This window comes from Propithecus coquereli, unplaced genomic scaffold, assembly GCF_000956105.1.
Source record: "Propithecus coquereli isolate 6110/MARCELLA unplaced genomic scaffold, Pcoq_1.0 Scaffold449, whole genome shotgun sequence".
Taxonomy (NCBI): Eukaryota; Metazoa; Chordata; class Mammalia; order Primates; family Indriidae; genus Propithecus; species Propithecus coquereli.
The window spans coordinates 100,504-165,707 of record NW_012150274.1 but is presented as its reverse complement, the minus strand read 5'-3'; the positions used below and the strand labels follow the sequence as shown (position 1 = coordinate 165,707).

Genomic DNA, 65,204 nt, shown 5'->3' with positions numbered 1-65,204 from the left:
GGACTGGTTCTGAGCTGGGCACCCTGCCCAGGGCTGCCCTCGGGACCGCGCTGCCCGGCTTACACCCTGCCCAGCATCAGCCCCCAGGGTGGGCCGCCTGCCCCCACCCGGCTCCCTGGGCCCCTCACTCCCTCCTTCACCCCAGGACCATCGGTGACCGCATGGGGGAGGCCAAGGCCAGCGGGAACTTGGGCAACACGCTCAAGGTGCTGGGCCGGTTCGACGAGGCTGTGGTCTGCTGCCAGCGGCACCTGGACATTGCGCAGGAGCAGGGGGACAAGGTGAGGGGTCGGTCCCCAGCTGCCTGCCCCTCCTCCCTTTCCCCGAGGCTCGTGTCCAGATCTGGGGTGTGCGCAGGCGGGCGACACAGCACGCGGCTCTCCCCCCACAGGAGGGAAGACGAGGAGGTCGGTCCTCCGGAGCCCGAGTGACTCGGGAGTCCTGGGCGCTCAGACCCGGGGGCACTTCCCCGTTCACGCTGACGCCAAAGGGCAGAGCCCAGCCCGTCTTCCACACTCAGCTCCGCGCCCCCTTGCTGGCCCCACCCCGAACCCGTCAGCACCCCAGTCCCTGCGTGTGGCCCGGGGGGGCGGCAGGTGGCTCTGGGGGGAGGTCCCAGGGGCAGGCAGAAGCCGTGGGAAGTGGCGGCAGCAGTCAGAGAAGGTGCAGGTCCCGCCCTGGGCTGGACCCTGGGTCGTCCTTCTGTGCCGACCTCCGCCGTAACCCTGTAAAACAAACATCCCTGTTCCCCGGTGCCAGTGGGGGAGCTGAGGCTAGAAGGGTGGTGTGACTTGCCCCGAGGCATCTGGTCCCGGGCTGGAGCTCTCACCCTGGGGCATAAGAGGACAGAGCTGAGGGCCTGGCCTCCTTGGCCACCCCGACTGGCGGAGGAGAGAGGGGTGGAGCGGGCTCCCCTGTGTCCCCGTCGTCAGGGCCTGCCCCTCCGAAGCGTCTGTGACTCAGTGATGGCCCAAAGTCCTTGCCACTGGGGCCCAGAACAGCAAGGGTGGTGGCCAGGTCACTGGCCCAAGCACATCCCACACCCCAGTGCCACCCGCAGGTCGGGGAGGCCCGGGCACTCTACAACATCGGCAACGTGTACCACGCCAAGGGCAAGCAGCTGTCCTGGAGCGCCGTGCAGGACCCCGGGCACCTGCCGCCCGACGTCCGAGAGACGCTGCGCAGGGCCTCCGAGTTCTACGAGTGAGTGGGGCGGCAGCAGCCGACGGGCTCCCCCAGGCCCACATCTCCCCGCAGCCCCCGGGACGGCCGACAGCCAGGCGGGCCCCTCCGGCAGCCACACCTGTCAGCGGCTGGTGGGGCCACAGCAAGCCCCGGTGCTGGAGTTGAGGGGACCCGTCCCATCCACCCTCCTTCTGGGCCTGCCACCCACCAGCACCATCTAGCGTGGGAGGGTGGAGACGTGGGCAGGGAGGGATGCGGCTCCTGGGCTCTCCCCGCAGGAGGAACCTGGCCCTGGTGAAGGAGCTGGGCGACAGGGCGGCGCAGGGCAGGGCGTACGGCAACCTGGGCAACGCGCACTACCTGCTGGGGAACTTCACGGAGGCCACGACCTTCCACAGGGAGGTGAGCCCGCCGCAGGGAGGCTGGACAGGCTGCCCACTTGCCTACCTGGCCTGGGGTGACCTGCCCCCGAGGCAGTCCTCCAGAGCAGGGTGGGGCGAGGTGGCTGGGTGGCAGGGGTGTCCCGTTGAGCCCTGGTTTCGTCTGCACTTGGTCCCGTGGCTGCGGCTGCTCCCCCTGGACGTACAGCCAGGGCCAGTGATCCGGGCAGGGCTGCGGCACCCGTCCGTGCTTGTCAGGACCAACCCGGTCTGCGGGTCTGTCTGCACAGCGCCTGGCCATTGCCAAGGAGTTTGGAGACAAGGCGGCCGAGAGGAGGGCCTACAGCAACCTGGGCAATGCCCACATCTTCCTGGGGCGCTTCGACGTGGCCGCGGAGTACTACAAGTAGGTCCCCACCCACCCAGTGAGGGGGAGGGCCGGGGGGAGGGGATGCCGGGCCAGGGAGCCACCCACCCCAAGGCAGGGGGTCGGGCAGCGTGTCCTCCCCAGGAGCCAGGTGGGGGCTTCTGGGCTGCCCCAGGAAGGGCAGGTGGACTGAGCTCCCAGGGTCCCCAACCTGTGCTGAGCTCTGGGCCATCTGCCTCCTGGCCTGGGTGGCAGACCAGTGGCCACCATGCGGGGCAGGCTTGTCAGCACTGGGTCCTGCACCCAGCCCCAAACAGCCCATCTCAGGGCCTGAGCAGTGGCCGTGGCTGTCCCCTGGCCCCTGTGGAGGAGCGGCGGCTCAGTGTGGTCAGGAGACTTGCCGGAGCCCAACGGGAGCCCGCATCAGTCTGGGTCCAGCAGGGTCTGATACTTCGTCCCTCCGAGGCCCCAGAGAGACCCCACTGGGACCCTGAGGCCGGGGACCAGTGGGCGGGCCTCCTCACCACTGGCCACCCTCCTCCCGGGGGCTGCCCCCGCTCTCTGTGCAGGAAGACACTGCAGCTGTCGCGGCAGCTCAGGGACCAGGCGGTGGAGGCGCAGGCCTGCTACAGCCTGGGCAACACCTACACGCTACTGCAGGACTACGAGCGCGCGGCCGAGTACCACCTGCGGCACCTGCTCATTGCCCAGGAGCTGGCTGACAGGTGCGTGGTGTGGACTCGGGGTGGGCGGCTGCGGCCGGCCCAGAGGGCTCTCAGCAGCCCCTGCCGGCCCACTGGGCTGAATTCCAGCAGCCAAGACGAGGGGGCCTGGGTCTGAGCCCCTGGCTCCACTGACCACGACGTGACCCTGGTGGGACGTCCCCAGGCCTCTGCCTCCCCACCCGTCAGTGGGTGACACCGCTGTGGGGACTAAGCCAGACAGTGTGGGCGCTGGGCTGGCCACTTCGGTTGCCCTTGGCCGGCCCGGCCCCCCTTCCCTTGCTTTTTTTTAGTTGGCTTTTTTTGGGGGGGGCCGGGGGGCCCCCGGGTTCTTGGCCCGGCCCCCCCGGTGGGGTTGGCGGGTTGCCACGGGAACAAAGGAGGCAGAGCCTGTGGCTCTCACGCTGGTGGAGGGAGGGTCTTCTAAAGCCTGCCCCGCCCCTGGAGGCCTGAGGTTGTCCTGGGAGTGACGGAAATGTTTTGGAACTAGACAGCGTGGTGGTCACACAACATGCCACTGCGCTGTCTGCTGGAAAGTGGCTACAGTTACGTTAGGTGCATTTCACGTCCATTTAGAAATAACCCGTGGAGGGGCTGGGGTTGGGCTGCCCCCAGGAGTGGAGTGAGCCCCGCCGGCCACCAGGGGGCGAGAGAGGCCAAGGGACGAGGGACGCAACGCGCCTGCAGGCAGAGCCGGCCACGGGACAGCCTGCGATCCCCACCCCTGGCCCCCACCCTGGCCATGGACCCATAGGGGTCGGCGGCCTGTTAGGAGCCAGGCCGCACAGCAGGGCGGGGAGCAAAGCTTCGTGTGTATTTGCAGCCGCCCCGCACCGCTCGCATCTCCACCTGAGCTCCGCCTCCTGGCAGATCAGGGGGCATCAGATTCTCTCAGGAGCGTGAACCCCACTGTCAGCTGTGCACACGAGGGGTCCAGGTTGCAGCTCCTTGTGAGCATCCGATGCCTGGTGACCTGAGGTGGAGCTGAGGTGGTGACGCTACCGCTGGGGAGCGGCTGCAAACACAGATCATCCTTAGCAGAGAGGTTTGCGCGATAAACGTGATGCGCTTGAATCATCCCCCACCCCCGGTCCGTGGAAGAACTGTCTTCCATGAAACCGGTCCCTGGTGCCAAAAAGGTTGGGGACCGCTGCGTTAATGCTTTTAACGGGAAAAGCCTCAGCTTATTGGGGCTTCTCCCTGAGGGTGGCAAGATCTGTGGGAGACCCTGGCTGGGGCGTGTCATCCTACCGTCCTACTGGTGCCTCTTGGGCCTGGGGGCCCCTGGTGAACCTCGGGGCCAGGCCACACAGCCTGTTCGTGTCACAGGTATGGCACCCAACGTCACGTCAGGGCCCTGACCACCGGGAGGCTGGGGGCTCGGCACGGGGCGGGCCCGGGGAGGGCGGGCGTGAACTGTCTCCCTCTCTGGCAGGGTGGGCGAGGGCCGGGCGTGCTGGAGCCTGGGGAACGCCTACGTGTCCATGGGCAGCCCGGCGCAGGCGCTGACCTTCGCCAGGAAGCACCTGCAGATCTCCCAGGAGGTGAGCCGGCTGCCCTCCCGCCCCAGACTGTGCCGAGTGCCGGATGGCCCTCCGTCCCTTCTGGGCTAGTGCAGCCCCTCGGCTGCCTGGCCCGTGAGGCCTGCTGGCCCCTGTCTGCCGCCCGCGGGGCCTTCCTGGGAAGCTGAGTGTCCTCCTGGTCGGAGAGGCAACGTGGGGTCTCCATGGGCCCTGTCCACCAAGACCCTCCTACTGTAGTGAGGGTGGGGACCTCACAGGTGAACCCTGGGCCCGCCTGGCTCCTGGCCTGTCCTTGTGTCACCTCCCTCCCACCCCACCTCTAGGAAGCAGCCCCAGGGCAGGGCCACCACCGCCTCCAGATACCCCGGGTCTGCCCATGCTGAAGGCGGGAGGCAGCTGGGTGGGTGAGGCCTGCAGGCGCCCAGGTGTAGGTGGGCAGGGCCAGGCTCGCTCAGATCAGCAGAGGCTGCCATCCGGAGAGCCCGTGCACCGGTGGCCTCTGAGGGCAGGCTGCGGCCCCCGCCGTCCTCCAGGGCCCCCTGCGGCGGCCCCACCGTGCCCCACTCTCTTCCACTTGACTTGAGTTTGTTCCTGGGCACACAGTCCTCCTGGAGGGTCTGACGTCAGGCCCAGAGCGCGAGGCTGGGGCTGAGGAAGGTGCAGCCGGGCAGGGCCAGGCCGACGCCCGCTGGAGGGCCCCACGCAGCACAGGGCCGGCTGCTCAGACTGAGCATTTCTGAGGTGGGACTAGGGCTGCTGGGGACACAGGGGCCACCTCACCCAGGGACAGAGCCCCAGACCTCACCTCCAGGGCCACAGTGAGTCCTGTTTCCCTCAGAGGCCCTGGGGTCAGTGGCTAGCCCAGGCCACCCAGCGGTCGGGGACCTGGCTGCCCCCTTGGGAGCCCCCAGCAGGCCCCCAGCCCCACTTGCCCACTCAGACGCCCCTGCTGGCCACAGATCGGGGACCGCAACGGGGAGCTCACGGCCCGCACGAACGTCGTACAGCTGCAGCTGGCACTCGGCCGGCTCACCAGCCCGGCGGCCGCAGAGAAGCCCGACCTGGCCGGCTACGAGGCCCAGGGTGAGTCCCAGGGCTGGGGGTGGAGGCAGCACGGTGCCGTATGGGCTCAAAACTCAGCCTGGGACAAAAGCAGCAGCATCGGGCAGGGGCGTGGCAGGAGGGACACCTGTCGGAGGGGTGCCGGCTTCCCTGAGTGTGGGTCACGAGGAGGGGATTCCGTCCCCAGAGGAGCTCAGGAAGGGAGGGGTAGCCCCATCCCTGGGCATCAGGGCACCTACTCTGGCCCAGCCCGCCTTTGTGCTGGGCCGGGAGAGAGACCGACACCCCTGCCCTGCGCTCGGGAGCTCACGGTGGGGCTGGGGGTGGGCAGCAGGGCCAACCGTGGAGGCTTGCATGCCGCAAAAGCCCAGCTCTCTGTCGTCCCCGTACGGCAAGAGCCTGCAATTGCCGCAGGCCCTCCCACCCACATCCTTGTGGCACCACAGGCTGATGGCCGAGGGACAGGAGATGGCCAGTCACCGCCCCCGGCTGTCCTGGCTTCCACCCTACCCAGCCTCAGGGCAGCCGGTGGGGCCGTGGCCTCCATCTCAGTGGGGGCAGATGCTCGGGCCGAGCCAGCTAGGGAGCCAGGCAGGGCTGCCCAGGGCGGGTGGGGGCCCTATTCAGGCCAGGCCCAAGGCCACAGTGATGACCTCACCTGCGGGCCGCTGGTCAGCCCGCACAGGTCAGCAACGCTGCACACATAGAACAGGACGTTCCCTGCAAAGCAAACAGATTAATAAACGCGGGGCCGGGGGGCGGATGCAGGGGGTTGTCACGAGGGGCTGGCTTCCCGAGGTGGCTGCCACGTGGGTGAGGGGCAGGTCTAGGGGGGCAGCTGCCTCTGCCCATGTGGCCCCCATCCTGTGCTTCTTGAGTTTGCCAGGAACTGAGCCCGGGCCCCTGCAGGGCTGTGTCCCTATGTGGCCACCCTGCCCTGGCCGGGGGCCCCCAGAAGGGAAGCCTGAGAGCCTTGGGCCCCTCAGGCCTGCTGAGCCCTGGACGTGGTGGTGGGTCTCTGGGGTTCTGACGATGACCTACCCTGGGAAATTGGGGACGCAGAGGCTGAGGATACAGGGGAAGGAGCAGAGGCTTCCGAGGCCCTCAGCTGGCCCATGGGACCCAGTCGGGGGTGGAGAGCAGCCTCCAGCCCTGGCTGGACAGGACAGAATCTACCCGCGGCTGGGTCTCCTGAGGGGCTGCTCTGCCGAGAGCTCCCGGCCCCCACCCTCAGTGCCCGTGGCCCAGCGCGGCCACCCCCAACCCTGGCAGCAGGTGGGGGCAGGGCTGGGCCAGGCCTGGAAAGGCTCCCACGGAGGCGGCCCAGCTCCGGGTCCCCCTGCTGCCTTCCTTCCTCTCCGAGCCAAGGAAGAGGGGGGCCGTGCAGGGCGAACAGTGGCGGACAAGGCAGCTTCTGTCCCTCTCCAGGCCCTCTGCCGGCCAGACCCTTTCCAGCCGGGGGCCCCCGGAAGCTTCCCCCACAGGGCTGCCAGTGGCCGGCTGCCTTCGGATGCGGAGGGAGCATCCTCTTGGGGCGGTGTGCGGGCGCCTGGGGCCCGGCAGCCCTGCCTCGGCCTAGGGGCCCTGCCTGGGATGCAGCCGCGTGAGGCAGGTCAGAGCCCTGACAGCCCGGGCAGCCCTGGGGGAGACCCCCGCTCAGGTGAGTCTGGCAGGGGCTGGACTCGGACCATCCGGTGGGGTGCGGTGGGCGGGTGCATGTCCAGAGCCTGTCACTGGCAGGGGCGCAGGGGGTCTGGCGGGCACCGGGCGGTGGAGTGTGGGGAGACACGGGACGGCTATATTCCGGGATGACCGGGGCTGGGGCTGGCATGGCCAGTGGGCGTGGCCGTTGGGGCTGTGGGTGTGGTGTAGGGGCGTGGCCAGATGGTGGGTGTGGTCATGTGGGGGTGTGGCCGTCGCTGACCGGCTTGAGGGCTGGCAGGGGGCTGGTCCAACTGGACTCAGGTTTCCTTTGAACTGTCCTGAAAAAACAAGGGGACTTTTATGTAGCTGGAGGACAAAGCCCTGCTGCGCGCTGCGCTTCCATCTGTGTTAATCTTGCCACCCTGCCGGCCCCTCCCCAGCCAGCAACAGGCCCCAGAAGTGTGTCTGGGGGGCACTGCCTGCAGCTGCTGCCCCACCCCCCCATCCCTGCCCATCCGTGCCGCCCGGGCTCCCCTCGCTCTTTCCCATGACACGGGCCCGCATGTCCTGCCCGCAGCCCTGCCCCTCCAGGGTCCTCAGCACTCGGGGGTGGCAGCAGTGGCAGCCTCTGGGGCTGGGAGGGGCTGGAGGGCACGGTGCATGGAAACTACACACAGGGTCCCGCACGCCCAGTAAATAGTAGGCACCACTCCACTTAGGAAGCACCTGCTACGTGCCAAGCGCTGAGCTCTTGCGGTACGCCAGCAGACAAAACAGTCGCAGGGCCGAATCCTATCAGGCCAGGTACAAGTAACAAACACAAGTAGGTCGTGCGTGAGATGTGCTTTGGGAGAGAGGAAAGGCGGGGTGTGGGGGTGGGATGCAGCTGTCCATACAGCAGCCAGGTGGGCTTCAGGAGGGGCTGTCTTAGTCCGCTCCAGCTGCCAAACAGCGCCACAGGCTGGGTGGCTTCCACAGGCCATTGTCTCTCCCAGTCTGGAGTCCGGAGGGCCCAGGCCAGGTGCAGCATGGTCAGGCTCTGGTCAGGACTCCCTTTCTGGCTGGCGGACGGCCGCCTGCTCGCTGTGTCCTCACATGACGGAGAGAGAGAAAGGGAGGGAGAGAGCTTGAAAACCGGTGTCCTCTGATAAGGGCACTAATCGTTGTGGGGGCTCCACCCTCACGACCTCATCTGTACCTAATCACCTCCCGGTACCATCACCCTGGGCACTGGGGCTTTAACACATGCATTTTGGTGGGACACATGTACTCGGACCCCAAACAGTGACATTTGAGCAAAGACTTGGAGCTGGAGAGGGAGTGAGCCCCGGGCTTACTGCGGGAGTAAGTCAGTCCAGGGCTTACTTGCAGCAGTCCAGGCAGAGGGAACAGCCCGTGCAAAGGCCCTGAGACAGGACCAGCCCGGCAGGTGCAGGGCAGTGGGGGACTATGTCTGCAGCTGACAGAGCCGGGAGAGGGCAGGACCCTCGGACCGAGAAGTGGAGCGACATGATCTAAGCGGGTCCTCACTGTGTCCCTGGCCCATGTGGGGAAGGGACTTAAGGGGCAGGTGAGGCAGCAGGCAGGTGAGGCGCTGGTGACTGAGGTCCCCGTGAGGGGAGAAGGGGCTGCACCCGGGGTCTGTTGTGAAGTGGGGGTGAAGGGGAGGTGGGGGCTGCCCTGGCCTGAGTGGAGGGGGCAGGGGCGGTGCTGCCCGTGGGGGCACAGGCTGGGCTGCGCCGAGGTCCAGAGCTGGCCGAGGGCAGAAGTGACGACCATGTGACGGTCAGACTCAGGCAGGAGTGGGCGGTGCTGGGAGAAGTTTCCAGACCTTGCCTGTGTAAGGGGGAGACAGGAAGCCAAGCCAGGAGGGCCGTGGCCTCGCAAACTCTCCGGACAGAGGGTGCATTTAGCCGGGCCCAGAGGGCCTTCCGCCTGCAGCCGGTGCCTGGCCGCGAGGGCCACGCAGGCCGCATCTCAGAAGGGCGCTCGGTGGAGGGCCAGGTGGGAAGCGGTTTGGGCCTGGGCGGGTGCCCGCGAGACCGGCCTCGCGCAGCGCGTGGAGAGAGGGCGCGGGGTTTTCACGGGTGTGCGAGTCGGGCCCGCCTGTTACTGCCGTCCTGCGCACAGAGGCGGCGCTGGCACTGCCCCAAACGCCACGTGGTGGGGAACGACGCCGTCCCTCCCTCAGCGCCGCCTTCCTGGTCCGGGGTGGGGGCGGGCAACGGGCAGCCCCTCAGACAACAGGGCCGTGTCCCAGCGCCCTCCTGTCCGTCCAGGCTTACGGCCCGAGGCGGCGGCAGTGGCGGAGGGGCCGTCCCGCCCGCACGCGGAGTGCCTTAGGGCCCTTCCACGCCTCCCTGCCCGGCCCATCCCTCTGACGGAGTAGGACCAAGGGTCCACGTCTGCTGGTCCAGTGGTGCCAAGACTGGGTCCCCAAAGTGTCCCTGAGACCAGGCCTGGCTCTACCCACCGCTTCCAGTGCCCGCCCACTGTCGGGGGCTGCCGCACGGTCAGTGTCCACTGCACGTCTGGGCGCTGCCGGGCCAGGAGAGGAGGCCCGAGTCTTCCTGCCATGCAGGGCAGAGGCAGGGTCCTCATTAGCCGGGCTCTTTCCACTCGCGTCTCCTCTGCCCGGAATGTTCTACCGCCTTTTCCCTGCTGTCTGTGCTCCCCCCCTTCTCGCACACCTGCGCAGAGAGGCCCCTGCGGCTGCTCAGTCTCAAGCAGCAACGGCCCCCCCGGCCCTGCCCACAGAGTCGGTCCTCACATCGCAGGCTCCGTCCGTTTGTCCATCTGTTGCCTTGTCCTGGCCCAGCTGCCAGGGTGGTTCTCCCCATCTTGTGCCTGGGACTGAGGTGGGGCTGAGGCCAGACCCTCCCAAACCTTCAGCTCAGGCGCCGCCCCCATCAGAGCAGGCTGTCGCCGGGGGTCCCCGGGCCGAGCTGCACCCGCCTCCACCAGGGCACCTCTGGGATGGAGGTCTGGAGTTGGGCCAAGGGGGTGGACAGGAGCCCAGGGAAGGTGCCGCAGCGGGGCTGGCCCAGGGCTCAGCTGAGGCCTTCGTCACCCCACCCCAGCCTGGGCTGCCCACCCAGAGGCCCACCCCGCCTGCCCCAGGGCCCAGGCTAAGGAGGTCCCAGGTAGGGGTGGCAGGAAGGGTGTTCCAGCAGAGGGAACGGCAGGAGGCGCATGGTGAGGCTGGGAAGAGGCCCGTCCAGAACCGGGCCCTTCCAGGCCTGGGGGACAGGAATCACAGCCAGACGCTACCGCCCCGCAAGGGTCCACCCGTCTCAACGTCCGCCTGTCTGCTGGCTTGTGTGGCTGGCGCAGGGGACACTTGGCATGACCTTTGCCTCCCCGCGGGGGGCTGACCGGCCTCCCTGTCTTCCAGGGGCCAGACCCAAGCGGACGCAGAGGCTGAGCGCGGAGACCTGGGACCTGCTGAGGCTCCCCCTGGAGCGGGTGAGCGGGGGCCCCACGGGGACAGATGTCCTCGCAGCTGTGCCAGAGTGTGGGCAGTGGGTGGTGAGGTTGGGGCCCTGGTCTCTGCGCTGCCACCACCTGCCTCGGACCCTTCCCTGCCCACGTGCCCTGCCACCGGGCGGAAATGTGCACTCAGCGGCCTGAGGCCCTGGACGGGCCCATCTGCCACTGGCCCCGAGCCCGCAGCACCCCAGCAGGGCACCTCCCTCACTGTCCAGCAGCCGGGCCCCCGGGGCAGTGCGCGGCCCTTGCACTTTGCAGACCCCGTGCCCCCACCCAGCCGCTGTGTCGCCAGCGTCCTGGGGAGTCCACGGACAGGGACACCCTCTCCTGGCTGCTCCCTGCCCATTCAGACTTTGTATCCAAAGGGGACACGGAGCTGCTCCAGGTGGAGACGCCAGCTGGGTCTCCGCAAACCCAGGCAGACAAACTCGGGCTGGGTGGGTTTGGGGCCCTGGGCTGGCTCTGTACCTGCCAGGTGTGGGTGCTGTGTGGCCCTGGGGCAGTGGCCTAACCTCTCTGAGCCTCTGGTTCGTCCAGTGTAGCCTGGTTCAGTTGTGGACGGCTGTGAGGTGGGGGCGTGGCTCAGGGACGCCCACGGTCACCACCCTTGCCCAGTGTGAAAGGCGGACAGTGGGGATCCCTCAGACACCCCCCCACCTCTCCCTGCCCCAGCCCAGGGTGCCCACAGCCTGTCTCTTCCCTGTTCCTCGGGAACCAGGCACCTGCTGTGTGCCTCTGGGAGGTGGGGGTGGCAACTGCACCCGCCTGGCCTTCCCCGAGGGTCCCGGGAGAGGGGACCTTGGTGGGACATTGCCCCGGGCACATCACGGTCCCCTCCCCAGGAGCAGAATGGAGATAGCCACCACGCAGGGGACTGGCGGGGGCCCAGCAGGGACTCGCTGCCCCTCCCCGTGAGGAGCAGGAAGTACCAGGAAGGACCCGACGCCGCTGAGAGGAGGCCCCGGGAGGGCGGCCACTCCCCGCTGGACAGCGCGGACGTCCGGGTGCAGGTGCCGCGTACGGTAGGCGCCTCGTGGGGCCGGGTGGGAGGCGACCGTGGAAACTGCGCAGCGCCCTCCCCTCCGCGCCCATCGGGCCGGGGGCACCCGGGCGTCACTCCAGGGCGGCAGGCGTCCCTGGTGGGCCTGGCACTGTGCGTCCCCTGGGACCCCAGCGGTGCTCGGTGTCGGGGGCTCCGAGCAGGGGCAGTGTGTTCACAGTCGCCGGTAGCGCCCCAGCCTCAGGGAGACCCAGGCCACCGAGGAGCCTCAGTCCTGCTCGGACAGGCCTCAGTTTCCATCTTTGCCATCAGTCGGGGGCTGGCTCTTCCCAGTCTTTGGTGGCCGTGCTGTCTGTCCCCGCACCCTCCCTGCCTCGCTGGACCCTCCAGACCCATCTGCTGGTCACAGGAGTGTGTTCCCCCAGAGGGACTGGCTGCACAGACCTGCCCCCCCGACGGTGCACCCCAGGGGGCTCTTTCGGGGCTCTGGCCAGGGGTGTTGACCCCGTGGGTCCTCTGGCAGGAGGCCCCGGGAGGTGGACGAAGCTAACATAATCGCAGGGGGTCCTGGAACTGCTGACACCTCCCGCGGGTCTCCAGAGCTGTAGGGCGGGGGCCCCTGAGCAGAGGGACCCCAGAGCAGAGCTGCGAAGCCCCCTCGGCCACACCCGCAGGTCAGGCCCAGACGCGGAGGCACCTGGGAATGCTGCAGCCGTGGCCCGGCAGCGGTGCTGGGGGCATCTCTTCTGTCCTTCTCGGGGACTGAGGGCAAGACAGGTGGGCACATGCCCCAGCCCTGGTCCTGGGGGCAGGGTTGTGCACAGGATGGGGCTGGGGTGGCAGATGCCAGCTGCAGAGCCCCTGGTGGGGGGACAGGGAGCTGGAGTCCGCCCAGGGCCCTCGTGGCCAGGAGCTGGTAGACCCCGCCCCACCCCACCGGGCTCGGGGTCACAAGTGGAGTTGGACCAGGGGCCTTGCTGGGGTGGGGACGATAGCCCAGCAAGGGGCCACTCAGGTCCTCAGGCCCAGCCAGGGGCCCCCCTGGGGCACAGGCAGCTTTCGCTGCGATATTCAGCGGTGGGGGATGGATGGGGGCGGTGGAACTGATGGCCACGGGTGCGGACAGATGGACAGACAGACTGGTGGGCAGGCAGATGGACACGGAGGGGCCGAGTCCGGGTTCAGAGACCAGCCTGGGCCCCCCAAGCAGGACACCTGGGTCCAAACCCCCAGAAATTAGTCTAAAATTAGTTCCCTCCGTGGGCTTAATCGGCGCCTTCCCAGCCCGCGCGGGGCGTGGGTGCCGTGCGGGTATTCTTAGCCCCGCGAGCTGCCTGCGCCGTCCCTCCCACCAGCCTGGTGCAACCTCCCCCGACCTCATTCAACCCCAGGGCTGCCCGACGGGCCTGACTGCCGGCCGGGGTCAGTCTGTCCCTTGGCATGAGAGGCGAGGGGAGGGTGCCTGGGGGGTCCCCAGTCAGGCCCACTAGAGCGTGCTCCTGGGTGGCCTCCGCCCAGCCTCCCTGCACCTGGCGGGAGGGCAGGACTGGCTCTGGCTGTCACGTCTGGGCCGACGGGGTAGCAGGAGCTGGCCGAGCATTCGGGATGGGCCAGGGCCAGTGGGCGCTGGGGCCTGGGAGGGGCAGATGGTTCTCCAGGAAGCCCAGGCTCAGGAGGGCCCCCAAGCTTCGTGTGCCCCCAGCGAACTCCCCTGGACGCAGCCAGGGGACAAATTCCAGTGTCCAGCTTCACAGGGCCCAGCTGCAAGGCAGGGAGTCTGGGGCTAGCGGCTGCTGCCCTGAGGAGCCCCTGTGTGCTGTGGGACCTGGTCCCCGCCCTTGCTGCCACCTCACAGGGCAGGATACCTGGGGACAGCCTAGCTCTCAGCACTGTGGGGCGTGGCAGCCTCGCAGGCCTCCTGGTGACCAAGCCCTGCTGCCCTCCCTGAGGTCAGCGCCCTGTGTGCCCCAGAGGAAGGACCGTCTGTTCCCCAGGTGGCAGCCGGCTGGGGACTGCAGTGGGGGTGGGTTGGGGACATCTCCAGGAGGTTGATGGCTGGGTGGGGCCTGGAGAACTCGTCCTGGGGTCGGGGGCAAGGAGCAGGGCAGGCTGGCCTCAGAGGGTAGGGACAACATGGGCGGGGTCGGGGGTGTTCTGGAGAGGCGGCCGCTGCCCGCCTGGCTGGGGCCGAGCTGGGCTGGGGCGACCTCGAGGCCAGGGCAGTGAGCGCCACGGAGGACTGGAGCAGGGAGGGCGGCTGGGGCAGGGGCGGGAGGAGGACAGCTTCGGCTCCTGGGGGCCTGCTCGGGAACTGGCTGAAGAGAGGCGGCCTCCCTGGCTGGCCCGCTTTGGAGGCAACCAGGCCCGGTGTCAGAGCCGGAGGAGGGCTTTCCAGAGAGGCTGTCCTCCCCAGCGCCCTGGCGCGACCGCCCACAGCTGCTCAGGGAGCCCCTGTCAGTGTTTACAGAGCACGCCCAAGTGTGTGAGCGCGCGTGAGAGAGAGCGCGTGCGTGTGCGCACATTCGAGTGAGCGAGGGCGGCGCCGGGAGGGCCGGGCCCTCGCCCGGGCTCCTATTTAAGCATTGGGCCAACACCGTGGGGCGCGTCATCGGGGCGGCGCTGGGCATCTTGGCGTCCTGCCTGGGCTCGCGTGGCCAAGCACCCCGCACAGCTACTGGCGCTGCGGTGGAGGGAGCCTGTGGCCCACGTGAGTGGGGGGCCCTGCTGTCCCTGCCGGGGGAGGCTCGGGGCGCACGCGGGCCTCTGCGAAGCTGGGGTGGGTGGGCTTGACCGAGGTCTGTTCCCTTCCTCCATGGAGACAATGGGCTTTAACTAAAGCAAGAGGGAATGGAGTCAGACTCAAGGAGGAACTCTGAGACTTCCAGGAAGGATGGGGCCAGGGTTTGAGACACAAGAGAGGTTAGGTAGGAGCTGGGGGGCAGGACCCCTAAGGCCGTCAAGTGTGTCCTGTGGGGTTCAGGGTTGTGCTCCCGAGTGAGGGGCCTGAGGGGGCCTCGTGCTGTCTGGAGCCTCTCCCAATGCCAGGCGCTGAGCCGAGGTCTTGCCCCTGAGGTCTCAGGCCCCCAGCGCCCTCCCCAGGAGGGAAGCATGAGCCTTGGCAGGTGGCCGCTGGCTCAGGGAGGGGAGGGCTACCGGTCTTAGACCCCGAGAGGGCTCTGCTTCGGGGCTCTGGGCACGGTGCCGTGTGTGATGGGGCCAGGGGAGGCCTCAGGGCAAGCCCCCCTGTTCTTCGAGTGCACCCCTTGAGTCCCAGGTTTCCGTGCGGAGGAGGCGTGGCCTGGACCCCCGTGGGTCCTGCCTTTCCCAGGAGGGGCCTTGCCTAGTTCGCCTGGGGAGTCCACGGGACTGCTCCACCCTGGGGGGTCCAGCTCGGGCCAGATGCAGGGGCTGGGGGCCCAGAGCAGCCGTTGTCCACCCCACCCCTGGCTGTGCCAGGGCAGCCCTCAGCCACTCTGGCCCCAAAGAGCCCGGAGCGGCTCCCCTCTGGGCTTCCTGGGGAGGCACCTGTGTGGCCCACGGCAGATGCCCTCTGCGGGCCGGCAGGTCCTAGAGCCCAAGCCCAAGTGCACGTGGCCCTCAGCGCCAGCTCTCCCTTCCCTCCCGCCCCCGCGCCAGGCCTGTGTGTGGGCCAGGGGGGCTTGAACCCTTCCTCCCCAGCTTCAGCCCCGTGCCTGCCCCTGAGGGGCAACCGCGGGGCTGCTGCCTGCTGACCTTGCTGCCCCCGCCATGTGACTCTTGCTGCTGAGAGCTTGGGCCAGTCCTAAAGCCGGCTCACCCATGGGGCCTGCCCATGTCCGAGTCCAGCGTGGGGCCCAGCTCTAGCTCTGCTCCTGCTCCCGTGACGCTGGCAGCCACACAGCCTCTCTGCGCCTCTCTCCTCTGTGCCATGGGCTGGTGACAGCAATCCCAGGTGTCCTGTATTTCAGCCTGTGTCCGGCACCCAGGGGGTGACATCTTTGCTGACACGGCCTCGCTGTGCGTTTGTTCCTGGCTGTGTGGGCCCAGCATGGGGGGGCGGGGGGAGCCCTGCGGAGGCCCCTGCCGAGAGGGACAGGCCGGGCCAGCAGGTGCTCCAGCCCCCCAGGGAGCTGGACGGTGAGCCCACCCACCTGTCGGCCCTCACGGGGCAGGGAGTGCTCTGTAAACCGAGGCCAGGTGAGGGCACAGCTTCCAAGGTCACCTGCTCACTCCGTGGCAGACACTGGCAAGTGGGGGGCCGCGTGCGCAGACACAGGGAGCACATCCCAGGGGTGACGAGGGCGTGACAGGGCAGGGGGAGGCGTCTGGGGTGAGCTGGGGCTTTCTAGGCTGTGGTGCGTGAGTGGGGCGGCAGCCACGGAGGGAGCACGTGGCGGGGTGCGGGTTTCGGACCTGGGAGAGGGACGGCCACAGGGGCAGGTGAGGGTCCTGACTGGCCCAGGTTTCAGAACTGGGTGTGGCCGGTGCAGCGTCCAGGGGCCTGGGGGACCACGTCTGGCTGCAGCGACCCCGTTCCCTCCCCAGAGCATCCCGCGGGCCCCGTCTTCGGACGAGGAGTGCTTCTTTGACCTGCTGAGCAGGTTCCAGAGCAGCCGCATGGACGACCAGCGCTGCCCGCTGGACGAGGGGCAGGCCGGGGCCGCCGAGGCCCTGGGGGAGAGGATCGGTGAGTGTGCCCTCCTTGCACGCCGGGCAGGCCAGCTGCGGTGCCCGGCCACCGAGCTCCCCGCCCTGCTCTTGCCCCAAGCGGTGTCCCGGGAAGCCTGTAATCGTCCCTGCCCCTCCGGAACACGCCATGCCAGGGCGCAGCTGCGGTCTCAGCGGGGTCTGGGAGGCCAGGGCTCTGCTCCTGTCCTCCTGGAAGTCCCCAGGCAGGCACCATGTCCCCAGGGGTACGGGGGGTAGGCTCAGAGGTCAGAGCTACCAGCCAGTGACTTGAGCCTCAGGCCCGACCCTGCAGTAGGTCCCAGTCCCCCTGCACAGCCCCGAGGGTGCCCCAGGCCTCACCCTCTGCCCCCGCAGGCCAGCCTGTGGCCACGGCTTCCCCCCAGACCGAGGAGCTCTTCGACCTCATCGCCAGCTCGCAGAGCCGCCGGCTGGACGACCAGCGGGCCAGCGTGGGCAGCCTGCCCGGGCTGCGCATCACCCACAACAACGTGGGGCACCTCCGCGGCGACGGGGACCCCCAGGAGCCAGGGGACGAGTTCTTCAACATGCTCATCAAGTACCAGGTGGGCCTGCCGCCCGGCAGGTGGGGCTCATTCAGCCTGCCCAGCCCAGCCCCCCATGGGATCGTGGCCCCTTCGCTGTCCAGTGGAGGCGCTTCGAGGGCCCCCGGGGGGTGAGGTGGGCTCTAGCCCCTCTGTCCAAGGCCATGTGTGAGGGACGCCCCCAGGGGCTGGAGCCACAGGCTGGTGGCCAGAGCCGGCTCAGCAGCGTCACTGGACGACCACGGGTACTTGGACCTGGAGCCTTCTTTCTGGGAGCCCTCATCTGCTGGGGAGATGAGAGTCCCCCAAGAAGGCAACCCCAGAACAGCCTCAGGCTGGGCTGTCCCTCACAGCACAGGAGCTCAGAGCCGGGGTCAGGGGTCACCAGGTCTGCAGTTCGTGGCCTCAGGGATCCCCACCAGGTGCCACAGCTGGGCAGAGGAAACCAAAGGCATGACAGCAGCCCCAGAGTGGGGCAGGGAGACCCCGGGGCTGCCAGGCACTGGCGGGGTGAAGGCGGGGACCACGCACGGCGCACGGCAGGGGCGGAGGGTCCAGAGCTGCGGGAAAGCGGAGCCAGGACAGGGGTTCCAGCTGGGTGGCCTCATGGCAACGTCCCCCTCACCAGCCTGAGGGTCTCACCGTGGCTGTGGGGTCCAGCCACCTGCCATCCAGGGCAGAAGGCGCAGCAGGTGGGGCTTCAGGGTCAGGAGATGCAGCAGATGGCTCAGGGGTGGGGCACGGGCAGCAGCTTGGCCTGCACCAAGCCAGCAGGTTTCCATTCCCACAGAGAAGAGGAAACTATGGCCCCGGGCCAGGCATCCGACAAGCCGCCTCGAGTCCGGCCCTTCCTGAGAAGCCCAGAGCCCCCTGTCCACACGCACGCACGCGCCCACGGCTGCGCCGGCTCCCGGCCCTTCTGCTCCAGGCCCTGCAGAGAAGCCCAGACGCCCCCTCAGGCCCCCAGCCTCCATGCTGGGGCCGGCACGGCCCCCCGGGCTCAGCCACCTGACCCAAGAGGGAGCCCTGGGGAGCCCCACACTACAGCTCTGTGAGCTGCAGCCCCAGGCCTGCCAGGGTCGGCCCTCACTGTGCCAGCTTCCCGGCCAGTGCAGAGGGATGGCCACGCGTGTCCCTGGGGATCAGCAGGCCTCGGGGGCCGTCCCAGCAGCTGTCTCCTGGGCCTGGCTCACCCTGCACCCAGCAGGTATTGTTCAACCTGCCTTGCTGGGCAGCCAGCCCCAGGCCCTGGGGGATGCGGCCCATGGAAGACTGTTCTTGGGGTCAGGACTCCCAGCACAAGACCCCAGAGCCAGGTGGCCCTGCAGCTGATCTCCCAGGTGGACACAGGGAGGCCCGAGGTGGCCAGAGCAGCCCAGTTGAGCCACTGGGTGTGGGCCTGACCTCGGAGGTGTCCGTGAGTCCCCAAGCAAGGGGCCCAGGGAGGGTGAGGCCACCAACCGTGTGTGTGTCCACTCAGTCCTCCAGGATTGATGACCAGCGCTGCCCGCCGCCTGACGTGCTGCCCCGAGGCCCCACCATGCCAGACGAGGACTTCTTCAGCCTCATCCAGAGGGTGCAGGCCAAGCGCATGGACGAGCAGCGGGTGGACCTCACCGCCAGCCCAGAACCGGAGGCAGGGGGGCCACCTGTGCCCCCGCAGCAGTGCCAGCCCGGTGCTAGCTAAGGCCTCATACCCACTCCTGGACACCGGGGGCTCACAATAGTCCACGATGCCCACAGCCCCCCAAGAAGCCGAATCCTCCCAAGGCCATGGCTGAGGGCAGGCTCTGAGCCCCAGGCCCACCGCTGAGCTGACGCTGGGCACACAGCCCCACAGCATCCCTAACCCAGGTGGCAGGAGGGCACACTTCCGCCCAGGCCTGACCCCACGTGGTCCACGGCCTCCTGCAGGCCTGCCCGGCCCAGCCTTGCCCCGCCCCTTCCCTGGCTGGCCCGGCCTTCGGCATGTTGGCCCCAGACCCAGTGCCGGCCAGACCCTCCCCACCCTCTGCCCACACCCCCTTCCCGGGCTCGTCTTGCCCAGCCAAATGTGAAACCCTGCCATCTCCCCACGTCCCCCAAAGCTGTCTCTGAAGCCTCTTGGGGCTTCCAGCAACATGGGCACGTCCTGCCCCCAAAGCCGGTCCTAGGATGGCCATGTGGCAGACACGCTCAATGCCCTCTGGCCTGGTCCCTAGGGCAGGGCTGCCCCTGAGCCTGTCCCCCGACTCCTGCCCCAGGGGGAGGAGGGGGAGGTCGGCAGCCACAGAAAGCCCACCCAGACGGGGCAGCAGAGGGCAGGTGAGGTGCCCCTGGAGTCCCCGGCCCTGGCACGTGTCCTGAGCCAATGGGGCCTTGCGGAGGGAAGGATGGGCACGAACCTCAGCATTCCTGACTCCAGTCCCTGGGCCAGAACACAAGCAGGGCCTGGTCCTAGGGCCACTGGCGGGCAGGGACGTCTGTACCCAAAGTGGGACTAGGCTCTGTGGCTGTCACCAAGTCAGTGGGTCAGCGAAAGCTGGAAGGGGCTTGGCTCCACTCAACCCTCTGAACTCCCCCGAATGAGAACCCTCCTCCCCTCCATCAGCTGAGGGTGATGACATCACTGCCTCCTCCCCATGGGGGGGTCTAGTCCCCACACACCTGAGAGCCCACAGGACACAAGGCTTAGACCCAGACTCAGGCAGGACCCGCTGGAGCCTCTGGAGACAGGCCCCTCAGGGGACAGTGGCCTCGAGCTCCCACCTGGACCCTGCCTTGGCTCACCCTTCTGGAGAGCCCCTGGGGCTGGAGGCAGCCTCTCTGGGTGGTGCCTGGGGTCCTGCTCTTGAGCCTGGGCAGGTGGCCTGGCCCCCGCCCCGTGGTATGGCCTGGAAGCCGGGCAAGGCCCCAGCAGGGGAGGGTGGTGGCCCCACTTGTGAGAGAGCAGGGCAGACGCCAGGGCACAGGGTCTCCCAGGGACGCAGCGCCGCCCCGCATACTTGAATGTACGTGCGTATTTATTGCTCACACGTGTTTGCCGTGTTGTCAGTGGGTCCTTTCCAACCCAAGAGGTACACTTGTTTTTCTGTTTTTCCCAAAAAATAAAGTCTGCCAAGCGAGTGCCGTCTGTCTCAGGATTAGACCCCAGTGTGGCGCTTCCAGGAGCCCCAGGGCTGACCTGACCCGGGAGGGAGGCTGCGCCCACTCGGCCTGTCTGGCCCCCGAGACCACTGGAGGAGGGTCCCTGCTGCATGTAATAGGGAAGCTGAGCAGAGGAGCCCACAGGGGTGAAGGCCACCCACACTCCTCGCCTCCTGGGGGATAGAGGAGCAGGAGGCCCCCAAGCAGCCTCCCTCGAGGTCAGCCCCATGGCCATCCACACGGCCCCCACCCCTGCTGAAAGGGCTTTGGCCCAGGGGTCTGGGTCCTAGTGGCTCCGGGTCCCGCAGGTCCAGAAGCCATGAAATGGCTCAGAGCAGGCGGCAGCCATGGGGCTCGTCCTGGGTGGGACCCCCACAGGGCTCCGGGGACACAGCCATGCCAGTCGGACACACACCAGGAAGGCCACCCCATGCACACCAGCAGGCAGCCATGCTCCCCTGGCGCCCTGCCTGGAGCCCCGCCACCTCCCCACCTGCAGAGGGGGTTTGGATGCAACAGTTCCAACTCTGGGGCCTAAAGCCCTGGGATGATGCCTGGGCCACAGAGGCCACCTCTGGGAGCCTTGGGTCCCCTAAGGCTCAGGCCAGGCCGCCTTGAGCCCACTTTAGGGATTTCCAGCCTTGGTCTACTCAGGGTCCCCGCCCCCCCAGGCTGGGTGGGAGAAGCACTTGTGCAGGATGGAGCAGTACGCTCTGAGCAAGGACTGCTGGGCAGGGCAGAGGGCTGAGCGCGGCCCTGCAGGGCGGCAAGGTGGGCACACTACTGGGCAAGGCCACTGCAGCCCACCTGCTTGTCTGCTCTGAGCGTGGAGAGGTGGGCGCACAGGCAGGGCATGGAGAAACAGGCGTGGACCAGACCACACTTATGGGAGGAGCAGGTCCACCACGTGACTCTCGCCAGCGAATCGGGTCCAGGGCCTTGGAGTCAGCAAGGTTGCGCGGCCAAGCCCAGCCCCGGCGGCCCCCAGGAAACCCCCAGCTGCCCCATGGCCAGGGCCCAAAATGGAGAAGCAGGCCCAAGTGTGCGGGGCTGGCTCAGCCCTAAGGACGATGACAGTTTGACAGTTTGCACCCACGGTGCAGGAGGCTCTGGGTGGGAGTAATAGAGGGTTGCTTGCCGAGGGGAGGACAGGGGGTAATCAAGTCAGAGCTCACGCCGGGAACAATGCCACCGCCCCCAGCCTCCCACGGCCCAGCGTGAGCCGGTAATCACTAGCTGACACCTGCGGGACGGGGCCACGTGTCAGTGAGGCTCTTCCCCGCAAGACTGGGCTGGTGACTAATGCGGAAGGTCACACGGCCCAGAACACTTCTGGAAATAAACATGCTCCTGCGTTTGTTCCCTTTCATAAACACAGGAGCGTCCTGAGCACACAAACAAGGTTGGGAGACAAACCACGCGCACCCAAGAGGTGTGGGGACACTGGCTCCTGACCCAGGACACTCAGCCCCAGCTCACACGCCCCTCCCCAGCTCCCGCGACGGCTGGTCCTGCCTGTGGCCACAGTGCAGTCTGGTGAGACCGAGATCTGCGCTGGCTACGGGAAGGAAGTCACCAGTGCTGTACAGGGGTGGCAGGGGCACAGCAGGAAGGCAGAGGCTCACAGGGGGAAAGTAACCTGCCCAAGGCCACCCAGCCACAGCCTGGAGGGGTCTGACCCCAGGTCCAGCCCCCTCGCACTTGGACGTGGCCCTGCTGTGGGCAAGGCGCAGTGAGGGCCGGGTCGTGCGGCCGCGGAGCCTCACCCGGCAGCGCTGGGGGTTCGTGGCTGTCGTTCCAACTCCAGAAAAACGCCAGAGCCACAGGCCCTAGCATCTGGAAATGACATCTGTTTATTGATAGAAAACAGGCCACATCCAGGGAGGCCCAGGGTCAAAACATCCTTCCGGAAGGCGTAAGTCCCACGGCGCCAGCAAGCGTGGGAGTCAGCTGGGCTCCGCCTTACCAGGGTGGCTGCGGTCCTCGTCCTCACCCGCTTCCGGAGAAGTGGATGTGGGGGCCCCTGCAGCCTCCAAAACCAGTTCCAGGGCCCCCTCCACAGCCACTCGGCGCACCTCCTCCCCTCTGGCCGCCAGGATCTCTTCGATGTTCCTGAGAGGCAGGCACAGGGTTACTCGCCAGGCCCAGTCTCTTGAGAGCACCCCATAGCCAGGCACTTGTGTGGCATCTGGCCAGGCCTGTGTGCCTCACCCACCCCCCAGGGCTCTGTCAGCAGGGCCACTCCAGGAACCAAGGATCTGGAGGTTGTCCTCTCCACCGCTGTGGGGTGCGTCCCCTAAGGGCGCCTCAGCCCGGCCCCTCACTACGCGACCAGGGCGCAGCAGACCCCGCTCCCCATGTGTCACAGGGGAGAGGCTCCGCACAGCCCCAGGTGTGGCGGGAGGATGGCTGGAGGCCGGAGGACACCTCCGAGCCCCTTCCGTGCTGACTCCAGGGACTTTCTGCTGCTGGTCCTGCCCGGGGCCTCCCGGCAGGCTCCTGACGGCACGTCCACTGCCCTCCCAGGAGAGGCGGCAGCGACCCTCAGGGCCAGGGCCCGGTCAACACCGCCTGCCACACCCACATGCCCCACTATGGGGCAACCACCCCGAGAACGCAAAGCGCCGGGAAGTGAGGAGGCCCTTCTGTGTGGCCGCGGCCAGGCAGTGAGCACAGGGGCTGGCCAGGGAGCCCATGTTTGGGGCACACTTACGCTGAAAAGCTCTCTGCAGTTCACCTGAAACCCAAACCTGACCGTCCTGCGTTGAGGAGGAAGCTGGGCTGCCCAGGTGGGCCTGTGAACCGCGACGCCAGGGGCAGAGTGCCCAGGGAGGCCAGGTGCCCTGCAGGGCTCCTGAACCAGGACGCACGGGCACGCCCCGGGCGCAGGCCTCACCTCTTGCCCTCCAGGTCCGAGAACCAGCCCAGGTTGTCGGCGATGATGTGATGGCTCCGGCAGCCGGGGCAGGTCACGATGACCACGCCCTGGTGATAGGCCAGCTTGGAGATGCGCTTAGAGGACCGAGCCCCGCACACCTGGCAGGGCGGAGAGCCGGTGAGGATCCGAGCCCGCCGAGTGTGAGGACGAGCCCCACCCCCTTCACGCCCCGCCTCCACTGGGCAGCCCCACCCTCCCGTGGCCCCGCCCCCGGAGGCTAACTCCACCCCTTCCCGTGGCCCGCCCCGCCCCCGCTCGGAAGGCCTCGCTGGGGCCCCTTCTCGCTGGGGCCCCTTCTCCACGCTGCGCCCTCCGGCGCCAGGTGCGAGCCCGGCCGCGCCCCGCCGCGTGCCCACCTTACAGGTGTAGACGAGCTGGTAGTGCGCCGCCTCCACGCGCCCCGGCCCCGGCTCGGAGCTCGAGTGCCGCCACCCCCAGCCCCAGGCTCGCCGGCTCCTCGTGGCCTCCGGACAGGCACTGCGGCCCCACAGCTGCCTCGCGCCAGGCCCCCAGGGCCGCGCACGACTTAGCAGCCTCAGCGTCGCTCGCAGCATGCCGCCCGCCGGCTCCCGTTGCCCGGCTCCGCCCCCCCCCCCGCTGCTGAAGCCGCGCCCGCCATCTTGGAAGCGGGCGCCGTGGGCGGAAGTGGCCCTCGGCTTCCGTTCGCCCGGCCACGGCGCGCCGAGCTCTGCTGCCCCCTGGTGGGGCCCTACGCACACGTGCAGGCTTCGCCGGACCGCTCCGCTGGGCGTCCCGCTCGCCCCGCCCCGCCTGCCCCGCCGCTCTGGGGGTCCCGCCCGGCGCGCAGCGAGGAGGGACAATTCCTCGTTGTTATTTATTGATCAGCCGCCGCATCCACAGCGCGAGCGTATCGGGTAGTAAAAGAACCGCTTCGGTTACGCCGGCGGGGACCAGCCCGGGCCTCAGCGGGGCAGCTCGTCGCGGAGCCCTGGGCTCCCCCTCGGCCGGGTCTGGCTCTGACGCCCGCTAGCAGCCCTCCGCGTCGGTGTTGTCGCTGCCCGAGCTGTTGTCGCGGTCCGCCTCGCCCTGTCTGCAGCTGTTCTTCATCTTCCTGAGGGCGCGCTTCCTGCGGGGGTCGCAGGTGTCCAGACCCGCCCACCCAGCCAGCTCCGCGCCGGGCCCTGCCCGCCCAGGCGGTCGCACTCACCTGCGGTAGTTCTCGAAACTCTCCTTGAGGCGCCGGCGCTCCTTCTCTGGGGGCTCGCCGCTGGTCAGGCCTGTGTCCTGGAGAAGGGGGCGGCTCGGGCTCCAGCCAGCGCCGCTGGACGCCGTACACACACCCTCCACCAGGCCCTGGGCTGCGGACTGCAGGGCAGGCTGGGGCCCAGACCGCCTGAGCTCAGCCAGGAGCCAGGCTCGTCACCTGGGGCCTGCCCGCAACCCTGAGGCCAGCCGGTGTCAGTGTCCTGCCTTTCAGATGACAAGGCAGAGGCCCAGGACATGGCTCTGGCCTGGGCTCCCCGCTGGTGTTCCTTCTACTATAAAGCCAGAGGTGGCCCCTTTGCTGTCGGGACTCCTGAGTTAACCCTCGAAGGTCAATGCTGACCTGCTGCAAAGGCCCCCAAGGACCAGAAACAGCCATCGTCCATGGCTGCCCCACCTGGGCACGTCCACTCCCAAGCCCACCCAAGCCTGGTGCTCTGTGGGCAAGGGGAGGGTGGTCTCCTTCTTGTTCCAAACACCCCACTCCAAGAGCCCACGGGCAGAGGCCTTGTGATCACCCAGCCGTGGGAGGGCCCAGCTGCTGAGCACTCACACTGAGGCCCACGCCGGGGAACCTCGGCTGCAGGGACCCCAGGCAGCCTTACATTGGGTGTCAGCGAAAGGCGTTCCTTCTGCAGGGCCGCAGAGGGCTGCTCCAGGCGCTCCCCGTCGGCCAGGCCTGGAAAGGACAGTTGTGCCCGTGGCTCCTGCCCACTCTCCAGACTGCGCTCGGCATGGCACACCCCACCCCCACCAATATTGCTGGACGTGACGTGGGGCCAGTCTCCAAGGTCCTGTGGGAACCTCCCACGGACCCAGTGAGGACTTTGCATTCTACAGACCAGGAGTCAGAGGCTGAGGCTATCTCCTCACTTCCAGCAGGGGCCCTCTAGGCAGGTGCTCCTACCAGCCCCACCTACTCCTCCTGACTGGCTGCCCCCAACTGCTGAGGACAGGGGGGCAGGAAGGCTTCTTGGCCCATGGGAGAGTTTGCCCACTTAAGCCCAGGCCCCAGCCCCTTGGCAGCGTCTACAGGCAGAGCAGGTCCTGGGGCGGCCACAGTGGAGGTGGAGGCCGGGCACTGCAGCAGGTGGGGGCAGGAGGGTCAGGCTGGACCCCGTCAGAATCCGCCAGGGCCTGGGCAGACCGGGGCTCGGGCCCCATGGGCAGAAGGTGCACAGGTGGCCAGGCAGGACCTTGCACATCCAGTCTCAGGTGGCACCGTGGGGAGAGGCCGGGCCCAGACTGTGCTGGCAGAGTGGCAGCCCCTCCTTGGAGCTGATACCCTCCCCTGCTTGCTCCTGCCCTGCCAATGCCTGCAGGGAGCTGCCTGAGCTGGGGACCCCCGCCCATCTCTGTGCCACATGGGGCTGGCGGCCTCAAGCGCACGTCTGCTGGGCTGCAAGGCCCCCACTTCTGCATCTGCGGCCCCTTCTTCCCCTTCTTGGCTCGGAGGTTGGGGTCAGGCCTGACGCTGAGGAAGTCTGTCTGACTTCCCACGAAACCTCTTCCCTCCACCCAGTCAGGACCGCCAGCTCCTGGGGACGCCACAGCTGCTGCTCCTTGCCGGCCCCCACCAGTCCCCTTTTGGGTGGGCAGAGGGTCCAGCCTCACCTGCTGAAGCCCCCTCTGTCCCAGGACACAGCAGGCCTTCGGCCACCCCTGCACTCGGCCCATCCCTCAAGCCACACGTAGCCCGTCTGTCCCCGCTTTCTAGTCCAAGAACCTGGGCATCAGCTTATGTCCCCTCCCTCCGCCCGGGACGAAGCAGGGTGGGCGAGTCCTGCTCAGCTCCGCACCGTGCCCGGGGGCCCCACGCCCGCCGCTCGGGGACGTGTCCTGCCGGCTCTGGGTTCCAGTCAGGCTCTCTAGTTTGCTGTCTGGGTGGCCTTGACCAGAGTACTTATCTCCCTCCAAGCCTCAGTTTCCCCATATGTAAATTGGGGCTGGAAGACTGAGACAGGAAGTGATTGGCCATGGCTCGGGGTGACCAGGGGGCTGCAGCCCCAGCACGTCCAGGCACACGGCCCTCACCTTTGTCCGAGAGCGGGGCGTCCTCCTCCAGGTCCTGGGGGAGCGAGAGCTTCCGGAGAGAGGCGGGTAGTCCAGTTAGGCCACCCTGGGAGCCACCGGCCTCCCGCTGCTCCTGCCGCCTCAGCTGGGCACAGCCACCGCTGTCACCCGCTGCAGAGCTGCTCAGGGACCCGGTGCCTGGCCAGACTGGGCAGACCGAGGCCCTGGCATTCCTGGGGCCACACTCACCTCCTGCGAGTTCCGGGGTGAGCCGTCCTCCAGGTCAGAGCTCTGTTGCCACAGCAAATGGGGGGGTCAGCTGGCCAGGAGGCACCGAGCCAGCCAGAGCATGGGGTGGGCAGGGGTGGGGAGGGGTTCCTGGGGATACCCCTCCCCACACCCAGAGCCGCCTGGTGGCCACTGCCACAGACGGTCCCACGTCCTGCTCAGGCCTTGGGCTAGTTGCACCCCTCACCGCACCACAAGGAGGGGCTCAGTGGGGCTGAGCTGACCTTACAGAGGGGCCGTGGCTCAGGAAGGTCCACGGAAGGCCAAGGCCACCAACCGGGCAGCAGCCGTCCCGAGGCTCCACGGCCCCCTGCACCCTGCGCGGTGTGCCTGGCACCCCCCGGCGTCCCCTCCCGCCCTGACCGCCCCAGAGGCCCACCAGGACAAGCGTCTCCAGCTGCTGCCGCTTGAGCCGGCCCTCCGTGGCCAGCAGCTGGGCCTCGCGCTGGAACAGCTGCAGCTGCAGCTCGTCCGCCTTCTCGCACAGCTCCCGGACCCGCTTGCGCAGCTCGTCCTTCTCCTGCAGGCTCCGGGCGTACTGCGCATGCAGCTCCTCCCGCATGGCGATGGCCTGCGGGGACAGCACGGGGCAGGCCCTCAGGGGCGTCCCGACAGAGCTCACCCAGCCCCTCGGTCCCAGAGGCGCTTCGTCCCTCTGCATCCCGCTGCTCCCAGCACGGCGCCCACGCCTGGCGAGGGTCCCCGCTGAACGCCAAGCACCGGCATCACCGGCCTCTTCCTCTTTGTTCCCAGTGGATTGTAAAAGTAACGAAGAATCCTGAGGGAACATGTGGGTGTCTACACATGAAAGGAAAATTGAAGTCTCTACATTCAACACCAGAACAATCCTGCTGCCCTGGGTGGTCTCTGGTCTACACCGCAGGTGGACTCGGCACACATTAGGCCCCTCTGCACGTGAGCGTGCATTTTATGAATTTTGGCTGTAGCTTGATACAGAGGATGTGATCGCTCGCGGCTGTGCGAGAGTCTTCCCAATGTGTACGGTGTGCTTCTGTGCCCGCCCCCGGGGGGACGCTGAGGGTCCAAACGCCTGGCCACCAGACCACAAGGACATGGCAAATAGCCTGGAGGCCACCAGTGCCCCCAGATGGCCAGATGTCAGCCATTCCTGGCCGCTCCCCTAAGCTTTGCCCCCACTTCCGACTTGGGACCAGCCAGAGAAGGCCAAACACGCCCCTGCCAGATCCCACTGGACGCCAGCTGGAAGCCCCTCCCCTGCCTGCCTGGGGTCCCCATCACGGCCAAGGCCTTCCCTTCTTTCCTGGCCGGGAGGGGTCTGTGTTTTAAGGCTGCTGATACCTGTGGCCAAATTCCCAGCATCTCGCTGGGCACCGGCTGTGTGGATTGGAAACCAGCGCAGGACGTTCCTTGGGAAGGAAACGCTGAAGCAGACACAGCCCGTTCTGCTCACAAGAACGCCCCCAAATGCCACGGCTGCCACCCAATGCCACGAATGCCACAGCTGCCACCGGCTGCCAAGGTGCCCAGTTTTTAAAGGTAAAAATTCTACTTGTAAAACGAGAGATGGAAACCTTCCATTTTTCTAAAACGAACCCCAGAACTATATGCTTATGGACATACGTCTGGAAGAGGGGGGGTCCCAGGGTAGACGTGGTTTCCGCAGAGAGCAGGCTGGGTGGGGAAGGGGAGGTTAACTTCGTTATTGTCTACGTGAAAATGAGCACGTTACTTCTGTCATTTAAAAACAACTGGACAACTGCCCCAGGAAGGCTTCTGCGCGGGTGCGCCCTGGCCGTCCCTCCCGCCTCGGCGAGGCCCACCTGGTCCCGCTCGATGGCCACCTCCTCCATCTGCTGCAGGATGGCCTCGATGCGCTCCTTGTACATCTTGGAGTCCTTGCGCAGGGCCAGGCACTGCAGCTCGAACATCTCCTTCTCCTCCATGCACTGCCGGAGACAGCGGCTCAGCCCCCATGCCCCCAAGGCCCCCGGGGTGTGCCCAGGGCGGGAGCTCGGAAACACTCGTGGTCAGGGAGGCTGCAGGAGCCCTGGGCCCCCGCCAGCCCTGTGCTTCCTGACTACGGCACCATGGGCCCAGGACTGGGCCCCCCAACGGGGGACACGGACAAGGAGCGGGCACCAGAGGGCGGGTGCCTCCAGGAACGGGGGAAGCAGAGGCGCGGAGCCCAGGCCCCAGCACCGCCCGCCTTCAGGGCACAGAGCGGGCACGGCAGCCACCCAGCCTGGCTGGGCCCCGTGCAGCGTCCACCTGCCCTGCCTGCGTACCCGGATGCGCAGGGCCTCGCCCTGGCGGAGGTCCTTGCGCAGGGAGAAGATGGTGCTGGCCTGCTCCTGCTGGTCGCGCAGCGCCTGCCGCCAGTCCTCCTCCAGCACCTGTATGTAGGGGCTGCTCCTGCCCAGCTTCCCCTCCTGCAGGGCAGAGGGCTGTGGTGCTGGGCGGCCCCCATGCCCTGCCGGCCCCGCCCGCTTGGCTCGCAGCCCCACCTGGACGGAGGCCTCCAGGCCCTGCAGCCGCGCCTGCAGCTGGGCCTTCTCCTGCTGCAGCTCCCAGAGCAGCTCCTGGCTGGGCCGCTGCTCCATGGCGTGCCTGAGCTTGAGCGTGTGCTTGCGCTCCACCGTGCAGTCGTCCTCCGCCTTCATGAGGCTGTGCTTGAGCCGGTCGATCTGTGGACGAGCCGTGAGCCCGGCCGGCCGCCCCTCTGCCTGCAGCCCCCCAGCCGGGCGAGCGGGGCACACCCTGCCTCCCGGAGCGCACCTCACCTCGAGCTGCAGGTCACGGTTCCGCATGAGCGCCGCGCCCTTCTCCTCGCTCTGGCGGGCCAGGCGCATGGCCAGGTCGTAGTTCTCGTCCTTGCAGCGCTTGAGCTCGCGGCTGCCGGCGTCGCACTCCTCCCTGAGCCGCTGCACGCGCTCCTGGTGCTTGCGCAGCAGGCTGTCCTTCACGCGCAGCTCCTCGATGAAGTCGTCCTTGGAGCGCAGCAGCACCGTCAGGTCTTGCACCTTCTTCTGCAGCTTCATCACCTCCGTCATCAGCAGCTGCGTCAGGCCCGACTCCCCGGACGCATCTGCGCGAGGCCAGCGTCAGGCGGCACCTGCGCCTTCGGCGGCCCTGCCTGCTCACGCCCGGGCCTTGGAAAGGCCAGCAGCTCACGGCTTCTGGGGACACCAGCCAGGCCGAGGGGACACAGCTGGCCCCCGCAGACAAGCTGAGCCCCGAAGAGGCCCTTCTCCCTCGGCGCCAGGGCTGCTCAGTGCTGGCGAAAGGACGCAGATTCTAACCCGCCTCCCGGGCCATGCCCCCGGCCACGGGGCAGCCAGCACCAGGCCGTCGTCCCCTGTTTGTCTCATGTGATGATGGGTCTTAACGAAAGATGGGACTGATCCCCCGCCAGGAAAGCATCCTTCGGCGGCTGGACCCACAGGACACGGCCCCTCAGCAGCAGGGGTGTGGCTGGGGGCAGGGCTGTGGGGGCCACACCCTCATCTGGGTGAGCATCGAGGGCCACAAGGGGCTTCCCACCCCCGCTGCTCCCCCTCCAGAGGCCCGTGGGACCCCAGCCTGGCAGGGAGCTCTGACCCGGACAGCAGACAGGGCAGGATCTGGGGACAGGAGTGGGTGCGGCCATGGGATCGCCCACCCGCCCACGCGGCCCACGCCCTTTTCTTCATCCCAGCAGAGCGGGTGGGGCCTCACCGATGATCATGGAGAAGACGCGGGCGGGCTCCTTGCCCGTGACCTTCTTGTACAGCTGCGGGTAGTACAGCTCCAGGCTCTCCAGGAAGGCCACGTAGCCCTTGTGGCCGGTGCGCTGCAGGATGTCCAGGAGCACGCCTGCGGGCCCCGAGGCCGGGCTGGGACTCAGGGGCGTGCTCTGGGCAGAGGACAGCGGGCTGCGGGTGTCCCGCCTCCCACCCCGCACTGTGGTGGGGCCTGGGTGAGGCGGCGGCTGCACCACCCCTCCTCTGGGCAGCACCTGCTGACAGGAGCGGGCTGGGGGGGCAGGGCTCCCCCTCAGGGTCGGGCTTACGGGGGCCGGGACGAAGCTGGCAGGGCCCGCCTCGGGTGGGTCAGGGACGCAGCCGCCTCCGCGGTGGCTCCTGGCTGGGTTTGGGGGCTGGAGGGCCCGCCGGCCACGGCAGCAGGGCACCGACCTGCCTTCCGCTTGCGGATGACCAGGCTGGGGTCGCTGAGCACCTGCTCCTCGTCGTCGGGGTTCAGGACCTTGCACTGCCGCAGGTAGGGCGTGATGCGCGAGGGGTCAATGACCGAGGTGAGCATCACCCGGAAGCCCTCCAGGGCCGTCCAGCACTCGTCGTCGTTTTCGTAGTCCGACATGGCCTCGCGGGGGGCGGCTGGGGTGGGGAGGGCAGCCGAGGGTCGCCACCTCCTCTTCCCACCCAGGCCTGGAACCTGCTCCCGGAGCGGCGTCCACACTGGGACCCAGCCTGCGGGGCCCTTCCCGAGCCCCGCTCCTGCCCTCTGCCACCACGTCACTGCACACGCTGGGGGAGGCACGGGGGGGTCTGAGAGGACACTCCCCTGTACGGTGACCCTCCTCTGGCCTCTGCCCCTGGACACCCCCAAATTGCACTGAGCCTGGAGGGGCAGCCGCTTCCCACCCATGGAGGGGGGTGCAGCTGTTTGCACCTGGGGGCTGCCCTGCCTGGCACCATGTCCTTGTGCAGCCCCGGGGAGGTGGGTCCAGCCCTGGCCAGCCAGCGGCGTGTAACCCTCCCACCTCCGCGGCAGCCGGCCGGAGGGAGCCGTCTGTGCGGGACTTCCTCATCGCTCAGCGCCACTCGCCGCCCAGGCCTGCGCCCTCCTTCCTGCAGCAGCTGCTACTGCAGCCGAGCCCACCCAGCTCTCAGCAGCTGCTTGTCACCGTGCCATCCAGGAAGAGTGACGGAGGCCTGCCCACAGGAGTGGGTCTGTCACCCCTGCCAGGCCCGGGCACCAGGGAGGGGCTGGCGATGTGGCCCATGGCTGCTCGGGGGTCCTTGGGTGCTGGGCACTGGTGGCTTCCAGGACTCTTCACCCCAGATGAGGCCTGGCCCCGAGACACACCCTCGAGGTGGCCAGGCCAGCTCTCTGGGACCCCCCCCCCCAGCTGTCCTCTCCGCCAGCTGGAAGATGCCCTCCCAGGACTGGGCAGGACGCAGCACTTCAGAAGGCCTCCAGCCCCCGGACACGCTGGTGTCCAGCCCAAGGGGCTAGATCACTGCTCCTGGAGACACGGTTGCAGCAGGCTGGGTCTTTGGAGAAATTTCTCAACTTCCTGCTGTGCTGTCATCCACGCAGCCCAGCGACAGGAGGGACTGCCTACCAACCCCGTGGCTCTGCGGGACATGGGCCCACTGCTGCCTTTCTAGCCCCAAATCCACTCGAGCCACGCCTGACTCCCACTGTTTGTGCCCCTGAAAGGAACACGTGTTCACAGTGGCTGCAACGGGCAGAACAGTGGAGGCCGCCTGGCCGACCGGTGGAAGCTTGGTGCTGCTCTGGGCTATTTGCTCCAGGGCCCCAAAAAAGAGCTGCCCCTGGTCTTCCCAGCCGACCAGCCTACCTCAGGGTCCTCTAGGGCCACCTGCTCCGCAGACACCAGTAGCCAGCAGTGCCCTCTGGGAGACAGCGCAGCTGGAGGAGGGAGGAGCCGTGAGGAACGAGGCGCACCCGTGCACTTCCTGGCGGTCTGGCGAGCTCCGCGGAGGCTGCCCGGCCTCCCCAGGGGCCAGTGCTTGTGGCCTGCCTTCCGATTCGCCCAGCCAGGGCAGCCCAGGAGGTGGGGCAAGGGAAGTGGAAGTCCTCCGTCCTCCAGAGGAAAGCTGCTAGGAGCCCTCCCGGCCTGTTGGTGCCCAGGGGTCCTGGGCCCTGGGGCCACCCTGGAGGCCCAGTCCTAGCACCCGGCAGGTGGAAGTGAGAGCAGAGGCCTCCTGTGGGCTGGAGAAGGCCAGACACAGCCTTCTGGGGGCTTCTCCACCGGGGGTGCTCTGTGCCTAACACCTGCGCCCTTGCCAGCGTCTTGGGGACAGTAGTGCAGGCTTGGGGCAGGCTGGCTGCGGCAGGCCCACAGGGCGCTGCAGGGGAGAGCTCAGCCAAGCCCGGCTCACACCCACACGATGTGGCCAGCACACGCTTGGGTCCCACAAGGGCCAGCAGCCCACCTCATGGCATCCCGGGGGCCATGGGCTCTGGCCACCATCCGGCTGGCACGCCTCGTCCCTCCCAGACGGGAGCGAGAAATGTCCTTTCCAGAAGCATCGCCCCTGACGCCCGCCATGGCATCCTCCTGGCTGGGCGTCTCCACTCTGTACCTCCCTCTCTACCAGGCCCCACAGGGGGACTTGGAGGCCACTTCTGGGACCCGGAGCCAGTTTCAGAAGGGCTGTTGGTGGCAGGGCATGTTCGTGGACAACGGCTGCAGAGTCCTCCGTGGACCCCAGGCTCTGGCACCCCGAACCTCGTCTCCGATGCAGTCTCGGAACCCCAAGCCTCGTCTCAGCTGGTACAGCCGGTTAACCGAGCTGCCGTCTGGCAGCTGCGAGAAGGTGCGGCTGGGCAGGAAGGGTAGGAAGCTGGCGCAGGGCTCACCTAACCGCTCCCTTCCCATCGCTGCTGGCCCTCAGCCCTCGGCCTCCCTCCTGCTGGCCTCTGCAGGACAGCCCCAACATCGCGCAGGGAGGAGCGGGCAGCTGGGTCCTCCTGGGCCCTTGAGGGAGTCCCATTCCAGGGGCTCATGCCCTGCCTGTGCCTCCTCCTCGGCAGCACGGGCGAGCGTGTGGGGTGAGAGCGGGGCCCTGGGGTTCCGCTGCTGCGCGGGCGCCCGGGTGTTAAGCCGACAGTTTCCCCGCGTGTGAAACGAAGATGACGGTGTCTTCCTCGTGGTGTTTGTCATTAACAATTAATAAAAATGCCACATTCTCTGATCGTAACACAATTGAGTTAGAAATCAGTGACCGGTATCTGGAAAATTCCCAAGTATTTGGAAATTAAATAACAAACCTCTGAGTCGCCCACAGGTCCGCAGAAGTTGCATGGAAGCCAGGAATGAGCTCGTAGGGCGCTGGCACAAGGTGGGATGTGCCGTCTGCGGGTTTGGGGCAGACGGGTTGCCCATGGCGGTTACTGTGAGATGAAGCCCATGGGAGAGCCGAGGGCCTGGGGGCATCGTCACCACAGAGGGACGCAGGACATGCGGTGGGACAGAGCTGCAGCTGGGGCCTGCTCTCGGGCCACGCAAGCCCGTGCAAGAGGGAGGGAGCCACTGCCGTGACTGTGGGCAGCCGGGTGGCTGCTGGTCCCAGGGAAGCCGCCGGGGTCAGCCTGGGAGGCACGAGGGTGGCAGCTGCCTGGAGAGGGCACAGTCTCCGCCTGAAGGCCGGAGCCACAGACGCTGTCCACGAGGGCAAGAACCTGCTCCTCTGTCCCCTCCCCAGTGCCCTCGTGCACGCTGAGGCTCAGGGCCGTGGGCTCGTGGGCCACAAGGCAGCCCCCGGGCACAGGAGACTGCTGGGACCCCGGTGGCTGGTCCAGCGGCGCCAGGAGGAAGCTCCCTGTACGTGCTCATCATCTCAAGACAACAAAACCATGCCTGTGTCTTGCTTTTTAATTAAAAAAAAATAGAACTTTATTCCTTCAAATGCTCAGGTTTGCACTTGGGGACCAGCTAAGCCCGTGATGACACGGTCCGTTTGAGGGCCTCCCCCACCCACTGCAGACAGAGGTCCGGCACCGGGCAGCAGCTCCCCTGGCCTCCAGTGCTTTCTCCTGCAGGGCAGGAGGGGGCCCTGCCTCTCCTCAGCTGCAGCTGTAGCTTTTGGGGTGTCCTTGTCCTGGAGCATGAACATCCTGCTGTGGGCCCCAGGCACACCCAGCCAGACCCCACGGGCAGAGCTGTGAGGAACAGGGACCAAGGCTGGCACTGTGCAACTGTCTACCCGTCCCCATCTCTGATGGCCCGTGAGGCAGGGCCATGCTTGGGCACAGGAGCCCAAGGATGGGCTGCACAGGAGGCCGACTGGATGGTCCCAGACAGCCCTCGCGGCCCCCGCCCCGGCCCCTCCCGCATGTGCTTTCTCCTGGCTGCGGGGTGGGGGGTGGGGGATGGGGCCCACCTCCCCCACCTGCTGCTCATAGCAGCCGCCTGCGCTTCCGGGCATGCCGAGCACGCCGGGTCCTGAGCACGTCCAGGTCGGGGTCAAGGTCGGGAGAGGCATCGAGACAGGAAGGGGCAGAGCCCTCGCCAGGGCCGGGGGCTCCCTGCAACACAAAACCCAGGCAGGGGACACGAGTCACCCCCAGCCACAGCTGGCGGGAACAGGCGGGAGTGCGAAGAGGGCCCCTGAGGGACCTGCATGGGACAGGGTGCCAGCTGCTCCAGGCCCTCCTAGAGCGACGCGTGGCTCTGGCTTCCCGCTGCCAGCCCCCTGCCCCAGAGGAGGGCTGTGAGGTCCCAGGCATGGCTGGGGGGCCGCACACGGGTGTGGGCCCTTGCTTCAGCCCAGACTCCCGGGGGTGGAGGCAGCGGCCTCGGGAAGGGAGGCAGACATGCCCCCGCTGCCTGCCCCACGTGTGCGCCCAGGGCGGGTCGGAGCTGCTCCGGGGCTTTCTCAGGGAAAGCCGCCACGGCCCGACGCCAGCCCCAGGCTGCTGCAAGTGGCAACGGGGGAAGGGGCCTTGCAGGGGGATGGATCCCTGGGTGCAGCTGGAGGACCCAGGGTCACAGTCCCACACGCCTTCCACTTCAGGGTTTCCGCTGGGACATAAGGAAAGTGGTTTTACGTACAGAGCTGAGAAAACTCTCCCCACACGCAGTCAGGGAGGCGGCATCTGGGGACTCTTGTGCCCCGATAAGTGCTAAGGACACAGCTGCTGCCCTACGAGGGCGGCCCACCCTGCAGTGCACGTGTGTGCGGTGCGTGACCTGGGCCAGCGGGCCCCTCTCCGGGCGTTCCCCACACTGCCCAGAAGGGGAGGCACCTTCTGCACAGACGCCACACGCAATGGGGAGGGCTCGGCGCCCACTTCCTCGTCCCAAGGAACCCAGCTGCCCGCGACTTCTGCCTGTCCCCCACGCCGCTCTGGGCAGGCCAGACACGCCTGGGCAGGCGAGGGTGCCACCGGGGCCGCTGCGGGGAAGCGGAGCTGTGGCTGGAAGCCCGCCGTACCTGATCGGGGCTCCTGGCCGCTGTGGCGCCTGGCGGCCCGTGCCTGTCTGTGAGCTCTGGCTCTTCTAGGCCCTCGTCCTCACTCTCGGAGCCCGTGCCTGTGGCTACTGAGAGGGTGGTGGGGACGCCGCAGGGGGACAGGCTGGCCAGGAGCGCAGGGAAGGTGAAGGCTGCCAGGAACCGCGCCTTCAGCAGGAGGTAGGCGGGGTTGTCCCGGAGCTGCCCCCGCACCAGCCCGAGAGCGGCCTGCAGGGTTCCTGCCCAGGACTCAGCCTGGTCCCCGGCTTCCCTGCTGGCCACCAGGGAGGTGGCCTTGTGCTCCAAGGCCTTCTTGTGGAGCAGGAGGCCAGACAGTGCCCGCAGGCTGCACAGGGCAGGGGGCTGGTAGGGCAGCCGGCTCCCCAGGGGGGGCACACACACCCCACCCTGCCCCTGCAGCCACTCCTGTGTGGCCGCCTCACTCTCCTGGGAGAGCAGGCCCAGGGCCAGGGAGCCTTTCTCATGCCCAGGCTGAGGCCCCCTGGGCTCCCGTGTCCCTGAAAGGGGCCCCGGTGTCCCCCCTGGATCACTGCCCGGGCCAGCACCACCACAGGCAGGCAGTCGGCTGGGCTGCAGGGGCTCTGCGTCAAGGTGGTCAGCCTGGGGAGACGTCCTGGCCACACAGTCCACGTCACCATCGACTTCTGCAGGGCTTTGTGACGGGGGAGGTGCGGGAGCGGTCGAGGGGCCTGTCCTGGGGGAAGGGTCTGGTCCCACGTGCATGCTGGTCTGAGGCTGCCCAGGGCCCTGGGCTGCCCGAGTCTCAGCCAGGGGAGGCAGCAGAGTCACTGGCAGCCCTGTGGAGTCAGGGGTCCCTGCTGGCCTGGGAAAGCCCACCACAGCTGGCACAGACACAGGAAGCAGCCCTTGGGCCGTGAGCACCCAGGTGACAGGCAGAGGGACGTTGGCTGCCACGTGTGGCCCGCCCCTGTGTGTCAGGCTGAGGGGCTGGATGAGCGGCTGAGCAGGGCTGGGGGCCGCAGGGAGAAAGGGCAGCGCCTCTGGCAGGCCCTGCTTCCGGGACGTGGCAGGGACCTGAGACTGTCCGAGACTATTCAGGTGGCAGCTCCCGGTGACCTGGCCTGGGCCCAGGGTGGGGGGTCCAGATGCAGCCGCAAGGGGCAGGGTTTGTAGGGTGGAGGACCCCTCGTCCTTGGCTGAAGTCCCAGCCTCCTGCCAGGAGGCAGAAGTGCCCAGACTGGCAGCTGCGGGGCCCCTGGGCCCGGAGGCCGCTGTGTTTGAGACCGCAGGACCTGAAGCTTGGGGTCCGTGGGGGGCCGGCGCCAGAGCGGGCTGGAGGATCACAGGAGAGGAGAGCAGCAGCTGGGGCGCGAGCACCGTGGGGCCCTGGGCGGCCTTCCTGGCACGGGCCTCCCGAAGCCGCTTCTCCCGAAGCAGTTCTGACACTGTCTTGGGTTTGGGCCGAGGGCCACACGGAGCTGGTGGGGGCACTGGGGGTGGGGCACACTCTGCCCGGCGGCTGGCATTCTTTGCAGCTTTCTGAGTTGTCCCGTTGGGTAAGAGGCAGCCTGCAGGGAGGAGAGATCCCATAACTGAGCGTCTGAAGTCTGGAGCGTCTGTGTTGGGCAGCAGTTGGAATGTGGACACCGGGGGCCTGCCTCAGATCTCAGGGTACCCCAAACCCCAACACTCCGGTCACAGCCAGGGCAGTGGATGTTCCGGCCAGCCCAGCCCCTCAATCTTGAGCATTGTCAAGTCTGGGACTATGGGGTTGGCACTGCTGCTCCCCACGGCTCGCCTGAGAAAGCTGCGTCCCCTCGGGAGCTCAGGCCCTGCCCCACTCTGCTGGCCGGGGTGTGGGCAGACTGGTGGGTGCCAGCAGGATGGCCCTCACTCCAGGTGGCCCCTCTCATGCACCTAGGCCGGGGAGGCCACAGGGCCAGTAGGGGCAGCTGGGAGAACCAAACCCACCCAGCCGGGCTCTCATCCCTGCAGCAGGGGGTAAAATGAGACCCTGTCACCAGGGGCACGGGTCACCGGAGGCCGTGGTGCAGAGCCAGTGGTAGGTTGGAACTGCCCTACCACATCGAGGACAGAAGCAGCAGTACCTGGGGTGCTTGGGGCTCTCGAAGGCGCCTGAAAAAGGAGAGGAGCGTCAGTACCTCAAGTTCCTCCGTGTGCTCAGGCCACTTGTCCCCACTCCCACGCCACTCCTCGCCTCTAGCCCCGCAGGGGGACAAGGCCGCAAGTGCTGGAGCTGGCTCCCCACATGCCTCTGCAGGAGCTCAGTGGCCTTATGCCTCCCTCCCGACGCAGCGCCCGCCGTGGGCACCCTGGAAAGCGCTCATTCTGGGGTTGCAGCAGCATGGGGTTTGCAGGAGGAGGCAGGGGGCTGAGGGCCTGAGGCCCGGGGGCACCACAGAGCTGCATCTGGTCCTCAAACAAGGACACCGTTTTGTCGTCCCCCACCCCAGGTGACGGGGCTCTGGGGCGAGGCTTCTCACCAACTGAGCTCATGCCAAGTTCGGTCTCTGGGACAGAAAGGCAAGAACCGGACACCCCCAGCAGACAGCACCCACGGTTCCCGACCACTGCCCGGTGTGGCTGTGGGGAGACACGCTGGGCAAGTGGGACGCCTCAGTGTCGGTCTGACCTGCACCCACCTTGGACTCCCCCAGGACCTCTCAGGGCCGCGGGCCCTGCATGTGGGCTGTGTAGACCCTCCCTGGAGGAGCACAGCGGAGCCAGCTGGAGGGACCCATCCCTCCTGGGGGCCACACCACGCTGGGGAGGGCGGTGCTCACCCTCACTTCTCACCAAGTGCCACTACCTGCACAGGACGTGGAAGGGAGTCCTGAGTGCCAGCCTGCAGCAGCCCGGGTGGCTGGACCCTCCTCTCTCGAACCACCTCCATGCAGCCAGCAGTATCGATCTGGAACAGCTGAGGGGCACGGGGGTAGCAGAACCTCCCACCCTGCCCCCCCCAGATCCCCCAGGGCGGGACACCGGAGGCCAGCCCTGACCGCAGCTGCTCTCAGGAGACCCCAAACCGCAGAGGCCTTGGCGGGAGCTTGGGCAACCTGTGCGGCTGTGCCGGCCTCACCTGAACCCTCGGCCATCCCGTCCTGACTCGCACGTGGACTTAGGGCCTGGCTGCCACTGTGTCCTGGGCATCACGCCCCCATTCCTTCATTTACACCTGGTCCCTGGCCCCTCGCCCTTCCCAGGACACCCTTTAACCCGATGGTGGCAGTGAATGCTCAGCAGCCAGCAGCCCGTTCCACGTTAATTCGCCAACAGCTGTGAGCCTCGGACAGTAAGTTCTGAAGAATCAAGGACTTTAGATGATCGACTTTCAGGAGTGAACCTACTGTAAACTTCAAAGCTTCACACCCACGCAAGCAAAAAAAACCGACTTTGTTCAGGTGCTTACCTGGATGAACAGGGTGAACACCGGGGTGCTGGCCAGGCGGGCATGCTGCAGCTGCTTCCCGAGGCCATCAGCTGGGGGACAAGGGCACGAGTCCAAAGTGGCTCCAGCTCCCACGCTCCTCTCCCGGAGGCCCGAGAGCCCTCAGGAGTGGGTGCCAGGCAGGGTGGGAGCAACTCGGAACCGGCAGCACACGCCCACCACTGGACAGAGGGCAGGGCCCTCTGAGCCCTTCACCGCCCAAAGAACCTCAAATCCAGCCACCCGTGCTCGGCCAGGAAGAGCGGCCAGGGTCCTGACTGGCCGTCACCGAAGCCTTTGGGGACAGGTGCACCCACCCTCACCAAGGAACCTGGCCAGAGGGGTGGCCCATCCTAGAAGGCTCCCTGCTGAGGCCACTGCCCTAACTGACCGCCGTGCGCCAGCAGGACGCGTTGCCCGTCTCCACCCGCCAACCTCCCGGAGGCTCCCAAAGGAGCCGAGGCCAGTACCTCGGGTCTGCGCCGCAGCAGGTCTCCGGGGAGCCAGCGTGCAGGGCAGAATGACGTCGCCCACCCAAGGGGTCACAGCCAGTAGGAGCCTGCGGTCCAGGAGCCTCTGGTGCAGGGCATGTCTCCAGCGCCTCCGCCCATTCTGGAAGGTTCCGTGCCACAGCCGCCGCACGTGAGACTGGGCCACGCTGTCACCAGAGCTGGCCCCCAGGGGTGAGCTGGGCAGGGGCGGCTGCTTTAGCTTCTCCTTCTGCAGGGGGGAGAAGGCACATGGGCCTCCCGGCCAAGCCCAGCTCCCTGGAGTGACCCCTGCCCTGGTGGCCAGTGCGGGAGCCAGGAAGGGCCCCTGCTCCCCACTCCTTCAGTGCCGGGGGGAGGAATGCTCAGAGCAGAGGGGGGGTGCGCAGGTCCGGGCAGGGAGGGCACTGGGAGCCGCGGGCAGCATGCAGCAGGCCTTACCAGCGTGCGGCTGCGCGTGGCCGTGTTGGTCCTGAGCACCCTCAGCACGGTCTCCAGGGGCACCTTCAGCAGCCGGCTCCCATCCTGACAAAGGAACCGGTGAAGCCGGCGTGGGGGAGCCCCAGCGTGGGGCCTGCCGTGGACATCTCCTCCCCAGCCTCCGGAGCAGTGTGTGCCACGTGGCAGTGCCACTGCGGGAGGCGTGCAGTCCTCTGGCAGGGCCTCCCCCAGAGGAGAGAGGAGGCAGCCCCAGGACACCAGCAGGGGTCCCCCTGCCCCTAGTCAGGCCCTTGGGCTGATAGCAGGCCTCTCTCCAGTCGAGGCTCCCCGCAGGCCCCGTGGCACGTGAACTCTGCCCCACTGCCTCAGGGTCCACTGTCCCCTCCCGCAACTCCCAGGAAAGACCAGCCTGTTGGACTCACACTGCTACTCGGGACACAGCCAGAGCAGCGCTTGTGCCCACGCCTCAACACCCCGCGATCAACCAGGACAGGCAGACACACGCAACTGCCGAAGGCAGACCCCAGCAGGTGGGCAGGGCCCCTTCCAGGGAGGACCTCAGGGGATTCCTTCCCACAGCCGCCTCCTCCCTCCTTCTCTCCCCCTCCCCACCCCCTGGCTCGGGGATGAAACGTTTCAGAAATGCCTCCGAGTTCAAGTGCTCGTTCGGCCAAGCTGGGGAAGTGGAGGCCGGCCTCAACAGAGAAGGCTGCTGCCCCTGGGGACAGTTCTCCCAAACCAGCCAGAAGCAGAACATTCTGATGAGCAATGACGGGTGTCTCTCTCCATCTGGGCACCTGGCTGGTGGCCAGGCTGCCACACTGTCCCCGAGCACCAGCCCTGGTGACCACTGCGAGCACAGGGCACCCACTTCCTCCTTGCACCTATGCTGGGGCCTACCTTGAGGGCCAGCTCCTCGGAGCTTGCTGGGGGCACGTCCCTGGAGCGTGAGTCCTGGACACCCCGTGGGGCGGTGCCGTGGATGCTGGAGGGGGCCTGCGCCGGGCTCAGCTCCTCGCGGGTAGCCGACATGGTGGTGGAAGCTTCCTCTCTGCCGCCTTGGGCAGCACTGGGCCCCGTGGGAGGGCCGAGGGAGGCAGCGGGGCGTCCTGGCCGGCCTTCTGCCCCTCCTTTCCACCCCTGGCCGGTGCTCTGTCTGGCAGGAACCCAAAGATCCATGTCCGGCACCACATACTGCGGGGACAGCAGCTCTTTGCCACCCTCTTGCGCCTGCTCCAGTTCCGCCTCTGACTCCTCGCTGCTGCTGCTGCTGCTACTGCTGCTGCTGCTGCTGCCGCCGCCGCCACTGCTGGTGTCTCCCCCGCTGCTGCTCGAGCTGGAGCTCCACCGGACTCTGCGGCGGGGCTTCCGCCGCCTCCTCTGCAGACCCTGCCTCTTCTGAGGGGAAGAAAGGGCCACGTGGAGGCCTCAGCTATGCAGGTTCACTGAGGAGAGACAAGAGGCAGGCCGCCAGGCCGCCCTCCAGGGAGAGGCTGAGCAGGCACGCCTCTGGGGGTGGGTGGCAGCTCCCCGAGGAGGGCCTCCCTCTGCCCTTGACTGTCCGGAAGAAGAAACACCAGGGCCTGAAACCACACGTCCCTCCTCCCTCCCGCTCCCCCCCGGCCCTTACTGCCCAGTGGGCCCCACAGGTGATGGGACCTTCCGCCTGCCTGCAGGTAAAGCTCCAAGAACAAATGGATGCTCACCCCAATCATGACTTTCCACTTGCTCAGACACTGGGAGCCTGACCGATGGGGTAGTTCAGAAGCGATTTTTGCCCAGTGACCTGCAAAAGCAAAACCACATGGAAACTGCTTCATACAACAGCCTCTGATGGCACAAGGTCGTCAGCTCAGAGGGAGAGCCTGCTCCCAGGAGGGTGTGTTGTTTTCTGGAAGATTCGCCTTGGGCCTCCTGCGCACCTCACACTGCCCAGCTAGAAGCTGGGTCAGATACGCCGCTGCACCTGCAACTCTGCAGCCCGATTCTCCGTGGGTGATTCTCCTCAGCCCCTCAGGAGAGTTCTGGCAAATGAACACTCAAGAAGGAAAAATCACCCCACCTACATAACATGGCCCTTGCGCGTCTGCTGTACACCCGGCTTCTAGGCCAGATGTTGCCAGCGACCTGTGTTCTTTCAGACAGCACTGGCGGGAAGGCAGTCAGGGCATTGCGTGTACAGGACAGCTGGACAGTGAGACAGACGCCTAGTGCTCTGCATGTCCTGGAGCCTGGCAACCCCACAGCTAGGATGTACTCTAAGGAGACGTCATAAATACGAGCACAGATTTAGCTATAAAACACTCAGCTCGTTCCAGGCCCACAGCAGAAGATGGGAACAGAAGGTTGGCTGAATAACCTGCATGCCATCAAGACACGCGGCGCAGCCACTGCAGAGCGGCAGCAGGACAGAGTGTGTCCAGATGGGGCATGTTCACGCCAGACAGCATGGCTCGTGACACGCTGTCAGGTAAAAAGTAGTCAGTTACACGAGTCAATTTTTTAAAAGCTGCCTTTTCCTAGAGAGGACAGAGGAAGGAGAGGGGAGGTGTACGCCAGCTAACAGTGGTCATCTCTGGGCGATGCGCTCACGTTACTTTTCTTCTTTTTGTACGTCTGCACTTCTAAGTTTTCTACAACGAACTTGTACTAGTGGTAGTAAGGGGAAACCGCCGTCTGTCAAGACGAGGAAGAACGAGGCAGAAGAGAGTGGTCCACCGGGGGCCAGGGCAAACCCGGAGCCTCCAACGCTGTCTGCAAACCTGTAGCACGCACTCCAAGTGAGCAGACGCTGGAAGACCAAACATATCGACAACTCACCAACACCGTATTTTTCTATTAATTCAATTAACTGTTCTTCTTCTTTTAAATTCCAACGTCCCTTTTTCAAGCTGAAATGCAATCTTCTAAGATATCTGAAAGTGACATAGAAAACAAGGGGACATTTTAGATGCTGAGACACCTCCCACCGCTATCCTGGTTTCTGCAACCATTTCTTACATATGTCACAAAAATCACTAGCAATGAAAGAAAAATACAGATAAACCGAACTTCATCAAAATGTAAAACTTTGGTGTTTCAAAGGGAACCATCAAACAAGTGGAGAGAAAACACACAGGCTAGGCTGGTCGGAAGGTACAGAGTGATCTCACTTCCTGTTCGGTCAGTTACAGACTGAACTTCTGGTTCTCCCACCTTATCCCGTCTCACTTCTGTACTTGACTATTCTTAAAAAAAAAAAGAAAGAAAGGAAAAAAGAGAACGCACAGCCTGGTCTCTGGCCACGCCACCCTGCACACGCTGATCTCATCTATCTCAGGCGGGGCTTAGTGGGGTCGGGCTGGCTACTACTTGGAGGGGAGAAAACACAGAGCAGCAGAGAATATTTGCAGACCACACATCTGATAAGGGACTCGTGTCTGGAATCTGTAAAGAACTTGCGAGCCAATAAAAAAAACGAGCAGAGGATTTGAATAAACATTTTTCCAAAGAAAAATATATACGAACGGCAAACAAGCCCACGAAAAGATGCTTAACATCCTTAGTCACAGAGGAAAATGCAAATAAAGATCACCACGATACCACTTCACACCCGCTAGGATGGCCGTCGTCACAAAGAACAAGTATGGCGAGAATGTGGAAAACTGGAGCCCCGTGCGTCGCTAGTGGGAACACAAAGTGGCTCGACGCTTTGGAAAACTGTCTGACGCGAGCCGCCACCGCACCTGGCAACTCCGCTCCTCGGCTACACCTGAGCGAAACGGACGTGTGTGTCCACGGAAAAAATGGTATGTGAACACTCACGCTTCCAAGGTTCACCGTGTTGTACCAGAATTTGCAGAAATACAATATTTACTAGAATTTCACTTTTTTTAAGGCTGAATATTCCACTGTGCGGAAAGACAACATTTTATTCATTCATCTGTCCACAGACACTGGGGCTGTTTCCGTAGTTGGGCTGTTGTGAGTGACGCTGCCGTGGACGTTGCTGTGCAGACGCGTCTGGGCTCCCGCGTCCAGTTCTTTCGGGTTTTACACGTAGCAATTATCTTGGGTATCAGGCTACGTTTAACTTCTCGAGGAACCAGCCTACTGTTTTCCACAGCGGCTGCACCATTTTACATCCCCCTCAAAATGTACAAACGTTCCAGTTTCTCCACATCCTCACCCACATGCGTTGCTTTTCTTTTCTTTTTGTTTTTTGAGACAGGGTCTCACTCTCTTGCCCAGCCTGGAGTGCAGTGGTGTCATTTTTAATAGCTCACTGCAACCTCAAACTCCTGGGCTCAGATGATCCTCCTACCTCAGCCTCCCAAGTAGCTGGGACTACAGGTGTGTAGCACCACGCCTGGCTAACTTTTAAAGAAAATTTTTTTACAGATGGGGTCTTGCTATATTGCCCAGGTTGGTTTTGAACTCCTGGCCTCAAGCGATTCTCTCACCTCGGCCTTCAAAAGTGCTGGGATTACAGGTGTGAGCCACCACGCCTGGCCCCCACCCCCACTTTTTAATAGGTATCATCCCAATCTGTGTGTGGTTTTGACTTATACTTCGTAATGACTAACGATGTTGAGCATCTTTTGTGTGCTTATTGGACACTTGTTCTTTGGACATATGTTCTTTGCAGCAGTGTCTATTCAAGTACTTTGCCCACTTTTGAACTGAGCTGTTTTTGCTGTTGACTAGGGCTTCTTTTTCGGGTGATCGAAATGTTTTAAGACTGAGCTGTGGTGATGGCTGCACAGCTCAATGAATGCACTGGAAACCACCGGACCGCACACTGAATGAACCGTATGGTACGTGGATTTTATCTCAACAAAGCGGTTTTTTTTTTTTTGAGACAGAGTCTCACTGTGTTGCCTGGGCTAGAGTTAAGTGTCGTGGCGTCAGCCTAGCTCACAGCAACCCTATACTCCTGGGCTCAAGCGATCCTTCTGCCTCAGCGTCCCGAGTAGCTGGGACTACAGGCATGCGCCACCATGCCCGGCTAATTTTTTTCTATATATTTTTAGTTGTCCGATTAATTTCTTTCTATTTTTAGTAGAGACGGGGTCTCACTCTTGCTCAGGTTGGTTTCAACTCCCTCGGCCTTCCAGAGTGCTAGGATTACAGGCGTGAGCCACCGCGCCCGGCCAACAAAGCTGTTTTCAAAAAAGACAAGGAGGAAAGCAGGGAGGTGCGGCTGCCTGCCCAGGGACTGTGCCCGTCAGTGATCTGGGAGAATTTAGACACCATGGGTTAGGAAAACTGCTGACCAGGATGCCCTGTCTCTGGTGGAACCTGAGTCTTGTTCCTGGCAAACAAGGGACATAAATATGACATAAAAGTCTGGCTTGGAAAAACAGCTCACCCTGCTTCCCCAGTGAGTCAAGTCTGGCACACAGACCCCCCCGTGGGCCACACCCTCTTCCTACAAGCACATCAGTCCTGGTCACTGTCGCCTGGCCCACCTACGGCCTAGGTGAGAGCAAACCTCACACACATCCCAGCAAGCCCCACCCTCCCAGCGCTGCGCGACTCACCGATCTCGGCACTGGGCATCGCTCCTACCTGGCACCTCTTCCCGGATTTTAAACCAATCCTGCTCCCCATATTTGGCAACAGCTTGAAGCAGCTTCTGCAGGAAGGGCCAAGCACACGAATGGCATCTCTGAAGGCACAGCCGTAACCTCCCCACCCTGAACTCAGTCAAAGAAGGGAACCTCAGGGGAGCAGCAGCGCCTTAAGACAGCTCGGTAAATTCCCACAGGACAGTTCTCCTTGGGTCCCACAAACTCACAGCGTCTTCCTCTGGGGCCCAGTACCCTCTTTTCAGGTTGGGATCCAAGCTCTTGGTCCAGCGATAGATGAGCTGCATGGAGTCTCTCCCTTCCATGTAGTAGACAACTGTGGAGAGGGGCTGCGTGGGTGCCAGGACACCTGCACTCCACACAGGGGACACCAGGGACGGGGGCCCTCCTGGGGGCCGAGACACCCACTTCCGAGATGGGTCGTGTAGAAAAGAGTCACTCTGATCACCGAGAGTCAAACTGTGGAACCCCTGGGATACGTGACCCCTCGCACTTCCTGCTGCCCCTCCCGACTCTAAGAGCGAGTCGTCCCGCGACTCTGCGCTTCCACGCACGGGCCTCAGGCCTCCGGGGCCCTGCAACAGCCCGAGGGTCCCCTCAGGACGCGTCCCACAAGCTCACTTCTGCGGTAGGGGATGTGGCTCCCGACGCGCATCTCCTGCACCAGCTGGGTGAGCATGCGGTCCTCCTCCTCCGTCCACTCCCTGCGTCGCAGGGTGCCGTTGTGCCGCTGGAACGTCTGCAGGCACTGGAAGGCGCTGCGGCGGGTCTTCCCAAGGCCCAGACAAAGCAAAGGGGTCACTGGGCTGTGCCCTGTGTGCCGAGGCACATCCAGACCTGGCTCTGAGAGGCTCGGGGAAGAGGTGGGCCCCGAGCGCCCCACGGTAACACACGTCTGTGAACCTATGCTCTCCTCCCACCAGGCTCCCGCGGGGGCAGTGGAGACCACCAGCTCTTTCCGCTACAGGATCTACACGCACTCAGCTCTCCTGGGGCCCCTGGGCTCCGGATTGGGTCCCACCCAGTCCTTACCCCCAGCTCCTCTGCCACCTTCTGCCACTCCAGGTGGCCGTGCGAGGCTGCAATCACCTTCAGCCGCTCCACCTCCTCCCCACTCCACTCCTGCTTGTTGATGCTTGGGTGCTCAGAGTTTTGCCAGAACTTTCGGATCTCCTCCGCGCCACGGCCTCCTTCAAACTGCACCGACAGAGAAACTCAACCTTGCGGGGCTGCTGACCCCAGAGGCCCCCAGACAAAGCTCCAGGCCAAGCTATCGCTCCCTGCCAGCCGGTGGCTTCCACAGCCAGAAGTAATGGGAACCTCCATTCAGCTCACTGGGCCTCGCACTGCCAAAAATGCACATTTGGCTCCAAATGCGAAGCCAGGAGCCTTCGAGACGGTCCACCGCAGAAGAGACAGATGTGTGCATCAACAGGGGAGGGCGCCACGAAGCCACTCACTGCTCTTGGCTGCTGGACACGCACTTGACCAGAAGGGTCGTGAGGGATCAAGGAGCTGGGAGGGTGCGGCCTTACTGCCCAGTTCCAACCCACGCCCCAGCCCTGAGACAGTGCTGCTGTAGGCTGCCCGGGGCTCAGGCCGGCCCCAACTCACGTTAACGTTGGAGATCTTTTCCCAGTCATGGTTGTCCAGCCTGTTTCCCAGCAAAGCCTCTTCTGGGAGCTGGCTGGAGGAAGGGACCAAGGCACTGTGTCACGCCCAGCCTGTGGGCTCTCCCCGGGGCCCTCCCGGGGACCCTGTCTCACTTGATATCTCGGACTTCCTTCTCAGCTTCCCTGATCTGCTTGTCCAGGGCCTGCCTCTCGGGCTCACTGGAGACTCTGCTCTGCTTCTGCTGCAAGTACTCAAGCCTGCAAGGCAGAGCGGAGGCGAGAGCTGGGCACCGTGGTGCGCACTCCGCAGGGGCTGGGGCCCTGCTTCTCTGGGGCTGCGCTGGGCAGGGCTGGGCACTCCGCTCAACTCAGTGGTGCAGAGCTGCGACTCAGGTAGAATTCTGAGCCTGCGTTATCCTCCCTGCCTCGGCCTCCTCCCCCATAAAAGCAGCAGCAGCGCTCAGCTCTCCTGCTGTCACCAGGATCAGAACAGCTGCAGCAGTCTGCTGACCCAGGTGGCGACTACCTGCTCCCCCACGTGTCAGAGCCCGGCCCACACCCTTCCCGAGCATCGGCGTCCCAGCCCCAGCCCTATGCAGACACCCAACCTGTGCCCAGCAAGGGGGCCAGCAGCTGCTTTGTGAGCCTACAGTTGCTGGTGTAGTAAATAACCACTTCCTGGAACGGGCTAGGGGACCCAGCGCTCCCACAGCCTGAGGGACCCACTGTCACTGCTGCAAACCCTGACCATGCACATCAAGTCGCGAGGTGCGCATGAGCCCCTGGGACCCCCTGGCCTGGACACAGGCCTCTCGGTGCCCAGAGAGGCGGTCTGACCCCAGCTGCTTCCACCCTGAAGGCACCACCTCTGCCTCTAGCCCTCATGGCGCCGCACAGGAGCGGGGGGGACCCTGCTGTCCTGTCCAGGAGGGGCCAGGCCAGACCAGGCCCTGTTGCCCTCCCTCAGGGGCTGAGTCTCCTGGTGCCCAGCTCTGGGAGGCACCTGCGTCTCCTGTGTCTCTCACCGCCATCTTCCAGACCACAGCGCCCTCTGTTGAGTATTTACAAAAAGGCAGCTCCCTATGATGCATTTTGGGCACCTGACGTCACCCCATCAGCAAACGCATTAAGTGGGTTTCAGGGAGGGTTCCCATTTTCACAAGGGGAAACTGAGGCCCAGAGAAAAGAAGCTACCTGAGCCGCACAGCTCAACGCAACTGCGCAGCCTGGCCCTGCACTCCCGCTTGGCCACGATGCCGGCTGCCTCCTTCGGGGCAAGGAGCAGGAAGCTCAGGCACCGGCATCTCCCAGCGGCAGGGAGAGGGAGCGTGGCTAAGCTGCGCCTGTGCTGGGCCCACGCTGGCCAGCTGCGACTGTCCTGCCGCAGGGGAAGGCCGTCTTCTGACCTGTCGTGACTTACTTCAGTAACTTGGGCTGCAGCAAACGCTGCAGGCGGTCGCTCACCACGGACTTTCTGAGCAAGGCTTTTTCCCAGTTCTTCCCTGAGGAGAGATAACCATGACGTCATGGGAGGGTCTGGCGTGTCATGCACGTCGTTCCCTGAACCCTCTCCACAACCCGGGCGCCACTGTCAGCTCCCGCTTCCAGAGGCGGAGACGGATGCTTAAATGATGAGGGAGGGAGTTACCGTCTGATGCCCTCTGGGCACCGGTCCCACCCTAAGCCTGGCACAAGCTCCTGGCAGGGACTGCGGGGGCTGGGCACGCCGAGATGAGGCAGGGAGAGACAGGAGAGCGTGGGCTGGTGGCCCCAGCCTGCCCCTACCGACCGGCATCCTCGCAAGGACCCTGCTCAACTGGAAAAGGCCGGGGGTCAAGTGGCCAGTCCCAGTGGTCAAGGCCAGGTGCCCGGGAGGTCACAGCAGCGAGGTCTGAGAACCACGGCGCAGCCCTGGGAAGAGGCAGGGCTGTGGGGAAGCCCCCGTGTCCCAGAGCTCACTGGATGCCGAGGGCTTGGCCTGGGCTCTTACACTTGGTCACGAGGAGCTCTTCGAAAGCCTTGATGCCCTGGGCAGCCTTCTCCCGCGTCTCCTCGTTGGCAGGAGGCCCCTGTCAGAGCACACGGCAGCGCGACGTGAATATACCCGTGTGCTCACCTGAAGGACCCCAAACGTCCCTCCCGGGTCCACCCTAGGACTCAGGGCCCCTTCCCCACAGCCTCCTGGTGGGCAAGGGCAGACACTGGACCTCTGGACCCAGAGGTGCTGCCACGTGGGTGGCTGTGGGGCACGACCCAGCCGGCACGCGCAGGGCGGGCTCAGCGACTCCACGAAGGTTGACGGGGTCGGGGCTACTGCTGGAAACACTGGCGCCACACAGTGAGGCCTTGCTGGCCACCGTGGTGTCACTGCACAGGGAGCCGTGCCCTGAGTGGCCCCCCTGAAAGACAGGTCAGCTCACCATCCCAGGGAGGGAGGCCCCGACTTTCACCAGGGACGAGGCAGACAGTTCTGAGGTTGGAGTGTTCCCCTGAAGCCCCCAAGGGAACTCACAACCACCCAGCAGGCTGTGGGGACAAGAGCTTCGTCCCTCAGCCACTCACCACTCCGGTGACCTTGTCCTTGAAGTACGGCTTCATGAAGTGCCCTATGTACGCGTTTGGGGGCAGGCCCTTGCCGCCCCGCACCTTGGGGCCTTTGGGCCCGGCCAGATCCCGCGTGATCTCCTCCTGTGACACACACAAGGGCCCGCCTGTGGGCAGGGCAGCAGTGACACCCTCGTGCAGAAGGGGACCCTTTGGTGGAAGCGAGGCAGGCAGCCGGGGAGCCCCGGTCCCAGGAGCCTGGCTGTGAGGGTTCCTGGGGTCAGGAGGTGGTGGCACGAGGAGGGGCCGTCAACCCATCCTACCTGCTGCTCCCGGTTCTGGGCCAGCAGCAGGCTGACCTCTGCCAGCTTCTCACGGATGACCTCCTGGTAGACCATGTTCAGCTGCAGGCAGGTCTCTGGGTCTTCAGGGAGGGTTCTGTCCTTGGGGTCATCCTCATCGTTGCTGGCTTCACCCCACCTTTCTTCTTCCTGGTTGTGAGCCAGAAACTGCCCGTGAGCAGATGGGACATGGAACACACAGACATTCTCCTGCCCTCTCGGCCCCAGCCTGCGCCCACGCACCAGGCACTGGGCCCCTGGGACACTCAGGCAGCTCTGGCTTAAGACCACCCAAATGTGGAACCGAGAGATGACCCTGGTGGGCGGCAGGAGCAAGTTCACATCTGGGGTGGCGCCTGTCCCTCCCAGAGTCCCGTGTGTGCACGTTTCCTCATCCACAACGTGAGGGAGGCTGGGGCGGGGTCAGTGGGAGGAAACAAGCAGCTTTTAACCACTACGACAAGCGTTTCTGTACGAGCCTGTGCCGCCATCGCCAGGGAGCCGCGCTGCCATGATCTTGCTCGCGCAGTAAGATCACGGGGGTTGGGGGGAAGGACAAGGGCAATATACGTACCCTAAACATTTATACCCCCAAAATATGCTAAAAAAAAAAGATCATGGGCGAGCGACGGCCCCAGAGGGCCACCCCCGCCAGGGCAGTCGAGATGTCCATCTCAGCCAATGAGTCCCAAGCCACGGAGCTAAGTGAGTCCACACGAGGGGCAGCATGGCCACGGAACACGAGGCTGCTCTGAACCTACTGACTTGGTGGAAAATTAAGCAAATCGTAGTCTCCCAAAATAAACAAAAGGCAGCTAACAGTAACGGGCATACCCGAGCAGCTGCCAGGTGCTCTCGTATGTTAGCTGACTTGTGCTGTGACCGTCCCCATTGCCCCGGGGGACACTGAGGCACAGAGAGGCGAGCTGTGAGGGGCAGGGCCCAGGCACACACCTTGCTGCCCTCTGCATGAGACGGACTCTCTCACGAGATGCGTGCGTATCAACACGCGCGCAGGAAAAAGCCAAGAGGCTGCTAATAGCAGTTATTTCTGGAGACAACTTTATTATTTTTTTTGAAACAGAGTCTCACTCTGTTGCCAGGGCTAGAGTGCCGTGGCGTCAGACTAGCTCAAAACAACCTCGAACTCCTGGCCTCAAGTGATCCTCCTGCCTTAGCCTCCGGAGTAGCTGGGACTACAGGCATGCGCCACCATGCCCGGCTAATTTTTTTATATATATTTTTAGTTGTCCGATTAATTTCTTTCTATCTTTAGTAGAAACGGGGTCTCGCTCTTGCTCAGGCTGGTCTCGAACTCCTGAGCTCAAACGATCCACCCGCCTCGGCCTTCCAGAGTGCTGGGATTGCAGGGGTGAGCCACCGCGCCCGGCCTCTGGAGACAATTTTAACATCAACAATAAATACTCTGTGGTGTCTCTTTTTCTATCACACAGCCCCTCCCGGGCTACTTTGTAAGGTGGCAGCAGGTCTGACCCAGGACACAGCCAGGTCAGGCCAGCAGTTACCAAGATCGGGGGATCAGCGGCGTCCAACCCCTCACCAGGCAGCAAGTCTGTGGGAAACAAAAGCACACCGTGTTGGTGACCCAACACTGGAAGGGCACAAGGCGCAGCCCACCGCGGCTTCCTGGGCCATGCAGAAGAGAGAGGGGCCGAGGCCCCACCGGCTGGGAGGTGATGAACCTGAGTGAGACTTGCGGTGGACAGACCCTCGCTCCCTGACGGTGCGGGGCGCACACTTGAACTACAGAGTTCACTGGACGACACGTGCCGTCTTCTACCAGAGAGACGACGGGGAAGGCTTTGCAGCACCTGGCTGGATCCTGAGGGAGCTCAGCCAGTGAGGGGGAGGGCACAGATGCAGAGGCCCTGCCCACAGAAGACGAGGCAGAAGGTCGCCCCAGAGCCAGCCCTGGGCCCAGGGAGAGGTGGGCAGTGGGGGTGGGGGGCAGCTGTGGGCAGGTCTCTAGTCAGGGAAGCACCAGTCAGGGTCGGGGAGGCTCAGAGAGTGCATGGGGAGAGAGCGGGCCTCCACAGAAGAGTCCCTTTAGGAGGGGTCGCATGAGCCCAGCAACTCAACAAGAGATTCTGGGGGCATGAGTAGTGGTGACTGTGCAGACTGGCCCACCCCCTCCCAGAAGGGCACACTGCAGAAGCCCAGCATGCTCCCCCTGCTGGCCCCTAGAGCCCAAGGCTAGATGGCAGGACCCTTCCTCCCTGCCCCTTTCCAGGCAGCGGAGCAGGGCACTGCACATAGCCGGAGCGTCCAGAGCGTGACAAAGGAGGCACTGCTACGAGCCCTCGGGCTGGGGTAGAGGCAGAGACCAGTGTCGGCAAGAAACAGGGCCTAGGCCAAGCAGCCCCAGCACGTTTTACTTAACGTGGCTAAATACATCCAAGGGCAGACACAGATGTTCTTAGCTACGTTCCAAGGAGGCCAGGTGCACAGGAACTTACCTGTTTCAGAATCTGAATCAAGACTTGATTCGGAGACTTCCACGTGGATACTTGAGGAGCTGGGGTCCAAAATCCTTTCCAGCTCCTTGATCTCCTGTGTTATTTTCTCTCTTTCAGCATCTATATCCATGACTTCCACCTGCCTCCAAAATACATTATGAGATGTTAGAAACCAAGGGTGTGCCACAATCTCATTCTCCTTCAGACATACATGCCTGCAGAGGATGGCAGAAGCCTGCTCCAAAGCAGGTGCCCGAATCTGGAGGGAGATTTGGACTCAGGCCCAGCCTGGGCTGCACCCTTGCACCCTCCTGCACCCCACGAACACCTGCTCTGTGCTCTACCAGGTGCCAAAGCCCCGTGAATGTCTCTTGCCTGCTCTGCGGCCACCACCACATAGGTGGAGTAGATGGACACTGATATGGCCCAACTGCCTGGTCTCTGCTCCCACACCCACAGTACGAGGGAGCTGGTCGCCCAGTGCAGAAAGTGCAAGGTGCAGGGGCAAAGCCCCTAGAGGACAAGGATGAGGCCCATGGCCCCTGTGAAATCTGAACTTATGACCACAGCTTCAGGTGCATCCTGCTCTCCATGGCACAGAGCTGGACCCGTAGAGAGCATTTGAAAAATGTCCACTGAAACACAGACTGACCAAGTGACAGTCACTAACAGCACTGGGAAGTAAGCTCCCCACAGGCAAAGCTTTCTGTCTGTTCGCTGCTGTATCTTCAGCATCTAGAGCAGCACCTGGCACGTGGCAGTGTCTGGCTCAACAAGCAGAAGCAGACATAAAGCTTTTTTCTTAGCAACACTGGTCTCGGAAGTCTCAAGGTGGAAGAAGCTGGGGAGAGAGAAGGGTGGGAGAACAAGGCATTAGCAGAGAAGATTCCAAAGAAACACAAGCACAGGTCCAGGAGGAACAAAGAGAAGCATCCTCCCCTGCTCTTGGCATGAGCTCTCCCTGCTGGAGACTCTGGCAGAGCCGCAACTGCATCAGAACAAAAGCACCCACCAACGAGCACCCGTCAGCAGCCCCGGCAGCCCATGCCCCTCATTCCTGCTCTGGATGCATCGTTTATACTTGAAATGTTTCTAACCCTGCTAACCAAACTCAGCTAAAAGCCAGCAACATCTACAAAACCACTAGCAGGTTGAAAGCTGCCATTTCCTCCAGGCAGGGGAGGGAGGGGATGTTTTCTTATGGAAGCCTCGCCTTGAAGGAAAAGGCAACTTGTGTTTTGAAGACAAACTCATTTTCACCTCCCTCCTCCACCCCCTTCCCGTGTTGCTCACAAGTGATGAACAGCAGGAAGGAGGTCAGAGCCACAGTTCAAGTCCTGAGCCTTCTGCCTGCAGCCCTCCCTGCCGGTGGGTGTTCATGAGGGGCTGCCCAAGATGGTGGGCAGAAGACACTCCAGCCCCAGATTCTGAGACCCTGCCCAGACCTCACGGCTGGCCCGAGCGAACCGAAGAAAGCCGTCAGTACGGGGCGGGGGCGGGGGTGTTAAAGGCGCTGGCTGGGGAGACACACCCGGCCCAAGCCCCGTTCTGCCTCTTGCTAGCTGTGGGGCCTCGGGCAATCACCTGCCTCCTAGAGCTTCAGCTGCCACGTCTGTAAAATGGGGTGAGGAGTCGCCGGCACAATCCCCGAAAAGCACTTAGTGCAGGACCTGGCGCACGCGGGCGCCCTACAGCCGGGGCCCCGCGGACAGTGAGGACGGCGGGAGGGAGGGGCGGCTGTCTCCGTGGAACCTCCGGGAGTCGCGGCCTGCGCCCCTGCGCCGCCTCCTGCAGCCCGTTTCCAGCCGAGGGTCCCTCCGGGCCAGAATCCCCACGGGCTTGTGCCTCCGGGTCTCCCCAGCCCGGCAGGATCGCGGCTACGCCGGGCCTCAGTTTCCCTGTCTTTCGGCGCTGCCCCGCCCCCTCCCCGGGCCTCGGCTGTCCGCTCCTGGGGACCGCGCCCCGTGGCTGCCGGCCCCGCCCAGCAACTCACCTGCTCCGCACGGACCTCACCTTCGCGCGCGGCCAGCACCGTCGCCCGGGAGACCGCAGACACGAAGCTTCCGGCGGCCGCGGGACTGGAGCGCCACGCACCGGAAGTTCCGCCTCCTGAGGCGCGGGGCACGCCGGGACGCCGCTGCGGCCCGCGGGAACCATAGAGAGGCGGGGACCATAGAGAGGCGGGCTGCTCGGTGCTGCCCTCGCGTGGCCGCCCTGAGGACCGCCTCCCGCGTCCCGGGCAGGAGACCGGCTGGGACCGGCACAGACACCAGCCACTCACTGCCCGGCACGGCCCGCCTGGTCGCCCGGTCACGATCCGGCTCCCACGAAGCCCGGCGAGGCAGGGCGGTTTGGGCGAGTTCTCGCCGGCTGTGTGACTTTCGGCAGCCCCTGGCCTCTCCGTGCCTGTTTCATCTTGTCAATTGCATCTTAGAGTCTGGTCGCGCAACCAACGCGAAAGCGCAGAGTGCTCAGTACCGCCCCAGGCCAGACCGGGTCTCGCGGCAGGTGCACGGGACTGAGCACCAGCCGAGTCAGAGGGTGGGGAACCCCACGCAGAACTCACCCACTGTGGGCCTTTAGGATGTCCCAGCCTGGAGAGCTGCCCCAGGGAGCTACCCTAAGTGGGCATTCATTCATTCAGGAACATTCCGGGGTTGACTCTGAGCCAGGGGCTGGACAAGAGCCTGCCTTGTGAGGGCCTGTGAAGGTTCGAGGCACTTCGGGCCCCCAGCAGGGCCTGGGAAGAGTTGAGGGAGAGTCAGCTGGAGAACCGTAAGGGGTGGGCTTTTGGCGGCAGAGGGCTAGAGCCAGGTGAGGCCAAGCTGGGAGTTCGGTATTGGTGCGAAAGCAGAATTGAGAAGACGGAACCGTAAAGCTGCTGGCCCCTCAGTGCTCACGGAGCACCTCCCGTTTCACTCCCTGAACTGTGAAGGGACTTGTCCTCACGGGGCACGAAACCCAGAGGCAGACATTAAATACAGCACTGTGATTTTTATTTTTAAGCTTTTTACTATGAAACACTTCAAACACATGAGGAAGAACAGCACATGAGGAAGAACAGCACAGCAGCACAGCGAAAGGCTGCATACCCAGCCAGACTCCACCCGGCTTGCCAGCCGGGGTGTAGGACCCAGGGTAGATGCAATGTCTGAAGGTGGCTCTGGTGGCCACCCTGGCCATCTGGCATGTCCTCCCACCCCACAAAGTGCCGTCTCTCCTGAGAGCCTCGGAACACGTCTGCAGCTCAAGCAGCCTCCCCAGAAGTCTCAGTACTATCCCGTATGCCAAGAAGAGAACCTCATTCCAGCACTTTCCTATACCACTTTCCATACCACTCTGCCTGCACTCTGTCCTGTCAACAGAATCCAGACCTACTTTCACCAACAGGCAGGAGTGTGAGGTGCTGCATGGGCGTAGGCCTGAAGGCACATTCAGTGGTGACTCTGGAAAGCTCTGACCTCTACCTGCAGCTAAGGCCATAAGGTCCGGCAGTTTAAACATCTTGCTTGGAAATTTAACCACATTATCTCAAAGAATGATCTGATGCTAGAATCCAATCTGTCCGACTCCAAAACGTGCAGCTGTGGGATTCACAGATCTGTAACATGTTAGTCACTGTGGTCAGGCCCGGGCAGCAGTAGTCTGAGTCTGTCCCTGACCCCAAAGGCCAAGGACCTGAGGAAATTAATCTTCCAGCACAAATCACCAGTTAAGACAAGAACAAAACAGGATGCAGGCCCTAGTGTTGGAAGGCAGCTTGATTCCTGAGCATCAAGAGTTGGCTAAAATCAGAATAAAATAGGCAGTACATATGAACTTCAGAATTTATTTAAATAAGGAAGCTATCGATCTGAACAGGAGGGAAAAGAAAATTTATTTAAAAAAATAACATCCACAAGAAAATAGCCAAAAAGGCGGGCAGTGCACACCCACTCTTCCCTGTGCAGGAGAGGGATCGGAAAGGTAGTTTGGAAGATCTCACACTGACCCAGGAAGGTTCCGAACACACCTTAAATTCCTGAATTCTCAACTTCATTGTACAAAATGCCACTTTAAATGTGTATCAAAACCCCCAGCCCAAAAGTTTTTCAGATCTGAAAGCTCATAGGGGTGTGTTCAAACAGCTTCAGCACGGAATGTGCAACCTTGGTCCCTGGAGGCCTGGCGGGAAGACAGCAGCACCCAGGAAGCGGCACATCACTCAGGCCGCCAACTGCAGAAACCACCGCAGGAAGGCCGCGTGAGTGAACTGGGAGCCAGAGGGGCCCTGAGTAATGGTGAAAAGGCACAAGTCCCTGCCCAAGCCCATCTTTCTGTGACGGCTCATTTAGTGTTCTTTCTACTTACGACATCAGGGCCGATCACATGAACTTCTCTTACCATTTTTTTAGACGATAATGGAAAACACTTATTACAGAATTGCTGTTTTCATGTCTAGCAATTAAAAAAATAAGCACTGGCTTTTATAAAGATTCCTTCCAATAGGTCATCAGAGTCTATAAAATAGCAGGAATTTCACCAAGGAGGACTGCATGTAAACTGCAGCTTGGACTCCCAGATAGGATCGGCTCCTAGGCGAGTGGCCAGTAATACTGCTCTAGGTCATGAAATTAGTATCTCATGATAAATACTTTACTCTGGGTGGAGACCGCACAGTTAAAGACACAACTGCACATTCAGACGAAGTGGGAGTGACCTCAGGATGTGCACGGAGCTTCCAGCTGACAGTGTCGCGGAGCTTCTCAAGGGTCCTCCTCCTCGTCTTTAATTTCAGAAATTCGGTCTATGGATTTAAGGATCTCGGCAACAAGATGCAACGTTTCGGCTCCGGAAACCAGCTGCCTAAAATGAAAATACAGATGTTGGAAACAGCTACTACTACTGCTTAACAGCAACAACAGAAGCACGAAAGTAAAGGAATTTCAGAGTGAAAACCAGACTTTTAATGTCTCAGATCCGCTCTGAGGAGACTCTCACGCCTGACTTGCTTGACTTCACAGAACAGGCTTTGCTGTCTGCGGGATGTGCTCACGGGGTGGCTGGCACAGCCGCCCTGCAGAGCTCAGCCCTGTGGGAGGCAATCACTGCTGTTCGGTGACAGCAGATGACGTGTCTCAGGGGTGCTGTCACAAGCACTGCACTGAGGGCCTTCGGTGAATTCATCTTTTTACGACAGGAGGAAAACTACTTTCTTTATTAGGAATTTTAGTGTCTTGCAGGTGAAGGAGCGGGGATTCAAATCTGTGTGACGCTGACATCCACACCTCCCAGGTGCCAACAGTCACTATGAGGCGGGTTAAGAAGAGCCCTGGTCTGTCCACATCACGACCTGGAGGGGACAGGACCATTTAACCCACGTCCATCCTAGGTCTGTGGCCATGGTTCCACCAGAGTCTGGGGCCCCACCCGGAGAGCTGATGGCCATTCCACTCTCACCCTCACTTGGCCCGGGCTTTCCCAGCCCCACAAGGCGCTCACTTTATGGAAGCCTGCGCGCTGTTCATGACGGCACGGAGGTTCTGCAAGGCCACATCGGTGTTCTGCTTCACCACAGTCAGGCTGGCGCCTTGGCCCGACCGCAGGGCTTCGTTCTCACGTTTGAAGTTGGAGACCTGCGCCTGGGGTGGGGGTGGGGGCGTTTATGGCTGAGCAGAGAGCGCCTGTAAGGCAATCCAGCTGAAACCAGTGTGCCATCCCAGAGAGGCGTGGACTTGCTCGCAGGGGCCCGGCCTACTCACGCCAGGTGCTCTTGCCTCGCTAGGGAGCCTCCTAAGGGAAACAGGCCTAACACCTTCCGCTTAAGTCCACCATGTACGCAGCACCTGGCTCCACCCCAGCCTAGACACCAGACACCCGGAAGAACTCCACGACCTCCCTTTATTTAAGGCCCCTGATAGAAACTGGTGCTGTACTAAGTCTAAGTCCTTTATCTGCTCAGGGCACAGGGTGAACCCCAGCAGAGGGTCTTTCACATCTTTTTTCTTAACACAGTAACTGCCATGTGAGTTGTATTTGACTCATGCTAGTTTTGAGCCCAGGGCCTCGTGAAGCATACGTAACTCACTCATCTCTTCACCTTGGGAGCCACGAGAACTACTTTTCAAGTGGCATATAACTCATGCACAGGAAACAATAAAAATGAATTTCTCATTAAATTAGAAGGGATGGTTTTGTTTTCAAAGTTTGTGTTCTATTTTCCTAATAAAACACCATGGCCCAAGGAAAAATTTTTTGCCAGTGTGGCAGTCAGTGTGTTAAATCCATGTATATGTGACTCTACCCATCAAAGGAAAATGTGCAGGATTTCCCCTAATTACCTGGAGCAAATTTATTTCCTGCTTCAGTTTCATGACGTGATTTTCTGCTTTTACAGCCCGTTTCTGTTACCCAAAAAATAAACACAAAAAGCATCACTGATGTCCTCATGTCCACACAGCACACCTGCCCTGACACAGGCAGCAGGGAGCCACAGACCACCCTCTGTGGTCTCCACCCTTCCCATGGGGCTCGTCCCACAGAAGCTGTGCTTGGCCCTCTGCTCACTGATGGCCTCTGGGGTCATCTAGGCCCTGGAAGAGCGTGACCACAGTGCCAAGGTCTGCCTGAGCGCATCATGCCTCACGCTCCCGCGGGCACACTGCCGGCTCTAACGCGCTAGCCGCAGCTCTCGCTCCAGAGGAGCGTCCTGCGCCACCCAGCCCCTAGTGCGGAGAAACGTGGCCCCATACTGTCATGAGCTCCAAGTTCTGCTCCACCTGCTGAACCACCGACTCCAGGTCATGGAAGTCACTCTCCTCCTTGATCATTTTTGCTTCTAATTTCCGCTCAAGTGTCCTCACCCTTGTTAAAGAAAAACCCGAGTGGTTAATAATTCATGTGGCTAATTTTAAGAATGCTTTTAAAAGATATTTTCATTTGAATAGCTGGATAAAAGCCACCAAGAGCCCAAGAGAGAATGAGCCTCAGGTACAGACGCCAGGCAGCGGTGACCGCAGGGGTGGACCCCGTGGTGCTGACGCAGGGCTAGAGAGGAGGGGGCCGGCTCACAGCTCCGCAGCTCCAATAAGGACTTTGGTCTAATGTCTAAAATAAACTTTTACACAGAACACAAGAACTGTGTTGACACTGAAGATTTGCATACAATAAAACCCAGACTCAGTTCAACTTGGATTAGTTCATTATCATTTAAAAATCGACTTCCTTGAGTGTTAGAAGTTTTACATTCCTAACTAAAAGCTTACATACATTTCTGTTTGAGTTTCAGAGAAGCTCTGAACCTCATTCAGCTTTCTTCTTAGCTTAGAATTTTCATCTTTCAGCTGTAGAGAAAGAAAATCCTTATTAGAAACTCAGTATGTCTCACTCAAAAGGGGTACGTTCTTCTACAATCTGTAGATCTTCTCGAGAAACAGAAGTATTCAGGTCGGTGGAGACTCAACCTGCAGTGCACTCGCGAAGACCATGAATAAAGGTGCCCACTTTTTACAGACCTGTGGTCACAGACTCCAATTCTACTCAAAGCTTGTTAACTTTTTTTAAGTGACTATAATTTCTTTAAAATTTTCCCTCATGGTACTTTTTAGCCAGTTATATGCACGTATGTGACCAAAGTTAAAGGGAAAGGGAAGCCATGTAGCAGGCTGTTGCACAACAAACGGTCTCGTCCTTGGCACCAAATCCTAGGCCACCCAGCAAGCAGGGTGGCTCCAGTTCCCTCCAGGAGAGCCCTGTTCAGACTGGTGCTTCGTGCCAGGAACCAATGCAAGCCCCTCACTTACTGCCTCGTAACTTATCTGCAGCGTCCGCAAGTGCCGGTCTCCCAGAGACTCTCCGTGAGCCGCAAAGTCTACACTAGGACTCCCCACTGGAGATGCCGGAGACACACGAGAGTCAGTGTCACTCAATGTCCATGAAGGCAGAGACTTGGGCCCCACCAGCTCCGATGGGGTGGAAAAAAATGAAAGGTATGTGCCACAGGGCGATGTGCTGGCAGTGACCCTTGCAGAGTGCATCTGCTCCATGGCGGACGGCAGATAGGCCCCAGTCCAACCGTCATCCTCATCCTCTTCCTCGTCCAGGAGGTCGCCAGCCCCTGTTGGGTCTTCGAAAAACGGCTGCTGATATTCCAGGCCATACCCCATGGGCTGGGAGGTTGGGGAGTTGTGGTCGAGTCCCTGTGAGTGCCTCGAGGCTTCCTAAAAAAAAACAGTGGAGCAAAGCTGCTGACTCAGCCTGCACGGTGGCTCACAGCTGTAATCCTAGCAATCTGGAAGGCTGAGGTGGGAGGACCACTTGAGCCCAGGAGTTTGATAGCGACTTGAGCAACATGGCGACACCCTGTCTCGACAAAATATAGAAAAATTAGCCAGGCGCGGTGGCACGTGCCTGTAGTCCCAGCTACTTGGGAGGCTGAGGCAGAAGGATCACTTGATCCCAAGAGTCTGAGGTTGCAGAGACTACAATGACACCACTGCATCTTAGCCCAGGCAATAGACCGAGACCCTGTCTCAAAAAAACCCCCCAAAACAACAAAAAAATCCTGCCAATCCAGAAGCCACCTTGTGCCTTTCTTTCCCTGTGTTCAACCTTGGAGCACAGAGAAAGACCCTATCTTGTCTACCAGAAGGATCCAAATAGCTTCTCAACCCTGAAAAACTTCTCCAGCAGTGTTAACAGCTGCCTCGCTTTGCCGCACATTCTTCCATGATCGCCTCCAAAGGAACACTGTGAATCAGAAGAGAGTCCTCTGAAGGCCTTTTCTGTCTAAAGTCATTGAAAACAATGCCTTGGAGTTACCTTTGAATAAATTCTGTTGGTTGTGTCTTCTTTGGACAGGCCAAGGTTCTTGGTTTTCAGAAATTCTTTAAAGGAAAACGGATTTGCCTCTTCAGGATCTTCAAGTTTGTCATCTGAAATAACAGAATTGCGAAGCCATACAGTCTACTGAAGATCGTTAAAAGGGAACCTTCCTACTCATCTCTTTCCAGAGCGTGGTCACATCTGAGATCGGGAATGCCACTCTCACCACTCCACGACTCGGGGGACATCAGGAAGTGAGAAAGCTGCCCGAAAGGTGGGCAATGAAACATTCTGCTTCCAAATTCAAAATTCTTCTCCTTTCCAACCCTCAGCCCTGCGGTTCCCACACTGCTGCCTACAGGAACCCCGGGGGTCCTTAAGAGGACGGATGCTGCCTCCACTCCACATGCCGAGCTCACTGGGGGAGGAGCCACAAGGCGCGGGGACCAGGTGCTCCTCAGTCCTCTCTCTGACCTTTTAACCTCATTTACCTAGCTCGGGCCCATCGTCCACTTTTCCCTTCTCTCTTCCTCCGCTTCCTTCTGACTCTCCTGGTACCCACCGGCCACACTTTGGACCTCTGGTCCACCAGTGAGCCCAGCCTCTCCCAGGTGCCCACCCCGTTGTAAGGCTGGCTCCTGCAATCCCAGCCCGACCTCCAGCTCTCCTGCCCGTGAACCCTGTTCCTTCTCCTCTAGGGCCCAGACTGCATCTTTGGGATTCTGACCCCACCTGCTCTTTTGGATATAAGGAGCCACTTATATCTAGTCAAATTGACAGCCCCACCACAGACACGTGCCTGGCATTGTGTGCTGGAGAGAAAAAGAAAGGATTATCGAACTACTCTACCTCCAAAACGTGTCTCGTGGGCTCCTGATGGACCTTGCTTAGTACACTTCCCCTTTCCATAGCCAAAATCTGCAAAGAAACATTGTCACCCCACCATGATCATGGGAGCCTTTATGACTACATTTGATTTTTCCTTTTTGGACATGGAGTCTCTACTGCACTGGCTCTCACTGCCTGGGGAACTTAAAAAAATACAAGCTCCAGGACTCCTGACTGTGGAGATGGTCTGACTTCCACTGACTGGCCCTGGTGTCTGTGATTTTAAAGCTGCTCCTGGTAAGTTCTGATGCCCAGCTGGGTATGAACACGTCCTTCTCTGTCTTGTGATACCCTCTGAATGTCCTCAGACCCTGACGTAACCACCTAAACACTTCCGCACACCCAGCAGCACAGCTGCTTGGGAAGAATGAGGATGAACAACACCTGCCGGCTGCCCGGCTGTGGACACAGATGGCTCCAGCTCAGTTTCCAATCACCACCTATTGGAAGGTTCCCTTGTCCTCATTCCCGCCCACCACCACCTAGAATAATGGGGTGGTCTCCTGTGCTCCCACTGGGCACTGAGGAGGCTGTCCTGGAACTGTCTTGCGGGGCGGTCCTCCCACAACCAGGCTGTGAGCTCCTAGGGGGCGGGGACTTCACCTCTGTACTCCCAGTGCTTGGCACACAGTGAGCGCTCAGTGCTCATTGTTGGGTCAATGGCGGAGATAACGCTACAGCAGAGGTACCTACAGGTAGTACAGGAACGGGCGCTTCCCTGAGGCCGGCGCCCTCGTCTCTCACCTGTATCTCCCACGGAAGCTAGCACCGGACTGGGCACATAGCACATAAAAGTCGGCCGAATGCCGAAGAAGTGGGAGTCCAGGTCCCTGCCATGGGGACGCTCACAGTCTAGCTGGGGGAGACAAGACCGGCGCTCATAGAACGCTGGAGCTGTAAGCAACAATAAGAGCGACTTTACCGCGAGCCGCGCCGCCCGCGCACTGTGGCAGGCCACCTACCTGCACCACGCGGACCCGGCGGCCCGCGCCGGCAGGGAGGCCCCAGGCCCCGCCGCGCCCGGGCGCCTCGCCCGCCTGCCCTCCCGGCCCTCCCGGCCCGGCTCCGCTCACCGTCGGGAATGACGAGGCTCCGGGCTCGGGACAGCGGGGTGGCGCCCGGGCGGCGCGGGTAGCCCGACATCGCCGCGGGACCGGCGGGCTGGACCTGCCTAGCCCGGCAGCGGCGGCTCCATGGCCCCGGCTCTGCCCGGGCCGCGGCCCCCTTCGCCCGTCCCCGTCGCTCGGCAGCCGCCGCTCCTCCCAGCTTCCTGCCGAGGCTTCCGGTCTGCGCACCGGAAGCGCGCGCCGAAACGCAGGGAGCCGAAGCCGAGGGACTGGAGCGCCGCCGGCGGAAACGGAAGTGACGACAGAAGCGGTGGGCGGAGACCCAAGATGGCGGCCGTGGTGCTGGCGGCGACGCGGTTGCTGCGGGGTTCGGGTTCTTGGGGCCATTCCCGGCTAAGGTGAGCCGAAGGCGAGCCAGGCCTTGGCTTGGGGCCGGGGCTGCTCGAGTCTTTCTGGAAGCTTTCTGTTTGGTTTTTGCAGGCTACATGGCGCCATGTGTCATCTCTGCCCTTTTCCTGCCGCGTGCTCTCTCCGGCAGGGCCTCGGCTCTGTTAGACCCACAGAACCGGGGGCTTTGTCTGACACCAGGGTCTCGGGCTCTCGACTGCTGCGCTGTGGCCCCTCGACTGTGGATTTCTGACGCGAGGGACTCTTTCCGTGCCCACCGCTGCTCCTGCCCAGGTGGCCAGGCCTGCTTTTCCCGCGCTGGCACCTTCGTTCAGGCAACAAATGTGTATTAATCCCTCACTGCATAACTAGCATTGTTTGAGGGTTAGGGAGGTGAACAGAAGCAGAGTTGCTGTCCTCTGGAGATGGTTACAGACAATGGCGTGAAGGAAGCGTTGGCAGTCAGTCAATGCTTTGAAGTAAATAAGCAACGTGTAGTGGAAAATAACAGGAAAGACTGGACAGACTGATAGGAGAGAGCCCCTCATCAGGGACATTTAAGCCGAGAGATGAGGAATGAACGAAGGGTTAGCTGGGACCTAATGGGCAGGGAGGGGGGATTCAAGAGATGAGTTTAGTAGAGGGGGAGGCCAGACCACCACTCAGACCCCGTTAATAAGGGGTGTGGCTTCTGCCCAGACTTCAGTGATGCTGGTTAACGGCAGAGCTGTGCTAAGGGCTTCATGTGTACAAATTGCGCTTGGAGTGAGTCACTGTCATCAGCTGTATTTTACAGAGAGGTAGTTGAGACCCAAGGAACTGAACCAACTTGGCTGAGCCTGGGTCACTCCTCCATGTTGTCTTTGAAGGTGTGTCACAATAAATCCTTTAGAACAGCAGATACTGACTGTTAATGCCGACAAAGCATAACTGCATCTGTGTGGTTACCACAGGACCCGTTCTCTCAGGTCTGTTGTAACTGGGCCAGTTTCTCTCTTTCAGGTTTGGACCCAAGGCATACAGACAGTTTAGCAGTGGTGGCACCTATCCCAACATCCCCCTCTCTTCTCCCTTACCTGGAGTACCCAAGCCTGTTTTTGCTACAGTCGACGGACAGGAAAAGTTTGAAACCAAAGTTACCACACTGGATAATGGGCTTCGTGTGGCCTCTCAAAATAAATTTGGACAATTTTGCACAGTAGGAAGTAAGTACTGTTGGTAGCGTTGCAGGTGGTCGTCTTGTTTTAACGTGTGCATGCTTTATTGACTGTCAGTTGTGATTAGTAGTCAGTTGTGAATTGTACCGAGTGGAAACATGTTAGAAAATCTGAAATATGAACAGTGGCCATTTTTGGTAATGGCATTTAGGATGGGTTGCCCCCCTACACACCATTTTGTTTTTAACCTTTCTGTAATTCTAAACGTTTTCCATCGCAAAGGTAAAATGTGTGATTTCATAAGTGTTGACATACACACATAGCTGCGAAACCATCATTACAATGGAGATGATGAATGTATCTGTCACCCTCACATAATTAAATCTGGTTATTGAGTCATATTCACAATTTTAAAAGGTTACTCTTGACTAAATCTTCTATTTGGAACATCTGCTTTAACCTGTTAATTTTCTTTTTATTGCCAGTTCTTATTAATTCAGGATCAAGATATGAAGCGAAATATCTTAGTGGAATTGCTCACTTTTTGGAAAAGTTGGCATTTTCGGTCAGTGTCTAATTCATCATTTTTGAGACTATAACTTGAGAAGGATCTTTCAAGTTTTTCTTTTTCAGAATGGTT

At 63.1% G+C, this 65,204-nt stretch overlaps 6 protein-coding genes across 10 annotated transcripts in view; 2 read left to right on the top strand and 4 right to left on the bottom strand.

Moving 5' to 3' along the window:
- GPSM1 (G-protein signaling modulator 1) overlaps positions 1 to 19,687 on the top strand; it is a 27,443-nt gene extending 7,756 nt beyond the window's left edge. The window contains exons 3-14 of one of the 3 annotated variants that reach the window (XM_012654825.1): positions 146 to 281; positions 1,061 to 1,203; positions 1,464 to 1,587; positions 1,856 to 1,971; positions 2,502 to 2,657; positions 4,090 to 4,198; positions 5,137 to 5,260; positions 10,278 to 10,348; positions 11,215 to 11,394; positions 15,897 to 16,038; positions 16,395 to 16,603; positions 18,063 to 19,687. In XM_012654825.1, the coding sequence (XP_012510279.1) occupies positions 146 to 281; positions 1,061 to 1,203; positions 1,464 to 1,587; positions 1,856 to 1,971; positions 2,502 to 2,657; positions 4,090 to 4,198; positions 5,137 to 5,260; positions 10,278 to 10,348; positions 11,215 to 11,394; positions 15,897 to 16,038; positions 16,395 to 16,603; positions 18,063 to 18,269 (1,717 nt within the window). In that variant the 3' untranslated portion in view covers positions 18,270 to 19,687. Of the gene's footprint in view, positions 1 to 145; positions 282 to 1,060; positions 1,204 to 1,463; positions 1,588 to 1,855; positions 1,972 to 2,501; positions 2,658 to 3,720; positions 3,984 to 4,089; positions 4,199 to 5,136; positions 5,261 to 10,277; positions 10,349 to 11,214; positions 11,395 to 13,877; positions 14,080 to 15,896; positions 16,039 to 16,394; positions 16,604 to 18,062 lie in introns of those variants that run through there. The other 2 variants (XM_012654826.1, XM_012654827.1) reach the window with 2 other exon arrangements.
- Positions 19,688 to 21,545: 1,858 nt separating this feature from the next.
- DNLZ (DNL-type zinc finger) lies at positions 21,546 to 23,203 on the bottom strand. Its single transcript, XM_012654751.1, has 3 exons — positions 23,003 to 23,203; positions 22,605 to 22,744; positions 21,546 to 21,820 (listed from the first exon to the last, which is right to left on the bottom strand). The coding sequence occupies exons 1-3, from the start codon at positions 23,198 to 23,200 to the stop codon at positions 21,655 to 21,657; spliced, it is 504 nt and encodes a 167-aa protein (XP_012510205.1). The 5' UTR covers positions 23,201 to 23,203; the 3' UTR covers positions 21,546 to 21,654.
- Positions 23,204 to 23,618: 415 nt separating this feature from the next.
- On the bottom strand, positions 23,619 to 30,511 carry CARD9 (caspase recruitment domain family, member 9). Its single transcript, XM_012654746.1, has 12 exons — positions 30,326 to 30,511; positions 29,868 to 30,005; positions 28,934 to 29,238; positions 28,658 to 28,837; positions 28,439 to 28,582; positions 27,974 to 28,099; positions 26,551 to 26,742; positions 26,133 to 26,174; positions 25,905 to 25,953; positions 24,476 to 24,549; positions 23,815 to 23,891; positions 23,619 to 23,733 (listed from the first exon to the last, which is right to left on the bottom strand). Exons 1-12 carry the CDS (start codon positions 30,507 to 30,509, stop codon positions 23,634 to 23,636), a joined length of 1,611 nt encoding a protein of 536 aa, XP_012510200.1. The 5' UTR covers positions 30,510 to 30,511; the 3' UTR covers positions 23,619 to 23,633.
- A 3,790-nt stretch (positions 30,512 to 34,301) lies between these two features.
- SNAPC4 (small nuclear RNA activating complex, polypeptide 4, 190kDa) lies at positions 34,302 to 54,298 on the bottom strand. Its single transcript, XM_012654717.1, has 23 exons — positions 54,257 to 54,298; positions 52,264 to 52,402; positions 51,313 to 51,359; positions 49,769 to 49,936; positions 49,464 to 49,589; positions 48,892 to 48,970; positions 48,322 to 48,403; positions 47,055 to 47,159; positions 46,903 to 46,975; positions 46,321 to 46,485; positions 45,910 to 46,057; positions 45,498 to 45,604; positions 45,241 to 45,335; positions 42,539 to 42,633; positions 41,425 to 41,504; positions 40,619 to 41,116; positions 39,719 to 39,802; positions 39,260 to 39,509; positions 38,772 to 38,842; positions 38,169 to 38,279; positions 37,447 to 37,474; positions 35,339 to 36,906; positions 34,302 to 34,430 (listed from the first exon to the last, which is right to left on the bottom strand). Exons 2-23 carry the CDS (start codon positions 52,391 to 52,393, stop codon positions 34,302 to 34,304), a joined length of 4,239 nt encoding a protein of 1,412 aa, XP_012510171.1. The 5' UTR covers positions 52,394 to 52,402; positions 54,257 to 54,298.
- Positions 54,299 to 56,888: 2,590 nt separating this feature from the next.
- Positions 56,889 to 63,269, bottom strand: SDCCAG3 (serologically defined colon cancer antigen 3). 3 transcript variants are annotated; one of them, XM_012654794.1, is made up of 10 exons: positions 63,027 to 63,196; positions 62,698 to 62,847; positions 61,915 to 61,983; positions 61,063 to 61,175; positions 60,045 to 60,461; positions 59,512 to 59,585; positions 58,995 to 59,106; positions 58,584 to 58,646; positions 57,745 to 57,884; positions 56,889 to 57,108 (listed from the first exon to the last, which is right to left on the bottom strand). In XM_012654794.1, the coding sequence occupies exons 1-10, from the start codon at positions 63,094 to 63,096 to the stop codon at positions 57,009 to 57,011; spliced, it is 1,308 nt and encodes a 435-aa protein (XP_012510248.1). In that variant the 5' UTR covers positions 63,097 to 63,196; the 3' UTR covers positions 56,889 to 57,008. The 3 variants fall into 3 exon arrangements, with proteins under 3 accessions (XP_012510248.1, XP_012510250.1, XP_012510247.1); XM_012654796.1 differs by lacking the exon at positions 61,915 to 61,983; XM_012654793.1 differs by lacking the exons at positions 61,915 to 61,983; positions 62,698 to 62,847 and having other exon boundaries at positions 63,027 to 63,269.
- The window catches only part of PMPCA (peptidase (mitochondrial processing) alpha), an 11,465-nt gene continuing 9,518 nt past the window's right edge, over positions 63,258 to 65,204 (top strand). The window contains exons 1-3 of the mRNA XM_012654791.1: positions 63,258 to 63,418; positions 64,410 to 64,612; positions 65,050 to 65,129. Coding sequence (XP_012510245.1) covers positions 63,348 to 63,418; positions 64,410 to 64,612; positions 65,050 to 65,129 — 354 coding nt within the window. The 5' untranslated portion in view covers positions 63,258 to 63,347. The remainder of the gene's footprint in view (positions 63,419 to 64,409; positions 64,613 to 65,049; positions 65,130 to 65,204) is intronic.

Excerpts from the sequence above, each read along its gene's own strand:
- SNAPC4 (XM_012654717.1), bottom strand. The coding sequence starts at position 52,393 with ATGGATATAGATGCTGAAAGAGAGAAAATAACACAGGAGATCAAGGAG. Across the intron at positions 46,486-46,902 it reads AAAAGATCTCCAACGTTAAC|TTTGAAGGAGGCCGTGGCGC; the intron begins GTGAGTTGGGGC and ends CTGTCGGTGCAG. Across the intron at positions 46,058-46,320 it reads AGGTGGCAGAGGAGCTGGGG|ACCCGCCGCAGCGCCTTCCA; the intron begins GTAAGGACTGGG and ends GGCCTTGGGAAG.
- CARD9 (XM_012654746.1), bottom strand. The coding sequence starts at position 30,509 with ATGTCGGACTACGAAAACGACGACGAGTGCTGGACGGCCCTGGAGGGC. Across the intron at positions 28,838-28,933 it reads ACCGTGACCTGCAGCTCGAG|ATCGACCGGCTCAAGCACAG; the intron begins GTGAGGTGCGCT and ends GCTCGTCCACAG. Across the intron at positions 24,550-25,904 it reads CGCCCCGCTCTCGGACAAAG|GCCTGGCCGACGGGGAGCGC; the intron begins GTGAGGGCCGTG and ends TGTCCTTTCCAG.
- DNLZ (XM_012654751.1), bottom strand. The coding sequence starts at position 23,200 with ATGCTGCGAGCGACGCTGAGGCTGCTAAGTCGTGCGCGGCCCTGGGGG. Across the intron at positions 22,745-23,002 it reads AGCTCGTCTACACCTGTAAG|GTGTGCGGGGCTCGGTCCTC; the intron begins GTGGGCACGCGG and ends CCGCCCTGCCAG. Across the intron at positions 21,821-22,604 it reads TCGGACCTGGAGGGCAAGAG|GAACATCGAAGAGATCCTGG; the intron begins GTGAGGCCTGCG and ends CCTGCCTCTCAG.
- SDCCAG3 (XM_012654794.1), bottom strand. The coding sequence starts at position 63,096 with ATGTCGGGCTACCCGCGCCGCCCGGGCGCCACCCCGCTGTCCCGAGCC. Across the intron at positions 61,984-62,697 it reads AGCTTCCGTGGGAGATACAG|ATTTTGGCTATGGAAAGGGG; the intron begins GTGAGAGACGAG and ends GTTTCTTTGCAG. Across the intron at positions 57,109-57,744 it reads AGCGCGCAGGCTTCCATAAA|GCAGCTGGTTTCCGGAGCCG; the intron begins GTGAGCGCCTTG and ends TTTTCATTTTAG.